Source organism: Paramisgurnus dabryanus, chromosome 3 (genome assembly GCF_030506205.2).
Source record: "Paramisgurnus dabryanus chromosome 3, PD_genome_1.1, whole genome shotgun sequence".
Taxonomy (NCBI): domain Eukaryota; kingdom Metazoa; phylum Chordata; class Actinopteri; order Cypriniformes; family Cobitidae; genus Paramisgurnus; species Paramisgurnus dabryanus.
This window is the reverse complement of record NC_133339.1, coordinates 1365942-1438030: the sequence shown is the minus strand read 5'-3', so window position 1 is coordinate 1438030 and position 72089 is coordinate 1365942. Positions and strand designations below refer to the sequence as shown.

The window sequence follows — 72089 nt, the reverse complement described above, 5'->3', positions numbered from 1 at the left end:
ACTCAGTGGGGAGTTAGCTCTGTGAGTAAGATCAGTGACATTGAGTATAGAAGACCCGGGTTCAATCCTCACCTAAGACACCCTGTTACAGCAAGACTGAACCATCAACATGAATCCAGCAGAGGAGACTCCACCATCTTCAAATGTGGACCGCATTCTCTCTGCTCTGCAGAGACCAACAGTCTCCACTTTCAGCCAACAGCAGAGATTTCATTGTTGAAATGAAGATGGTCTTCCACCACCCTGCCAGCATAGGGGATGTGGATTATCGTTTACTTCAACTCTGTCAGGGCACTCGGAGTGTGGCTGAGTTCACCATAGAGTTCCGTACTCTTGCGTCTGAAAGTGGATGGGACCAACATGCTTTGAGGGCAGCATTCCACCAAGCTTTGTCTCCAGAACTTAAGGGTGAGCTGGCATTTAGGGACCCTGCATCGGACTTGGAATCCCTGATCGATATGGCAATCAGAGTAGATCATCGTCTCAGAGATCGTCAGCAAGAACGATGCCGAGAACCTGGGCCACGTCACCCTCCAGAATTCTCCAATACTGTTGAACCACTTTGTAGGCCCTGTGATTTGGAAGAACCCATGCAGCTGGGTAGAACTAAATTAACCCAGACTGAAAGAGATTGACGGATGAGGGAGCGACGCTGTCTGTACTGTGGCAAGTCTGGCCATTTCCGATCCAGCTGTCCTGAATTGTCGGGAAAAGCCAGCTCTCGTCCAGGAAAGGGGGAGCTGGAACGAGAATAGAAGTCATCCCCCATCCTGCTACCTCTGGAGTTACTATCCAAGCCACCATCCTCAGAAACAACCAACATCACCAGCTGGGAGCATTCATTGATTCTGGGGCTGCTGGGAATTTTTTGGATCTAGACGTATCCAGGCGTTTGGGTATTCCATCCTTGGTTCTCCAGAAGCCTCTAACCATCACTGCTCTTGATGGCAGACCCCTTGGCTCAGGTCAGGTTAGTCACTGTACTCCTTTTCTTCAGTTTTAAATTGGGGGCCATAAGGAGTTAATGCAATTTTTTTGATCCAATCACCAGAGCTTCCCCTAGTTCTTGGATTTCCATGGCTATCCTGTCACAACCCACATATAGATTGGGCCAGGGGTATTTTTAAGAGTTGGAGAATTATTGTTGTGTCTCTAATCTCTCCTTTTGTCATTCTCCCGAGTTACTGAAGGCATTTTCAGGACCTTTGTCAACACTCTCCAGGTGGCCTGCCCCCCTCAACCATAACATACCTTTTACTCAAGGGCTACCTGTATCTCAGGTCAAGTCTGATAATGCTAAGTCTCTAAGTTTTCCCCTCAAGTCATCTCTAGTCCTTCAGACAGCGGAAACACCCAAGGTTCTTATCGTAAAGACTATAAGTGCACCCTCTGGGTCCCTCCCTGAAGTGTCCAGAGTTCTTCCTGAGTATGCTGATCTCAAAGAGGTCTTCAGCAAGTCCCGAGCTACCTCCATTCCTCCTCAACGACCATTTGATTGTGTTATAGACTTGGTCCCAGGGGCATGCCCTCCACGGGGTAGGCTGTACTCCCTCTCTGCTCCTGAGAGGGTTGCTATGGAGAAGTATCTTAACGAGGCTTTGGATAATGGTTTCATCCGTCCTTCAACCTCACCAGCTGGGGCAGGGTTTTTTTGTTGAAAAAAAAGATGGCGACCTCAGGCCTTGCATTGACTACAGGGGTCTTAACCGCATCACAATCAAGAATTGCTACCCTCTGCCTCTGATGACCACTGCTTTCGAACTCCTACAAGGTGCCACAATTTTCACTAAATTGGATCTGCGAAACGCTTACCATCTGGTCAGAGTTAGAGAGGGTGACGAATGGAAAACCACATTCAACACTCCCACTGGCCACAATGAGTACAAGGTAATGCCCTTTGGCCTGGTCAATGCCCCAGCTGTTTTCCATGCTCTAATCAATGATGTACTACGGGAGATGCTGGACAAGTTTGTTTTTGTCTATCTTGACAAAATCCTTATTTTCTCTAAAAACTACCAGGAACACGTTCAACATGTTCGACAGGTCTTGTCCCAGCTACTTAAACACAGCCTCTTCGTCAAGTTGGAGAAAAGTGAGTTTCATGTTTCCTCAGTCCCATTTCTCGGCTTCATTGTGTCCAAGGGGAATCTTCAGATGGATCCTGGCAAGGTCCATGCAGTACGGGAATGGCCTCAGCCCAGCTCTGTAAAGCAGGTACAACGCTTTCTTGCCTTTGCCAATTTTTATAGAAAGTTCATTAGAAATTTCAGCTCTGTTGCAGCACATCTGTCTGCTCTCACCAAGAAGTCTGCTCAGCCATTCAGATGGACAGAAAAGGCCAACCAGGTTTTCAACAAGTTGAAACGACTCTTTACATCTGCTCCCATCTTAACTCTCCCAGACCCAGAGTTGCCCTTTGTGGTTGAGGTGGATGCTTCTGACATAGGGGTAGGAGCAGTCTTGTCCCAGAGAGCCAGGTCTGACAACAAACTTCACCCATGTGCTTTTCTGTCTCGCCGACTGTCTGCAGCAGAGAGGAATTACAACATTGGAAATTGGGAGCTGTTGGCAGTTAAGGTTGCACTGGAGGAGTGGAGGCATTGGTTGGAGGGGGCCAAGCATCCTTTCCTCATCTGGACAGACCACAGAAACCTTACTTACATTCGGGAAGCTATGAGATTAAATTCCCGCTAAGCTCGCTGGGCTCTGTTTTTTAATCGGTTTGACTTTGTTCTTTCTTACCGCCCAGGTTCCAAGAATTTGAAACCAGATGCACTTTTTAAGGCAATTTGATATCCCAGAGCAGGAGTCCAGACCAGAACCCATACTACAGACCTCCAGAATAGTAGCAGCTATCCAGTGGGGCATTGAAGCTGCCATCAAAAAGGCCCATCGGCAGCAGCCAGATCCAGGTAATGGTCCACCAGGACGTCTCTTTGTACCTAACCGATTACGCTCTGATGTATTGCAGTGGACACATGCTTCCCTCCCCTCTGGTCATCCTGGGGCCACAAGAACTTGCAGACTCATCCAAAGGAGATTTTGGTGGCCCAAGTTGCAAAGAGATGTTCGGGATTTTGTTGCCGCTTGTACCATATGTGCCCAGAACAAGGAACCCAGAACCCACCCCCTAGGACTACTGCACCCTTTACCTATCCCCAAACATCCCTGGTTGCACATATCTATGGACTTTGTAACAGGTTTGCCCAAATCACAAGGTAATACAATCATTCTGGTGGTGGTGGACAGATTTTCAAAAGCATGTCACCTCTTGCCTTTACCCAAACTTCCCACAGCAAGCCAGACTGCAGAGCACCTTATGCATCATGTGTTCAGGATACATGGCTTCCCACAAGATATGGTCTCTGATAGAGGCTCTCAATTTACATCCCGGTTCTGGAAGGCATTTGGCCGTCTCATTGGGTCTGACATCAGCCTCTCTTCTGGTTTTCACCCCCAGAAGGCCTCTCAACAACAACAGAGGCAGGCAAACCGACACTGGAGGTTGGGGCCTATGTTTCGTCCTGGCCAAAGGGTGTGGCTGGCAACCAAAGATCTCCCCCTGCGGGTGGAATCTCGCAAGCTGGGTCCACGCTATATTGGTCCTTTTAAGATCCTCAGGAAGATAAACCCAGTATCTTACCGGTTGCTTCTGCCCAGATCAATGAGAATCCACCCAACATTTCATGTCTCTCGATTAAAGCCTTTTGTTTGTTCTCCTCTGTCCCCAGCTTGCAAACCTGCCCCAGCTGCTCAAATCATCAATGGAAAACCAGCCTATACTGGCTGGTAGATTCTCGCATAGTACGGGGAAGAGTACAGTACCTGGTTGACAGGGAGGGCTATGGCCCAGAAGAGCGCTCATGGGTACCTGCTCGAGACATTCTGGACCCAACACTCATTTCAACTTTTCACCGTACCCACCGAGGCCTTCAAGGGAACGTCAGGAGCCGTTCTTAGAAGGGGGGCTTCTGTAAGATTCTCATCTTTGGACTGTTAGCTTCCTCCTGGAGAGCAGATGGCGCTTTTCTCTGATACTTAGTAATTAAGCCTGATGTGTTACACCTGTTTTTGTTCTATAAGTGAGGTTTTGCCATGCCTTCTTTGTTCAGTCTTGAGTTTTTGTTACCAGTTGCCAGTCTATATGCTACTCTTGAAAGTTTATGTTTTTGACCCTTGTGTCTGTTTTCTCTTCCCTGTTTTTTGGAAGCACGGCTTCCTTTATTTTTGTTGTATTTTTTCATTCAGTAAAATTTATCAGTTAAATCAAGATCCAGGTCTCTGTGCTGTTTTCCTATCTCTGCTCTTGGGTTCACTCAGTGGGGAGTTAGCTCTGTGAGTAAGATCAGTGACTTTGAGTACGTTTACATGCACATAATAAGCGGATAACTATCAAAAACTTTCTGCTTATTACAGAAAACTGTTTTCATGCAAATCAATAAGCCGGCTATGCAGACAACTGCGTTTACATGGGACTTGAAGACTTATCAGTTTTCTCGCAGGCAGTGACGTCACCACCTATAGTACACAATAGTCGTTCAAAAAGTCAACGGCATATCTGTCTTAAGCTGTACTGTTGTATCTCTTCTTGTGTGTGCAGAACCTGTAAATGTAACATGAGCTTCTATTTTAACAGTTTCTCTGCCAACTGCTTTTGTCGAGCAGAGACTTTTAAGTGTTTACATGCCATGCGAAATCTGCGTAATGAGCAAAAAATTACCTGTGCCGATCGGTTTTTGCTAACGACGTTTATGAGCTTTCCCCGATTAAAGAAAACAGCGTTTACATGATCCCACGTGTTATCAGTTTATTGAGCATAATTGGCGTAAGACTGTGCATGTAAACGCACTCTTTGAGTATAGAAGACCCGGTTTCAATCCTCACCTAAGACACCCCGTTACAGATATAGATTGTTTTAAAAACACCCCTAATGAATATTAACCATGGTTTAACTATAGTAACCATAATGTTTTGTTTAATTTGTACACTCTTAGAATGAATGTGTTAAACATTAGTGTTGATTCTGGGACAACACACGAAGGGCCCTATCTTGCAGCCAGCGCAATTGACTTTGTCAGTGACGCATGTATCATTCGTATTTTGCATCGGCGCACAGCGGGTTTTTCCCTCCACAGATGCACGTCGGCAAACTAGGGAATGAACTTGCGCTCCCTGGGCGGTTCAGCGCAAAAAAGGAGGCGTGTTCCGGCGCAAACCATCCCTGGTGCTATTTTGCAGTTTCAAAAAACAATTGCGCCACTGACCAGAAAAAAAAAGTCAGTGGCGCGTTGCGCATTGTTCATTATGCTATTTTAAGGGCGCATGCTTGACCATAATGTATAGCGTGCACAACGCGCATACACTTTGCTTATCTAATCTACACAGATGCAACAGTTATTTTTGCAAATCATAAATTGTTACAATAAAAAATATTAACACATGAGATAAGGGAAATCATTGTGGTGAACATTGTGGTGATAGTTTTTATTTATTGTGTGGCTGCGTTAAAAAATTCTCATGCAAATAACGATTAAAATATTTTCATAAGTTTGTTGTGTGGCTGTATTACGTTTATTTTATTTAAATAATAATTAAAATGTTTTCATAAGAAACCTTAATGTATATGAACTTGATTTGTAAGAGTACTTTGGGGTTGGACCTTGCTTGCGTTTCTTGGGTCCGATTTCAAAGCCTCCGAAACACTTTCATACGGGGGGGGGGACGCAGCGATGTCCTCTGCTGGCGTCAGGTCCAGAGGCAGATCCACCTTACACGGTGTGCCCGATTTATGCTGGCAAGCTTGGGATTCCCCCGTCTCCTGACATCATTGTAGCGCTTGGCGCAACGATGAGACTTTGGCTATTTCCACTCACGCCTGTTTAACCGACGCTGATTTGGGCGGGTTTCTCCTATCCCCATAAAAAACAACTTCTCTGTCTTTGACTGCTCTAACAAGAACGTGGGTCTCCTCGGCTGTGAACCGCTCCTGGCGTGCGCCTGGTAAATCCGTCATAATAATAGCAACCCGCCATGGAACTTGCGCCCTTGAGTTTAAAGGGAATGTTGGATAGCGTTCTGATTGGTTTATTTGACGTTACGCCCAAACCACACCTATGAATAATGAACCTACTTCAGACCAACCCCTTATTGATTTGCGCCCGACGCAAGAGTTATTTCTCACGCCGGGAAAATAGCAACAGCGCCCAAGACCCGCCCACAAACTCACTTGCGCTTTGCGCTTCGTACTTGCGTTTCAGATCGTTAAAATAGGGCCCTAAATGCGTTGTCCCAGATTCCACCCATCTCTGTGTTATCATTGAAACAACACATTTTGTTTTACTTTTAACACAACTTGTGTAATATTTTAACACAAAATCAACACATAATGTGTTAAAATTACACATAATGTGTTAAAAGCTTAACGCACAAAGTTGTGTAAAAAATTAACACATCCTTTCTAAGAGTGTAGCCACACATTTACTAAGGGTTTACCACAATAACCTCAGTATTTTACTATCACACCAGTCAATAGTTTCTGTTTAACTGTTCTGAGAACAGGACACTGACATCAAGCCAACAGTCTGAACGTAACATCACAAATACAGGATTATATATACACACTAAGTGACTGTAATATCTACTTATGGCTAAAACAACCATAGCTGTACAAAAGAAAAAGATAAAGATTCAAACTCTGAGAGGAGCATAAAAAGGTTTAGTAAAAATACAGGCGCAGTAAATTATTGTATAATTGTTGTGTAGTAATCCATAGAGAGAAGATAATACTCACAGAGAACTAGAGGAAGAGAAATCAACTCCATACTGATCTACTGATGACTGACACTTAAACAATAAACACTCTGGGTTAAAACCTTAAGACTTCCTCTGTAACACAATGCACCTCCCCTGTGCACCAATTTGTAGATTAGCTTGTCCCAAATATTAGTGTTTAAATAAGCATCCATAAAGTCAATGAATGGTCTACTATTGGAATGGATTCATGTGGATTCATGAAGACTAATGGCTGATATTACACCAGGAGTTTAGTGATGCTAAACATAAGACATTACATAAGACAATGAAGAGCTGAATGGGGAAAGAGTGGTATTTTGATATGTGCTTGTTATTGACAATATTCTCTACAACGTTGGTGTTATTATGTGCCAGTACTTGCAATCTTTAATCTTCTGTACATTTAAATCTATACAGTGCATTTTCACAATAAACACTGTTAGGTCACAGTATAAGTTTTTGAATGTTCAACATTTTACAAATGAAAAGTAATTACACAAATGTACATGCTTGATGTTTGATTATGAGTTTTTATCAAACGGAGTAAAACAATACTCATTTGTCACTAACTGCACATAATAATGGTGGTAGTGACAATATTAATGGGAAAAAAAATCTATTACGAAACTGATGAAAAACTGATGTCTTTGACACATTGCTAATACCACAGAACTGAAATAGATCAGAAACTAAAACCACAATGAGCTCAACTTCTTCCATCCGGTCACTCATGCAGATGGTGCAGAGTATTAGACTACTAAAGATAGCATAAGATCGTTTCTGTTTAAGAGTATGCCACCTGACAGTCACCCAGTTAGTCAGCCACACGTTGACTCGAATGTCGGAACCGAGCCATGTACGTTACCCGTACCACTAGGCGCATCCAAAATAGTGTCTGCAACATTAACACTAGCAGTCTTACTATCCTCAACTAGCATTCAGATGTGCGCTACTGGTTCTGCCACCTTCTTTATCAGCCTTACTGCTGCATTACACTTAGGACATGTAAAACACTCTTTGCCAATTGAAGAAGCTAAACTATACATGTTGCATGAAATGCATGTTACAATAGCAAGCGGAGTCTTACCGTTTTCATGCCGTGTGGTGAGTTTCCATTTACCAGAACATGTTCTGTGAAGCTACATCACGTGTGGGACAAGGTCCTTGGGCCAGTCCTGGCTTGCTCCGTTCGCTGGTGGTGATGTAGGATCAGGGTGATGTTAGGCGAGTACAGGTCTGAAAAACATACATGGGATAAATCAGCCATTAGATCGGCAAGGAAGGCAGAGTCACAGTAAACAGACGCTGTTAAATAAATGTTAGCCGTGTGGGGGTACAGTAGCAAAAAGAGTGAGAGTGTTGTTTACTTTATGTTGTTGTTTATAATGTTGGAGAAGAAGGTCTGTCTAGCTGTGCCTAGTTCTACGTTGAAAGCACGAAGACTGTCCTTATAGATGCTATAATGTACTTCAAGTTTTGTTTTCCGCCACATAAGTTCAGCTTTTCTGCATGTTCTTTTCATGCGCTGTACTGCTGTTGTGTTTCTCCAGGGTGCTTTACGTCTGCCAGTGATCATCCTGACCTTTACTGGAGCTATACCATCAATAGCATCTTTAACTTTTATGTTAAAGTTTTCAAGGAGAACATCAACAGAGTCTGCCGATATGTTTGGCAACATTGATATAGCATTCATAAATACCTCACTGGTGTTCTCATTTATGAACCTTTTTTTTTTTACATAGACAGATCAACAGTGGCAGGACAGATCAATAAATCAAAGTAAACACAGAAATGGTCAGATATTGCTTCATCCTTGATTACAGTGGATGACATGTTTAGACCCTTGCTAATGAGCAGATCAAGAGTGTGTCCCCTATTGTGTGTAGGACCTTGCGTGACAGTCTAATGTCTTGAACACCTTTGGGTCTCGCATCCTGTTTATGCCATCGGTTTGTGTCCTCAATTACTTTAGGTTTCTCTGAGCTCACTATGACCTGTTTAAAAGCATTAGGTTCACAAGACTCACCAGCTTTATGTTGAGAGGGACCACGATGAAGCTCTGCTGTATTTTCTGGCAGGGTCGGCAGCACCACAAGTAACTTGTTTTCGAGAACTGCAATCTTTTGTAAAAGTCTGTGGCAGTTTGAGCAGCAGGTGGATTGAGATCCAAAAGAAGGCATTTTTTCTTCTGTTTGAGTGTGGGCAGCTGTGCTGTCCTGTTTTAGGATTGTCAGCTGCTGGCAATAGCAGACTGGTAGACCGCTATGACAAATTCCCCAAGTTTTTGAATATTAGAAATATCAATATAGTTCCAGGAATTTGTAGTTTTAGTGTGAGTGCCCCATGATTTAGTTTGAGCACCGTGCTGAACTGCTGGTGGTTGAATCAAAAGATAAAAGTGAAAAAGCAAAAGCGCAAAGCACAGAGCCAAGTAAAAGCGTCCGAACAGTAGCGAAGCAGGAAGTTTGTTTTTAGGTTTACCCAAGTGTCTAGCAATTTCTCTTTACCCCTGTGTACACATAAGATGCTTTATCCAGTACAAAGGCGATGAATCCAGAAAACTGTCAATGTTGACTTTTATATTAAACATTAGTAAAACAACTATAATACGATCAGACAGAGTCAGAAAGTGTATTGTTTGGTTATGTTACTAATGACTGAAAATTAAACTGTTTTTAAATGACAACAGTAGCTAATGGCAATTTTATTTATTTAGCAACATTGAATTCAACCCAATTGCAATCTTAAAATAAATTAACCAATTATAAATTTGAAGTTATAAAACGGCCAGTTCTGGTTCTTCATTCTGATTGGTTGAAACGCGTTCTAAGCCGTGATAAAATACACCGGTAACCTCACGGTTCAGACCACATTTCTGCGACTTCCTAACCCAAACCCCAGCTCTAACCCCAACTCCAGGCGAGAATAGTTTTAAAAGTGGACGAAAAACATGTAGAAACCAATGCAAAAAATAACATCCTAACGCAAACCCCGGATCTAACCCTAACCCCAAGCGACAATGATTTAAAAATAGGAAACAACGATGAGAAAACAAAATATAAAATGACACGATAAAGAAAGTCGTGCCACAGACACGAACAGCCATTGATAGAAATTCGTGCTGGGAAGGACAAAAAAGGCATTCGTCTCCAGAGACACGAAAAACAGCGGAAATTCGTGTCATCAAACACGAATAAATTAATCAAAATTTTTCGTTACTATAACACGATTTCCCGTGAGACTGTGTTGCAGGAGAACAGGATAAGCGCTCAGTATGCAGACAGGCTAATAATACTTTGCAGGGAATGTACAGATTGAACCGGTTATATACTGAACAGACAGGAAGTGTAGGAAGTGAAGTGAGACACTTACACTGATTTTCCATATACGATTTCATACATTCATAACAAACAAAAACAACAAGTGACCTCAGTCTAAGAGTACAAATCTAACAAAATTACTTTAAAGAGTTTAGGAAACATGGTTGAAAAAACATCTGCTTGACCACAGCTAGCCAAAAACATTACAAACTGTCTGAGTTATTGTAAAGCCTTGTGATGGTAAAGCCTTAGTTTCAGCAATTCAGTCTTACATTCCTTCAGTATTCAAATGGACTGGTCTGGTAGAGTAAACCTTTGTTATCTTATGTGGCGAGATAAAGAAAATATGCGTCAGTGTGACCACAGTGTGGTGTTTATTTGAAGTTTGACTTTACGCTTAGCTGCGCAGACAACTCGATGACATCACAGTACCACGAGAGCGATCTGAAAGCATACTGTGGAGTTGTTCATACCTCAATGTCATAGACTGATCGCTTTGCAGATCGCTGTATAAAATAAAATACACTATATATTTAACAATATTTTCAGTCAGTCCCTCCTTTGTTGGTTTGTGAAAGAGCTATTGTGACATCATTACCCAAATACACGCCAATTTGGCATTGAGAGATTACGTTTTTTTTTTCTTCTTCTTAACATTAAGGGCCCTATTTTAACAATCTAAGCGCATTGTCTAAAGCGCACGGCGCACGGTCTAAATGGGCGTGTCCGATGCCACTTTGGTAATTTAACAATGGGAAAAATGGTTTGTGCGCCGAGCGCACGGTCGAAAAGAGTTGTACATATTTTCCTAATGAGTAATGGGTCTGTTTTGGGCGTAACGTGCAAAAAAACCAATGAGAGTCTTATCTCTCATCCCCTTTAAAAACCAGTTGTGCTGGCTCTATGTCTAATCCTGTTTAATTAAAAAAATTGTTGTTTTCATTTTTATTGAAATGTCATTTTCAAGCCTTTTTCTTTCAGTCATAGAAGTACAAATAGCAGGCTTTGAATTGCTGTCAATGTATTGATATCCTACATAATCAATGTAATTTCATGAAATAATTTGAAAATATGCAAGAAAAGGTTTGTACTCTAAAAATACAAACAAGAGATGAAGAATTTACAAACGTGCAGAGAGCCGAAGCGTTTCAGCACTAGAACAGTGCCATGGGATTTTTTTTTTACAAAGCATTACTTGACAGTGTCATCATGTACAATAAATCCGTAAGATAGCATTTAAAAACATTTAAAAATAGATGTACAGTATTTGTTTAAAGCAAAGCATTTATTTACTTACCAGGGTACAGGTGAAGCAGCTCTTTGCTCCTTCTAACATCTCATAATTAGTCCTCATTTATGTCCAAGAAACTCAATAATAATCTTTTACATTCAATCCTTTAATCTTTCATATTTAAAAGCTTTTTTGTGCTGCAGTGCATCCATGTGTGTGTTAAGCAAACCTGCGTTGTCGTCCTGTTTATAGGCTCATATTACTAATGCGCTCTTTAAATAACAAAAAAACATATTGCGACATTGACTTTAGACCAGGTTTTTGTTGGTCAATGGTGTAGTCTATTTTAGTTGCCTCAAAATGGCAACGCGCCAACAAAGCGCCTGAACACACCTCGTTTTCAGACCAGAACACCCATGGGCGCAAATGCATTTGCTATTTAAACAACGTGGCGCTAAATGTGAAAATTATAATTGCACAGGGTGGAAACTAGCAAAAGACACTTGCGTTGCGCATTGTGCTGCATTGCGCCGGGTGTACGATAGAGCCCTAAGTGTAGTATGTAGTGTAGTGATTATAAAAGATTTTCAAAATAAAATGCATAAGCATTTAAATAGTCAGATCTGCCTTTTAAGCTGCTATACAAAATTTTCTAGTTTAATATAACAGCTGGGTCAGTTAACTATATTTATAGGCTACTTTTAAATATTTATTTATATTGTCTATTTCGCTTCAGTCAGCAGTATAGCCTAAGCAAGTTCACTCATATAAACAATTTTTTTTTTTTTTGACTAAGGCCCCATACACACGTATACAAAGTTTTGCAAGTGACATCCACATTTAAATGTAAGAGTGAATCCCCTAAATGTAAAAACTCACTCAGGAAAATGTGATGATTGACACAGAGGTAACCATAGCAACATGCTGCTGTCTCAAGTGGTTACCATTCACTGCTTTGACCAAAATATTACAGCATTATGTTCTGCAATTTTAATAAACTTCTGTCTTGGCATTGTGTGTTACGCATTTGTGAGGCTGCTTCACAGAGCACTCAGTGTTGACATGCCCATGTCTTTTTTGTGCTTTTGTTGTGTAGCTTCACCATATGGCTTTGGTTGGTTCATGAAGCGATCAAGTTCAAATGTGACTATTTTTGTCTTTGAGGTAAAGCATTTGAATTTATGCCGGTTTATCATGGGATTTTTTGTTTGCTGTTTTATGTGTAAGATCTGGCAACACACGTAAGTAAACGCTTGTACCTCTGTGATTTTCTGCACAAACAGAAGAAATTTTCCCATCCTAGGGGAAATTTTGCAGAAGAGAGACATGTGCACGTTATGTACATTAATTGTGCATAAGACAGAGTTTTTGTAAATGCAGTTGTCAACACCTGCGTTTTGCAGGATTTAATTTGGTAGTAGAATGCGGTTGTCATTCCTGTAAATTACTGAAGTGTGTGTGTAGAGAAAAGGATTAAGTACTAAAAATATATGCAACAACCAAATTTAGCTGCAGTGTGTACGCAAGGCCTAAATGTTTCCCTTGTCTTTGATCTCATAAACAGTTAAAGGAAAATAGTGAGATTAAACAAGATTTTATTTACATTAGTTTTGAACAGACGCACAGTATGGGACAAAATCATTTTGGGACAAATGACAACTCTGAAGTACCCTATTATGCCATTAAGCTGAATAATGCATTAGGAGACAAATATTATCCATGTATATTAAGTTAGGACTGAAAGTCAGGTCATTTTAGATGCTATATGCTGCACACCAGACTTAGATGAAATGTTAATAAAAAATATGCTAAAAAAACTATCATGCAATTAGACAATTAAAGAATAGCAAGCTTTCTCTGATGCACATCAAGGTTTATATTGATTATATTGAGCATTAGTTAAATTTTTGCCGTATTTTCTCCTCTGGTTATTAGTTAATCTGACCATAAGTCACACCAACAGATCCAGAAGCAACATCTGAAAAAAAAATTATTATAAGTTTTAAACTGTACGACTACAAAGAATTTGAATCTTTTAATATTTCTTTTTAATCTTTAATCTTGACACTAAAATATGCTTTTTTTACTTTTGTTTATTATTATTTATGTAGTTGATCTCACCTTGATCTCTTCCCTTCCAGTTTAACTTCCTGTTTATAGAAATTAAACAGAAATATTAGATATACACCCACCGGTCACTTCATTAGGTAAACCTGTTCAATTGCTAATCAACCAATTAGAAGACAGCAACTCAATTCATTTAAGCATCCAGACATGGTAAAGACGAACTGTTGAAGTTCAAACTGAGCATCAGAATGGGGAAGAAAGAGGATTTAAGTGACTACAAGCCCGTGAAACACTGCATGTTTTTGCACTCTGATAAGACCTTATGACACTGTGCGACATGGATCGTTTAAACTTGTGTAGGAAAAGCATGTAGACTACGATAATAACATCTATTGAATCGGAGGCTTTGATGGCTGCAATTCACGTTAGCACAACATCAACATATCTAAACACTTCTAAAGAACAACTTTCTCCAACTCAACTCAGCTTTGATTTGTACATTTATCCAGAGATAAAGTGTGAACTTGCAAGACCGCAGTGTGGCCAAATTCTCTGCTTTTTTCGAGTTCAGATTTGGGCTACTGCTTAAACAGTTTCCACAAGATTTTTGTTTATTAGTTATTGGCTTTTAGGCTGTGAGTAGTCATTGGGATGCTTGTGGGCTAGTTTTGAATTTGGGTTAGTCCATTGGAAATCTGGCAACCCTGTCTGTGCACTTATGCAGACGTTCGGTTTGGATTATATAGAATGTACGTACAATGTTAACAAATCAGATTGCAATGTTTATGGTGAATGTAAACTGTTCTGTCATAACCTCTTATCGTATTAAATTCAGTCAGATTGACAAAATTTTGTGCATGTAAGTTATCAAAGAATAAAGAAATGATTAAGAGTTTTCTCCTTTAATTCTTTAGTTTTACTCTTTTAGTTATTTCTACATTTGCTCTTAAGTTTCTTTTTTCTTGAACTTGACCTGTAAATACATCACTGGACCAGCCTGAGTCACTGCTAAAAAAAAATAATTTGACCCTTAAAAAACAGTTTTGCTTTTATGAGATGAAAACATCACTTTGTTACCTGAGCTTGTGTCTTTATTAGCTGTTGTAATAATACAGTCATACAGATGAGAATCTCCTGTAGGGAATAAAATAATGAATAAAGTTTCAACAAAGCATTTGTTCAAACTTTATATCTTATAAAGTAAGCTTTTATAAAATATGTTTGTTACATGTTTATATTGAATTAAACAATGCAAAGCTATTGAGGGTGTTTGTCAGGGTATTGCTATGAGTGTTTTTTACTATGCAGTTATTAGGTGTTTGTTAGGATCTCAGTCATTATAAAAGCATATTTCTGGCAAATACTGTATGAACTGACCAAACTGCAATGGAGTGTAAACATCTTCAGTCTGTTTCTGATCTGATGTCTGACTGATGTTTTGCTGTGGACTGACAGCCGAGGGAGACCGAGAGAGTTTTTTGTTTTTGTAGCACCACAGCAGGACCAAGAAAAAGATCAAAAACATGATGCTCAGTCCAAGACACAGACCAACAGTAAGACCAAGAGATGAAGATCCTGCGACTGAAAAAGCAGAGATATATTCTTATATAACCACTCATAACCATATGCAAGTCAAGTCAACTTTATTGTCATTTAAGCCATATATATTGCAGTGCAGTACATTTGCTTCAATCAGACACTGAACTGCATAAAACAAAACCCAACTAACCACATAAAGTGCATGTGTGCAATGTAATGCAAACAGTGTCAGACAAGAGACATTGCAAAAATTGTGTAAAAGTATCTCAACGGTGCTTATAGAGGAGAGAGATGACCTCTGACTGAGATCCAGCTCTTTGGAGACTCTCCTCTCTCTGGGTGTTTACAGTAGTAGAAACCCTCATGTGACTTTGAGACTGTAGGGATGATCATCATGTCTCCTGTAGTCTGATTCTGCACCACTGATCCATCTTTATAAAATTCAGCTCTCATGTTAGAGGGTTTTTTATTTCGATATAAACAGCGTAGAGTCAGAGGATCTCCTTCACTCACAGGATGAACAGGACTCTCCAGAATCACATCAGCATCTACTGTACAGAACAGAAGAAATAACTCATGATTTTAAATTATAAAAATATATCAGACTGAATTACAAATGAAATAAAATCAGAGTTACATTGAAGCAAAGACCTACATCATTATGAGGAAAAGAATATAGTTGGGTGTGACTTGGGCATGTATGCATCCTCGCACTGCTATAGCAACCATGCGGAAAACCCTACATACATACATACATACATACATACATACACACACATACACTCACCTAAAGGATTATTAGGAACACCATACTAATACTGTGTTTGACCCCCTTTCGCCTTCAGAACTGCCTTAATTCTATGTGGCATTGATTCAACAAGGTGCTGTGAAAGCATTCTTTAGAAAAGTTGATAGAAAAACATCTTGCAGTTGATGGATATTTGTGGTATGCACATCCAGGGCACGAAGCTCCCATTCCACCACATCCCAAAGATGCTCCGACTCTGCTCTGAAGATATGGTGATGATTGTCATGTTCAAGAAACCAATTTGAAATGATTAAAGCTTTGTGACATGGTGCATTATCCTGCTGGAAGTAGCCATCAGAGGATGGGTACATGGTGGTCATAAAGGAATCGTCAGAAACAATGCATTTAAACGATGCCCAACTGGCACTAAGGGGCCTAAAGTGTGCCCAGAAAACATCCCCCACACCATTACACAACCACCACCAGCCTGCACAGTGGTAACAAGACATGATGGATCCATGTTCTCATTCTGTTTACGCCAAATTCTGACTCTACCATCTAAATGTCTCAACAGATATCGAGACTCATCAGACCAGGCAACATTTTTCCAGGCTTCAACTGTCCAATATTGGTGAGCTTGTGCAAATTGTAGCCTCTTTTTCCTATTTGTAGTGTAGATGAGTGGTACTTGGTGGGGTCTTCTGCTGTTGTAGCCGATTCGCCTCAAGGTTGTGCGTCATGCTTGGCTAAATACCTCTGTTGTAACTAGTGGTTATTTTAGTCAAAGTTGCTCTTCTATCAGCTTGAATCAGTCGGCCCATTGTCCTCTGACCTCTAGCATCAACAAGGCATTTTCACCCACATGGCTGCCGCATACTGGATGTTTTTTCCCTTTTCACACCATTCTTTGTAAACCCTTGAAATGGTTGTGCATGAAAATCCCAGTAATTGAGCAGATTGTGAAATACTCAGACCGGCCCATCTGGCACCAACAACCATGCCACGCTCAAAATTGCTTAAATCAGTTACTGTGTTAAAATTAATGTATACAATGTTAACTACAGATCGGCTGCCAAATCCCCTTCACAAAGCGGTGATCCATAATCACCGTCTCCCCATAACATTTGAACCCATAACATTTGTTATTTTTGACGAGGTATTTGTTCCAGAGTTCATTTTAACCACTAACCAGACCAGTAAACAAAGAGAGACCAGAAGTTAAGTTCCTTCCAGACGCATAACCGTGACAATGCACGTGCGTTTGATAAAAGCATCTATAGACGTCTATAAGTGTCTACAGCAGTGGTTCTCATACTTTTTCCGCATGCGGCCCCCCTTGTGTACGGTGCATTCCTACATGGCCCCGCCAAAGAAAATTTATGACAAAAAACTGTTTTAAAATGTAACATTTTAATTAAACAAAACCTATTAAGTTATACAAAGTAGTGCTGTTGGTTAATAGCCTTATTTTTTTGATAAATGATAAATGAATGTATTTTATAAAATGTCATAAAACTGGGGGCCCCCTGGCACCATCTCGCGGCCCCCAGTTTGAGAACCACTGGTCTACAGAACAAATACTTCATTGAAAATAGATGTTTTGGTTTCCTAAAGACGAGGGGAGACGGCAATCATAAACTACTAAAAATAAACTACTCTAAAAGGACTCTGTTGTTATTAAATCTTTGCAGAGATGATATGCTACATCTGGAAACTTTAAAACTTTTCCTCAGTCTTCGATAGTTAATGATGAGACAGAGTGAGAACACAATAATGCAAGATCGCTGAAGAACGCATGTTGAGAAACACAACCAAACGCAAGTCAGAAGTGACGCGAAGGAAACAACGCAAGGTCACGCGTGCAAGCCCGGAGTTCTCACATGAGACTAGAATTATTATTTAATATGGTAGCCCGCAAGAAGCTTTGAAGAGACTCCTCACCGAACTTCCAGCTGTCCTGTATGTTGCTCTCTCATTGGCTTAAGGTCATCGCAGATGTTATTTTTTAGTAAAAACACATTTCACATGGCATAATTTTAATCAGAACGCGTCTTTGATAATTCACACTGTGTGACTGTCACTCGCATACACAAGCATTGATTTGCCTGTGATTTCGGGCATTTGTCTGCGATTTCTCAAAACCTGTCAACGAGTCAAAATCAGGGCTAAATCATGCAGTCTGAACTCGGCATAACAAGACGTAGTTTTATGCATAACCAAGCTATAGATTTATGAAAATAATCACCACAGTCTTTAATCATGTTTTTTATTTGTATACAATTGCACAATTATGGCGATATCCAGATAAATGTCATCTAATCAATAAAGATAAAACTCTCCCTGAGGAGTTTACCTCAAATTCATATTTCCGCTATCCGCTGGGTGGCGATCTTACCCAACTGACGCATTCACTCAACACTAAAAACAGCGTGTTTTCACTACACGGTGGAGCATTAAATGTTTCATAATTAAAAAACCAGACTCACTGTTCACGATTTCTGAAAAATGCTTTGGAAATGAGAGTCGGGCTGAATACCAAAACATACTTGTAGCCAATCAGCAGTAAGGTGCGTGTCTACGAAATTACATTGTTCCATGAGTTGCGTATGTGTGGGGCGGGTCTATCATAAGAAGGTCCAGATTCTATTGGGGTGGGGGGGGGGGGGTTGTTTAGGTGATTTCAAATGTCAACATTGGCTTTCAGAGATCATGGACCCTGCCTTTAATTATGGTTATATTATTGTGTACCTTTATGTTGATGGTTAAAATACATTCAAAATATACAGTGGATGAGAAATGTGGGTTGTTTTAAGTATAAGACAAAACATAAAGTTTTGTCCAAAAATGTAAATGTTGAAGAAGCTTCTCTCTGAGTCTTTCTTTACAGTCATTACTGACCTTTAACAGAGAGAGTCACAAGATTACTGTACTGTGAGGATGAGGGTCGTTCATCTCTCTCTCCTCTACACCAGAACTCATCCTGATCTGATGGTGATCTGATGGTGTAGATGTTTCCCTCAAACACTGAAGTCCCAGTTCTGCCTTTACACCACTGATATCTCCAGTTTAATGATCTGTACTGATCCTCTATCTCACACTTCAGAGTGACTGTCTCTCCAGTGAACACAGATCTGTCTGGTGTTACTCTCACTGTAGCTCTGGGTAAAGCTGAGGAAAGAAGAAAATGAAGTTATAACTCATCACCATCTGTTTACATGTATTCACAAATGTAAATGAATTGACATAATGTTTCTGATAATTAACACACATGAGATGTTTCTGTCTTTAATATCCTATTTTACAGACACTGATGTTGAACTCACCCTTAACAGTGAGATAAACAGATGAGCTTGATATTGAAGTTTGTCCATCTCTCTCTCCTGTACACCAGTAATTATCCTGATCAGATTCAGTAACTTCATTGATAGTGAGAGAGTCTCTGTTTACAGTGTAATGCTCAGAGTTAAACACTTCAGTACGACTGCTAGACCACAGATATCTCCAGTTTAATGATCTGTACTGATCCTCTATCTCACACTTCAGAGTGACTGTCTCTCCAGTGAACACAGATCTGTCTGGTGTTACTCTCACTGTAACTCTGGGTAAAGCTGAGGAAAGAAGAAAATGAAATTATAACTCATCACCATCTGTTTACATGTATTCACAAATGTAAATGAATTGACATGGTAGCACTTTATTTTACAGTACGTGTACTTACAGTGTACATATATGGTAAATAAGTTGTACTTACCGACAAATGTGTGGTACTTACTTTTAGGTATCTACATGGTAAGTAATTGGTATCATTACTGTACTTACCAGTAGTACATACTTGGTAGTTAAAATGTTACTCTAGATAAGTACTGGGTAATAACATATACATACTTATAGTGTAGGTATACTGTAACTAACGAAAAACACTACTGTACTTACAAATTGTATATACATGATAAGTAATAGTAAATTAATGACTGGCACATATGGTGTATGTATACCGTAACTAACTAGAAACACTACTGTACTTACAAATTGTATATACATAATAAGTGTGTTGTACCCACGCCCGCCGACCGGGGGGGACAAACGGGTCTGTTGTCCCGGGCCCAGGGTGGGGTGGGGCCCAGAGGGGGGCCCAGAACTGGAACCTATGGAATAATTGATAAAAAATAAAGAAAATATTTGATTCATTTGATTTGAAGTTCAGTACGCTCAAAATGTCCTGTCAGACTCAGCACAAGTCCGGTGCTCAGAAAAGAAAAGAAAAGAAGAAAATATAGACCTTATAGAGGAAAATAGAATTCCTAATTATCTCCATTAGGAATCTGTGACCGCAGATATAGTCACTGCATCGCGTGTGTTTAGAAGTCTGTGCTGTTTGCTGTGAGGTTTTTATGAGAGAAAGCACAAACTATTTAATATTTAATATGTAAAACTTGAATTTGAAATAAAACTTACCGCGGAGAAGATAATGAATTCGCTATCGTCTCTATTGCTAAGTGACGCGACTATTATTTATTATTTCAAATCCGTTTACAAGATAAATATACATTGTGTTGTTAAACAGATGAAATTATCTTGATATAGGCTACATTAATTATGAGAAGCCTTTTCTTTTTAATGTTACACTGTAGACAGTAATATATGTAATTTATATAAAACTCTATGGTCGTGACAGCACATTATCCATTATCTGTTGGTTCATGTTGGTCCAGTTTAATTCAGGGTAATCCTTTAATAAAATGTAATTATAAAATATTTTATTGTTTTGTAATATTCACAGCGCACATTCTCTCAGATCGTTTTAAAACATTTTTAATTATTCTGCAAAATTCCGCATAGATTTTGCAAAAGAAATCCGCAGAAATAGAAAAAATAACTCCTTACACAGATTCCGTAAACAGCTGTACTACTCTTGCAGCAATTAAAGCAGTTCAGATTTGTTTTAAATGGCAAAATATTTATTTTTTTATTTACATTTTAGAGTATTTTTGTTTGTTCAAGCGGTTCGCAGCCGACAGCAAGTTGACGACATGTTTGATTAATTGAACTCTCAAATCAACACTTCACTTGCCTATAATAACAACTATATAAAATATATATTTTCAGCATATCACAGTGTTAGTTTAAACATTTATTATCAACACACACTATTTTTAAAAAGCGGAGGCAGATTGCTCTGCTGCTCGCAGCTGCAATGGGTGCAGAAATAAAAAAATGAAAAGGGCTATAGCTACAAAACGAAACGAAATAAACATGAAACGAATAAACATGCAACCTGCCTTATCTTACAACTTCGCTATGCATATATATATGTATTATAGATTATGTCTTGGATGCTGTTTGCATAGATTATGCGCAGTATCCAAGGTTTTAATCTAGTCCTCCATTAATATTTTTTCCCGGTGAGCTGAAGGTCCTGCTGTTAAATAAGCAACAGCTGCATTGTAAATGTGTGTCTGGCTGTGCTTATAGCGGACTTGTGCTGTAGGTTAAAAGTCTTATTACGTTTGTTTTGCAATCATCGTCTGTCAAAAGGTTATTTTAATTAAATTGAAAAATATAAAACGATGGAGAAGCCTAAATAAGCCCGAGGTCCGCCCGCGTATCAGCTGTGACGTTAAAATTGGCCGAAACCCGACCTGAGGGGTGTAAAAAGGTCGGGTCGGGCTTGGGCTGAAATGCAGGGCTCTACCCTCAGTCGCATTCATTGAGAAAAATCTAATGCATGCTCATCAATGAAAGCTCTTTACAAATTAATATCCCTCTGGGCTTTTGGTTCAAAGGCGTGCATGTTTGGAGAAATATTGATTGAGTTTATATGTTTACTTCAAATTTCTAAAGAGAGGAGTAATATTTATTCAATTTTTAGTCCAAACACAGCATAATATTAGCTGAAGTTGTTTTACTGATATTTCCAATAGTCTGTTCATAATTCATACGTGATTATGATATTTTGTTTCAGTATACAGCATCAGTATACTGAAAAAAATGATTCATTGAATTTAATCCGTTTTTTTTTTTAAGGTAAGTGGTTGCAAACAATTTATTTAAGCTACATTTAAACAAAAGTTTTATATTTTATTTTACTTTACTAATCTTTTTGTTTAAATGTAGCTTAAATAAATTGACTGCAACCACTTACCTTAAAAAATGTATTAAATTCAATGAATATTTTTTTTCAGTGTACTACATTTAAAGGTGCAGTGTGTAAATTTTAGAAGCATCTAGTGGTGAGGTTGCAAATTGCAACCAACGGCTCAATCCACTGCTCACCCCTCGCTTTTGAAACGCATAGATAAGCTACAGTAAAACATGTCATCGTCAGAGACAACTTAGTAAAAAAAGTTTGTCCGTTAAACGTTTCTGTAGAAACATGGCAGCACAAAATGGCGACCTCCACCTAAGGGGACCCTCTGTGTATGTAGATAAACAGGTCTCATTCTAATGTAATAAAAACATAACGGTTCATTATAAAAAGGTCTTTATACACCCCTGATAATATAGTTTAGTATATTATTTTGCATTTCTGTCAAGAGATCCTTCTAAAAATTACGAAAAGCACCTTTAACTAAATGTTTTATACAATGTATAATATGCAATATTCGTGGGTCCTGAATCTGATAATGCCAAATCTCTTGTTACCAGTAAAAAGTAAGGGGTGGGGGGCCCTCTAAGATTATCTTGTCCCGGGCCCAGGCAAGACTGTCAGCTGGCCTGGTTGTACCTGTAGGCCAGTGTAAGTTAATGAAAGCATATATGGTGTATGTATGTATACTGTAACTAACTAGAAACACTACTGTACTTACAAATTGTATATACATGATAAGTTTGTTGTACCTGCAGGTAAATGTAAGTTATACTTATACCATACCTATATGATAAGAACAAACATTACTGATCTGCCATTTTGGTACTCAGTATCTTGGTCCTTTAAACCAAGCATTAAATAACCGTATGCATTAACTACTGGGTACATTCACTAGTACATCCATGGTAACTACATGGAAACAGGACTGTAAAATAAAGTGTTGCTTTTTACACAGTTATTATATAGGACCTACCACCTAAGATATAGCATCATATACATGTCACTGTGAAGCAAACCCAACCATTGACTATCATACGTATTAACTACTGGGTACATTCACTAGTACATCCATGGTAACTACATGGAAACAGGACTGTAAAATAAAGTGTTGCTTTTTACACAGTTATTATATAGGACCTACCACCTAAGATATAGCATCATATACATGTCACTGTGAGGCAAACCCAACCATTGACTATCATACGTATTAACTACTGGGTACATTCACTAGTACATCCATGGTAACTACATGGAAACAGGACTGTAAAATAAAGTGTTGCTTTTTACACAGTTATATAGGACCTACCACCTAAGATATAGCATCATATACATGTCACTGTGAAGCAAACCCAACCATTGACTATCATACGTATTAACTACTGGGTACTTTCACTAGTACATCCATGGTAACTACATGGAAACAGGACTGTAAAATAAAGTGTTGCTTTTTACACAGTTATTATATAGGACCTACCACCTAAGATATAGCATCATATACATGTCACTGTGAGGCAAACACAACTATTGACTATAATACGCATTAACTACTGGGTACATTCACCAGTACATCCATGGTAACTACATGGAAACAGGACTGTAAAATAAAGTGTTGCTTTTTACACAGTTATTATATAGGACCTACCACCTAAGATATAGCATCATATACATGTCACTGTGAGGCAAACACAACTATTGACTATAATACGCATTAACTACTGGGTACATTCACCAGTACATCCATGGTAACTACATGGAAACAGGACTGTAAAATAAAGTGTTGCTTTTTACACAGTTATTATATAGGACCTACCACCTAAGATATAGCATCATATACATGTCACTGTGAAGCAAACCCAACCATTGACTATCATACGTATTAACTACTGGGTACTTTCACTAGTACATCCATGGTAACTACATGGAAACAGGACTGTAAAATAAAGTGTTGCTTTTTACACAGTTATTATATAGGACCTACCACCTAAGATATAGCATCATATACATGTCACTGTGAAGCAAACCCAACCATTGACTATCATACGTATTAACTACTGGGTACATTCACCAGTACATCCATGGTAACTACATGGAAACAGGACTGTAAAATAAAGTGTTGCTTTTTACACAGTTATTATATAGGACCTACCACCTAAGATATAGCATCATATACATGTCACTGTGAAGCAAACCCAACCATTGACTATCATACGTATTAACTACTGGGTACTTTCACTAGTACATCCATGGTAACCACATGGAAACAGGACTGTAAAATAAAGTGTTGCTTTTTACACAGTTATTATATAGGACCTACCACCTAAGATATAGCATCATATACATGTCACTGTGAAGCAAACCCAACCATTGACTATCATACGTATTAACTACTGGGTACATTCACTAGTACATCCATGGTAACTACATGGAAACAGGACTGTAAAATAAAGTGTTGCTTTTTACACAGTTATTATATAGGACCTACCACCTAAGATATAGCATCATATACATGTCACTGTGAAGCAAACCCAACCATTGACTATCATACGTATTAACTACTGGGTACATTCACTAGTACGTCCATGGTAACTACATGGAAACAGGACTGTAAAATAAAGTGTTGCTTTTTACTCAGTTATTACACAGTAAGACCCTAAAATAAGAGTCATAATACACTGTTTTTGAAGTGAAGCAAAACATTTACTTATTTATTTCTTAACGATCTTGTCTTTTTTTGTTGAATTTTGTTGAACACTGAATTTTGAAACAGCAATGACATACAGGTTTTTTTGTACTTTTTTCAACATATTGAACATTCTGATTTTTTTTTAACAATTAACAGCATTAACCTGAGAACAACGATATTAACAAAAATACTATTTAACCATCATAAAAAATGCAGAAATGTTATTTTGGGAACAGCTTATTATACTACTGGGTCAATTAATTGTCTTCCTTTCTAAATTTGTACCTAATTGGGAGGAGTTCACGTTTACGTTTCATTTCATTGATTTTATTAAAGACTTCTGGGTTTGTATCCACATATTCCTTGCACTCCTTCGCATATTTCTGTAGAGTTCCACCCTGAAATTCAGGAATGTGGAGTTCAGGAGTAGCAATAATCTGCAACTCTGCAATAATGGCTGTAAGTGCGATGGTATTGCGATCAACATTGTGTTGCTTGCAGCTGTGGGAGACGCTTCTGGTCTTCATGAAGCTTTTCAGAATGGCCTTGTAACGTTGCAAAACATCATCAGGTGTTTGAACTGAAAAAAAAGTATGTAACATTATGTCATTGCAGGACTATTACTTTTCTAATGCATTAAGATGTAGTTCCACCTTTGACCACTAAGGGGTGAAAAGGTATAATTAATATATGTAAGCAATAAGTAACGGCTGAAGGGTATATTAGGCATGATGCGAAGCGGAGCAGCTGTTACTTATTCACGATACAACACTTGCCTCGAGTACCTTATTGCTTTTATAAAACGGTTACCACACGATATAAAAGTTTAAAAAAAAATTATTAGTGCAACTTTCATGAAGTTAAATCAATAAAATCACTCCATCCGCTAGAAAAAAATAGTCCCTGACCGTGAACAAAAAACATTCCAATGTGTAATATGCATGAAAGCTCAAATAAAAACAACAAACCGTTCTGAAACTGATACGTGTGGTTGCTAAGGGTGTTGCTAAGGGTGCAGTGATAAATAGAACCGTTGGGTGAAGCGGTCCTAGCCCTGTTTTATCGTGAATATCAGAATCAAGGATTGGAACTAACTGTTTTATAAACATTAATGCATGTGTGAAAGACTTAAAGCGATAGTTCACCCATAAATGAAAATTATGTCATTAATGCCTTCGGAAACACAGTTAAAGATCAAGAGCTTTCTGACCGTCCATTGAATATGTATGTACATTATACTGTCCATGTCCAGAAAGGTAATAAAAACATCATCAAAGTAGTCCATGTGACATCAGTGGGTCAGTTAGAATGTGTTGAAGCATCGAAAATATATTTTGATACAAAATTGGTACAAAAATTACGACTTTATCCAGCATTGTCTTCTCTTTCGGGTCTGTTGTTAATACGCGTTCACCACACTGCAGTGATGCTGGTGACGTACGACGCTGCTGACGTGTTATCTGGTGCACCTAAGCTTCGTTTTACAGTCTGAGGGATTAGGACATCTGCGACATGCACATTTACGCACCATTAAAAAAATATAGCAATACCAAAACACAAACAATTTTGAACAGCTTGAATACAGCGTGCGTCTCCCTCAAACTCTAAACGAAGCTCGGGCGCACCAGATAACACATCAGCAGCGTCATACGTCCGCAGCATCACTGCTGTGTCATGCATGCGGATTCAAAGCAGACCGGAAGAGAAGACAATGGTCTTACGGGTTTGAAACAACATGAGGGTGAGTAATTAATGACATATTTTTAATTTTTGGTTGAACTAACCCTTTAAGATGTGTAATTTCAATTTCACATCTTTTTTTATAACCCCTTTTAATATTTTATTTCAATTTCTTTACTTTTTATATTTTTATTTTTTGTGACTTTAGGTAAAAACAAAATAAGAATTTTATTGTACCAATGTACAAATCACAGTAACAATCTAGAATCTTTAATGAATGGATAATAGCTAGCTCAGTACAATAAACTGGGAAATAAGAAAGTATTTAAACTGTACGATAGGTTTGGTCTTTGCACTTACCTCTTCGAATGGTGGCATGTTTTTCCTCCCTGACTTTGTGCTTTCTCTTTTGTTTTCTTTTTGGATGCTTGTCAGATGAATCCGATGTGTCTGAGAATGTTGAACTCTCTCCAGATTCTGACTCAGAAGAAGCATCATTTTGCATCTTCTCTTTCTGTCCTAAGAACATTTGTACAAAAAGACATCTAACATTTGCTACAGTAAAATATTATTTCTTGAGTTTCCTAAAATTGTAGATGTTATGAAATGATATGCTTTATTGTTTTATTACATCAAATCTCTATTTTTGATTTTATTGAGTTTGTATGCCTAACAATTAGATTCCATGTGTTTCTTATCAGACTTAAAAAAAAAATGAGTCAGATATGTCAAGGAAATAAGATTTCCTACCTATGTGAATAAACACTTACTTGGTTGTCTGTTTTCAAGAGCACATTTTAATTGTTCCCGAAGGAAGTCTCGCTCCTCTTTCAAAAGTTTATTTTCCTCTTTCAGGTTTTCAATTGTTGCAACTGCAGTTGGCGCAACTTGTAGGGGCACAGAGACAGGGGGAGGCACAGAGAGAGAAGTACCTGCTGTAAATTTACAGTAATAAAAAACATTTATCAGTTAATTCTGGAGATTTCAATTAAGTTTAAAAGATGTGTATTACTATTATATATCTGCATATAATCTGCATTAGTGGTTTTAGCTTTAAATTTATATTAATATATATCCCTAATTTTAGTTTGGGCTATAGCAAATTATAAAAAGAGGCTTGTTTTTATATATATAAATGGTATGGATAAAACCTTCCTCACCTTCATCAACAACTTGTTTTCTCCCTCGCTTTGTGCGCTTTGTGTTCTGCATATTCTGCATATTAAAAACATTAACATTTTAAGTATCAATTCACAACTGCAACTGTAACCATTGCACATAACACATAATTACAGCAGGTCAAAACATAGTTTCCACATGGATGGTTATATGACACTTAAGGGCATCTTTATATAAAATTATACTTTGAGCATCATTAAATGTATTAATTTGTTGTATGTTTATGGTAGCTCCTTAACTGATAATAAGGTGTCTCATTAAACATGACGTCTTATGCAAAGTGCATCAAGCTGTTATTCAGCCAGTGCATTCATTTGTTTGTGTAAACTAAAGTTAGATTCCGAGATATGCATCCCTTTAGGTCTCTCTTAAAAAAAAAAAACTTCGATGGACTGATATGATATTGTATATAATTTGCGGGTTGAGGGAGCCACTATTTCGCGAGATCTGTAAAGTTACTTGTTAGTTAAAGGCTTAACAATTTAACAGCGTCCATCTCCGCGTATATACTGTAAGTTATTGTTGTTGTGTTCATATATAACTTACCTTAACACGGATGAAGACCAGGGCGATGACTGATAGTTACGACGAACACGGATGATGACCTGTACAGTTACGACTGATTGTTCCGAACTTCCGATGACCCCGAAGTGCGGGAACAGGAAGTTCATATCTCGCGCTCAAAACATCCAATCACATACCTGCAAACTAGTCGCTTTTCGGCGAAAATCGCCGTTTTGAATTGAAAAAGGTCATCCACGTGAATCATGTAGATCCGAAGAGTTTTTGTTTTTTTTGGGGGGGGGGGGTCTAAACTTCCCATAAACGGGAGTTTCAAAAACCTACTGCGGTCTGTTTCACAAAAACAATAAAAGCTCTTTGGTCATCACGTGAGGTCATCACAGTGTGGTTAAGGTTAGGATAGCCGATTGGTCAATGGATGGGAGCTGAACAAATGGGGTTACGTGAAGGGCGGGTCTTTGCGTTGCCAGCAGCTTCTATTAAAAGGCCTTGGCTGCATCAGCTTTCCCGCGGATTAAACTTTTCACGCTACTGACACTGACGTTTGTTTTGAGGTTAGTTTTGAGGCACTTTGAGGCACTTTTGCTTGTCCGATTGCTGCAGGTTTTTGAAAATATAAGCCATTCTTGCTGCTCATAAAGGGTTTAAACATTGACATGCGCTCTTTTATATGTCAATGGCATTAATTAGGCATCGTTTAAAGGTGGAAATCTTACTGTTCAGATGCATACTAGTTCAAGATAATTTGCGATTTATAGATTTCACATCTGAAAGAAAGGGGTAACGTTAAGCGCGTTTTCTGTGCGTGCGTTTGTTCTGTGAATCACACGCAGAGGTGTAAAGTACTTAAGTAAATGTACTTTGTTACTGTACTTAAGGTTTTTTTTGGCTACTTTGTACTTTGTACTGAGTATCAAAAATATAAGCAACTTTTACTCTCTACTCAATTACATTTTTGATTGGGTATTTGTACTCTTTACTCCACTACATTTGAAATGACACTTAACGTTACTCGCTACATTGTTTATTCGTCAAATAAAAACGAGACGAAAGTGTCAGAGGGTGAAGATGGATAGAATCTGTGGTCGCGAGGTACGCACAAACACACAACTGAGGGACTTCATCTGGCGCCACGCAGGGCAATCCTATGATATCAAAATACTGCGAGAGCGAATCAAATACATATGGAGAAGTCTGGTCTCGCGGTACTTTGATGTCAAACGCTGAATGGCTTGCGTTGAGCCACCGTAGCGGGACATCTGCGTGCTGCGTATGCCATAAACTGTAGAGAAAAGTTCGCGTCTGGTCTGAGAGAAGAGATAAAGCGCAAACATATGGATGCATATCACATTTGCTTCTGTCAAGGGACCCTTTGTTAAACATGTGATGCTGCAATCAAAACAAAAGTGATGAGCGATTGCAGGAGGGCCATCCCGCACCTCAAAGGCAAGCACAAATGTTTACTCTGATGCTACTTTATCAGCTAACCTGAGCTGGTTGATATAACTTACTTTATAAGCCAAAATAAACCAGCGATGTCCTGTACTGATTGCCTGAGTAACTTAAGTACATTATAAGATTGATAATAAGTGTACAATTTCACTGTCCTCACATTTAATCAAGTATGCTGTAATGTATTTACTGTAAAGAGGGATGCATGACTGAAGAAATGTAGTGCACTTAATGTGAGATAGTGGTGTTACGTCTACTACATGTGTTTTCAATTAATCTTTCAAATGAACAACTTCACGTTTTTAATATGCAAATTTCTGTTACTGTATATTAACTGTAACAACCTACTGGACTCTATACTGGAATTTTTGATATATTTAGATTATAACTTTTTTAGGATTGGCCTAAATGTAAGAATATTTGGTAACACTTTACAATAAGGTTGATTAGTTAACATTAGTTAATGTATTAACTAACTTGAACAAACCACGAGCAATACATTTGTTACAGTATTTATTCATCTTTGTTAATGTTACTTAATACAAATTTAAGCTTTAATTGTTTGTTCATGTTAGTTCAGAGTGCATTAACTAATGTTAACAAGATTTTAATAAAGTATTAGTAATTGTTGAAATTAACATTAACAAAGATTAATAAATGCTGTATTAATGCAGTTCATTATTAGTTCATGTTAACTAATGTAGCTAACTAATGTTAACTAATGAACCTTATTGTAAACTGTTACCATATTTATATAACAATAGTAAGGGGGGGGGGGGGGGTGCGGGCGCGTATACAATGTGTCACCTTTTTCAGCCCTTCTGAGTTTGCAGGTATGCAATCAGTGATCATATTACTATTTTAGCTGCTTTGCTGTGTTTTAGAGGTCGATGACCTCACTTAGCCTAACTAATAGTTTTCAGAGATTAATTCAAAATGAGTCTTGTCAGATCTTTATTACGGAGGATATACGGAAGACGTAAATCACTCATTAAATGGCTTCAGAAACACAGGCTCCTGCTCAGAAAAAAGAAATGTAGGTTATGCAGAAAGAGGATGAGTCTTCAAAAAACTAACACAACAAAAGATGGATATCGATGGTAAGCACTGTCTTTTGTAGGACAGGCAAAATTAGATTTTAATTTTAACTAGATGAGGTAAAAGTTTGTGAACAAAATTTATGTTGGCTTGAGAAAGCCTAGTCTTAAAGTTCAAAATATAAAGTACTAATTTTATTTTTTACATCAACGTACAGGATATGTAGACGAAATCGCCACAAGGACGTGTCACTCTCCATACGTCACGGCTCTGTTTTCAGCAAAAGTCATGTTTCTCTTTCTTCCTATATGGAGTTCATTCACAGGTAACTTTAGAAAGTCCAAGTTCTATAATCTAAGACTTAAATTAATGAATTCAGGGGTTTTAAAGTCTTTATGTGTTAACATATTACATCATTACATATTACATTACATGTTTAATTATTTATATATTAGTAAAAGCCCTGAGGCTGTGCCATTTTAAAATCTGTCACATGTGTTAATGTGTTATGTATATTGTTAACCATTTGTTAAAAATAGTTAATGTGTACCAATAAAATAAATTCTAGGTATTGTGTGCTGTTTGTGTATGTGCATTAATCTTGTTTTCAAATTTATTAACTAGTTTTCTAGCTTAAAGTATGGCAAATATTCTTCTTGTTGTGTATACTGTATGCATGTAATCTAATTGTTAACACTCTGCTTCAGATTTGCTCAAGGATTACGTCTCCGTCAGGTGGATATGCTTGAAGAGGGTCTGTGTGGCAGTAGTGCAACATTTACAAAAATGACTAAAAAACTCAAGGCAGTATGTGTTAAATCAATCAAAAAAATGGAAAGAGAGCGGAGGATCAGAATCGGTGGAGCAAGAGCATTTGTGGTCCTGGATGAAAGCAAGTTTTGCCACAAACGGAAGGTATTTGTGTGTATTGTAAAAAAAGTTTGAATACTTTTAAAAAATCAATGCAATTGGTAACAGTAAGATACATAGTTTTATCCTTCTCTTATATTTAGTATGCACGTGGGCGTTTTGGCAACACATGGCGAAGAAAAGCATGGGTTTTCGGTATGATTGAAGTCAAAAGAAAGCAAAGGAGAACTGTGCTGAAAGTGGTAAAACGAAGAACAGCAAGAAAATTAATTCCCATTATTAGGAAGCACGTGCGTCAAGGTAGCACTCTGCTCAGTGATGACTGGCCAGCTTATAGAAGACTTTCTCAGCATGGCTTTATTCATTATCAGGTCAATCACAGTCGTTTTTTTGTACATCCACAAACAGGAGCTCATACACAACATATAGAACGTGCATGGAGAACCTACAAAAATGAGGTATACCGTTACAGGGGGAACATGACTCTACAAACACTGAAAGATAGCCTTCATTGAATGGCAATATTGGAGGGGAAAACTACATCCCAGAGGTATTCTTGGATGTTTGCTTGAGGACATTGCTGCTATATACAGGGTGTAGCACAATGACTTTATTAACTCTACAGGAATATGTGGATACAAACCCAGATGTCATAAATAAAGTCACTGAACTAAAACGTAAGACAATTATTTGACCCAGTAGTATAAGCTGTTGCCAAAATAAAATTTCTGCAGTTTTCAAGATGGTAAAATAGTATTTTCGAAAATCGTTTGTTCTCAGGTTAAGGCTGTTAAAAAAATGGGAATGTTCAATATGTTAAAAAAAATAACAGTATGTCATTGCTGTTTCTAAATGCATTGTTTAACAAAATTCAGCAAAAAAAGACAAAATCTTTAAGAAATAAATAAGTAAATGTTTTGCAAAAGTATTGTACAATGACTCTTATTTTATGGTCTTACTAGTTAATATAACTAACAGTTGCCAATGTATATGTATACTATGCTATCCTGTGTAATAACTCAAGTAAAAAGCAACACTTTATTTTACAGTCCTGTTTCCATGTAGTTACCATGGACGTACTAGTGAATGTACCCAGTAGTTAATACGTATGATAGTCAATGGTTGGGTTTGCTTCACAGTGACATGTATATGATGCTATATCTTAGGTGGTAGGTCCTATATAATAATTGTGTAAAAAGCAACACTTTATTTTACAGTCCTGTATCCATGCAGGTACCATGGATGTACTAGTGAATGTACCCAGTAGTTAATGCGTAGGATAGTCAATGGTGTTGTTTGCCTCAAAGTGAGATGTATATGATGCTATATCTTAGGTGGTAGGTCCTATATAATAACTGTGTAAAAAGCAACACTTTATTTTACAGTCCTGTTTCCATGTAGTTACCATGGATGTACTAGTGAATGTACCCAGTAGTTAATGCATACGGTTATTTAATGCTTGGTTTAAAGGACCAAGATACTGAGTACCAAAATGGCAGATCAGTAATGTTTGTTCTTATCATATAGGTATGGTATAAGTATAACTTACATTTACCTGCAGGTACAACAAACTTATCATGTATATACAATTTGTAAGTACAGTAGTGTTTCTAGTTAGTTACAGTATACATACATACACCATATATGCTTTCATTAACTTACACTGGCCTACAGGTACAACACACTTATTATGTATATACAATTTGTAAGTACAGTAGTGTTTCTAGTTAGTTACGGTATACATACACCATATGTGCCGGTCATTAATTTACTATTACTTATCATGTATATACAATTTGTAAGTACAGTAGTGTTTGATATTAGTTATCATATATGTACACTATAAATACCTGTCATTTACCCTAACTTGCCTGTAAATACCAAATACTTATATTGTACATTCATTTGTAAGTACAGTAGTGTTTTTCGTTAGTTACAGTATACCTACACTATAAGTATGTATATGTTATTACCCAGTACTTATCTAGAGTTACATTTTAACTACCAAGTATGTACTACTGGTAAGTACAGTAATGATACCAATTACTTACCATGTAGATACCTAAAAGTAAGTACCACACATTTGTCGGTAAGTACAACTTATTTACCATATATGTACACTGTAAGTACACGTACTGTAAAATAAAGTGCTACCATTGAGGTAATGTTTCTGATAATTAACACACATGAGATGTTTCTGTCTTCATTTTCCTATTTTACAGACAATGATGTTGAACTCACCCTTAACAGTGAGATAAACATATGAGCTCGATATTGAAGTTTGTCCATCTCTCTCTCCTGTACACCAGTAATTATCCTGATCAGATTCAGTAACTTCATTGATAGTGAGAGAGTCTCTGTTTACAGTGTAACGCTCAGAGTTAAACACTTCAGTACGACTGCTAGACCACAGATATCTCCAGTTTAATGATCTGTACTGATCCTCTATCTCACACTTCAGAGTGACTGTCTCTCCAGTGAACACAGATCTGTCTGGTGTTACTATCACTGTAGCTCTGGGTAAATCTGGGGAAAGAAGAAAACAAAGCTTTAACAATCTCATCAAAGATCTGTTTACATGAAAGCAGTGGCGGATGCAGAACGTGACATATGGGTGGGCATGGATTAAGTCCAGGTGGGCCTGAATCTATGGGTGTCACTTTTGAATAAAAAACTATAACAAGTCTATAAAATTCGTCAAAACTTCAGAACACTAATTTAAACAGCATACACACACACCCGAACTGCACGTCACATTTTTGACATTATTGATACTTTAAATTGTAATGCAACGTGACATTTATTAAGCCTTTTTGGTCATAGCCTACAAAAAAGAACCTGCACAAAGTGACAGACAGGAAATATAAATGAACCCAAAAAAAACTTATACTTTTTTAAATAGCCTATTAAAGTGTTTAAATAAATACGGCTACTAAATGCTTAAAATGAAGCTTCTAACATCATATTCTCTTCATGCAAATCACTAAAAATATTTCGTTCTCACATATTTAAGTTAACTTACTAAATAAAAAAAGAAAAGGGAATTGCTAGAATAATGTTAGACTATGAGGTTAAACGAAATGACAAATAAAGAAACATTTAATATACTTTTTGATGAGCACAAGAGCAAGCCTACTCGTGAAGAGCGGAGCCGAGGAGTGCGCATATCAGACGTGAACGAAAGGAATAATGGATTTAATGCTTTCACTTCATTTCCTGACAGTTTCACTTGTTAGTGAGGATAGTAATGGCTAACAAGATGACGCCGAATTACATACAACATAATTACCTAACTAAATCTGAGAGAATGCAAACACATTACAATATTTTTTCCTCCGCACGATGGCCAAGGCGCAGATACATTTTTGTAGCCCGACAGGAATTCGCCATAGCCCGTAATCGACGACGGGCAAGCGATTTTGCAAGGTTTGTTTTGTAGAAAGACTTTCTTTAAAGTGAATTTCGTTTTGTATAAATTGTATCTTAATATTAATCAATGTTTGATCAAACAATTGCCTCGATTTAATTAATAAGAAGCAAACCAAGAACGTCTGTGGTGTGGATTGAAGTGAACCCACTATATTTCCGCAGCCTACACGTCTTTCTGCTTTTAATGCATTTCTTAAATTAACCCTCTGGGGTCTAAGGGGTTTTTAGGGCCCTGGGGAAGTTTTGACATGCACTGACATTTGTGCTTTTTTCAGTTGCTTCAAAACATATTAATGGCAAAAGTCTCATAACACTGTGTTCATCACAAACTGGGCTACAATATCATATAATCAACATGTATGTACATGTTTGTATTTTTGAGAGAAAAATGTTTATGCGTGGTTTTTGAAAAAGCAAAATTTTTAAGTCACTGATATAACTCCACAAAACTCATTCTTAACATGTTTCCCAAGACTTTCCAAACTGGATCTAGTAGTCTAGAGTTTTTTCTTCAAAATGATGTGAAAATCATATGGCCTACTCAATCACATAAAGCAAGATATTGATTTACAATTTCTAAGACACTTTTGCTTGAGAGAGGCTGTATGCGTGGAGGCGGGAAAGCTCCTGAATAATCAGTGATTGACAGCTGAGAGACAAAAGAATTGAATAATGAGCCTTGTGGGGATGTTCAACAGGAATGTAACTACCTCTGTAGTAAAACCATGATAAGGTTTACTTTTCAATATAATGTAAATACACACACACATTATATATATATATATATATATATATATATATATATATATATATATATATATATATATATATTTCTATTGAAATATTTTCTATTCATTTCACAAGTATAAGTTACCTTTTAAAATCCATGGTAGCCTAATCCTGGTAAAGATACTGTTTGGCCATCGTAAAATGAACACACTTCAACACAGGGTTAGTGTTTGGTTGGCCAGCAAGAGGTTTACTTTTGTGCAGTAAAAAGCTCAAAAGAACAACTGCCTATCGTTGTCTGGACTCCTATTTGTGTTTTTGTAATCATTATAGTAGAAACACAACCACCCAGATAGCACACGTACGTCGCGGAGACGTCTGCTAAATATCGCTTCATCTTCTGTAGATCGGCTGCGAACATTGAAAAGTAAGACGTCTGCAATATCTCTGCAAGACGTCTTGGCGATGTCTTGAAACATTCGAAATTTTTACGAGCTGCATGCATCTTCTGGAGATCTTGAATCCGAGCAAACGCAGACGAATCAGCTGACCTCAATGCTCAACTCATTTCATTGTTTACACTTATTTCTTGTTTAATTGTATTAAACACAAACAAAAGATAAAAAAACCCAGCTGCATATAATTTGCCAGTTTTTTAAGAGTTTGGATTTTTGTAGCATTCATAAAATATTATTTTTATATACCCTACCTCGTATCACGTGTAATATAGAAACATGAAATCATACCCGTATGTATACTGTATGCGTTTAGTCCAGTTTCACTTGCATATTTGGCAGTAAGGACGAGGGGACTCCTGCATTTAAATTGCGTTTATGCTTTAAGTGCAGAATAAAACACTTAAAGGTTCTCAAAGAAAGTACCTTGTACACGGAAATAATCTTACTGGCAACATTTTAACAAATATACTGTAACCAATAATGGACAGCAGTCTCTGCACCGTTCTCTAACAGATGTCTGTATAGATGAAGAAACCTTATACAAAGTCGAAACACATTATACATGTATTAATTTGACCAGGTATTATCCAGCATCACAGCATGAATTGTTCTGACAAGTTTGTTTACCAAATTAAATTTATGAAACCTATGTGCTGAATGTTCATTACATCCAGAGCCTACCAATATACTGCAAAGCTATGACATTTACTACCTGCTCTTTTAATCACTGCACAAGACCCAGAGCTGATCATGACACTTTCCATTTTAGACTTTGCATGTTCTACATAAAGAAAGAATTCTTTAAAAATGAATGAATTTATAATAAACCTAAAAATTAAAGCATTAAAAACACTGTGATGTAGTAAGTGCTGAAAGTATCATGTGAAACTGTGAATATAATCACAATTTAAATAATGGAGACTGTTACACAAGACTTAGATGCGACTTTAATTACAATACATTCAGTACACCAGGGGATTTTAAACTGTGGGTCAGGAGGACCCACTTGTCGGTCACACAGTAGGTTAAGGTGTGTTGCACACCTTAATGATGCAACAACAGTTTGGCCAAATTAATAATTAACAATGACAATGGTTTTGAAAGAATATACCATAAAATATTTGGTATTGCAAATAAACTTGTATTTACTTTACATCAGTGGTTCTTAATGTTATTCCTGGAGGCCCACTGCCCTGCACATTTTGTATGTCTCCCTTATTTAACACACCTGACTCAAATCATCAGCTCATTAGAAGAGATCTCAATGAACTGAACTGAGTCTGTCAGATAAAAGAGACATACAAAATGTGCAGAGCAGTGGGCCTCCAGGAATAACGTTAAGAACCACTGCTTTACATTATGAAATATTATGAAAATAAAATGACTCCACTGAAAGAGAACAAATGTGTTTTACCCCATTAAAAAATGTATATGTAAAAATATTTTAGTGGGTCTAGAATAGATTACACTTGTCTAATAGGTTTTGAAATGAAAAGTTTGGAAACCCCAGCTTTACACAATACTAGTCTCAATTAAAGTTAACATTAAGTTGTAATATAACTGAAATAAATAGCATTTGCAATTGACAGACATTAAATTAAACTGATGGCAGATGAGGTGTGGGGATGATGCTGGGCCAGAGTTGAATCTGTGCATCTTAGTAGATCAGGGTGGTTCATCCTTAAGTGCTGCATTAAAAAGAGAAAGGATCTAAAAAGAAAAAAAAAAATTCTCTCAAATCAACATTGGACTATCAACCCCAAATTAATAATAATGCAATTACATGCAAACAAACCTGTCAACCTTCAATATGTAAGGAATAATTGACGACGGGCCATTGAATTATAAGAAAATAATGCACACCCAAGGTGCAATGCGGCACGACGCGAAGCAGAGTGCCGTTACACCGCGGGTGTGCTTTATTTTCAAATAATTCAAAGGACCGGAGTCAATTATTCCTCTTATACCACGGTTACCACAAACATTGCTCTGGTGCCTATTTTTAAGACATTAGACAAGTTAGGTGTGCGGTTATCAAAAAATGACTTCCAAAAGCACAGTTCTCTAACACAGTCTACTGTAAGTGTTTTTTAACATTAAATATAGAATTCTTTTTTTTTTTCTTTTTTTTGAGAGATACAAAGGACAAAGTCTCTGCTTCCGTGTGACCAATCAATGGTTGTGTTAAAAACATGGGAGGATAATCAGGTCATGACAATTATGTGAAATATTGCACAGTGTTACAGACAACTCAGATTTCTGATGTTATGTCATTAAATATCCTACCACCGACCTCAATGCATTCCAGTCAATCACATATCACATTTGCGTGTTTACCACATAATGAGACGCCAGGAGAAGTTTGTGCTCTTGTGCCAATTATGGCAGAAAACGGTTACTGGATAATTTAACATTCATGTTCATAAATATTATGTGCTGTAAAAATAGTTTAAAGTTTGTTTGCGGTTCATGTAAGGCTGTGAAAGGCAAGCCACCACCTTGTCTGCAATGTCAAATGATGCATCTCGTTGAGGTTGGTGCTGATCGATCAGTCACAAGTTGAGAGGTCGGATACTCAACTTTGTTTGCTGTTCCAGTTGTCTCGAACACAGCATTAGTTCACAGACTCCAGTTCAGTTCTATCTGTAACAACAGAACACAATGAGAACATCATCACATCAGACAAAGTATTTCATTTATATAAATTGCACCCAAAGAAAAACCAAAATATTAAAAACATGAAAGATCAAAATCTTCATTTAAACCCAAAGGGGACTAGCATAGTAATACCATTCTCTGCTACTTTGCTTGAGCGGAAGTACAAAGTCTGACGTAGTCAGGCTAAAAGGGGACATGGTCTTTAAATAAAACACCCAAAATGACTCTCTTTGTAAGAGTTTTCAATATCTCCACCACAGTAAGAATTAATTCTTTTCTCAATACTTAAACATTAAAGGTCACGTTTTTTCTGATCCCCTATTTCAAACTTTAGTTAGTGTGTAATGTTGCTGTATATAATAGCATAAATAATACCTGTAAATGATAAAGCTCAAAGTTCACTGCCCTTTCATTCCCCTTTCAATACAGCGAACGGCCGGTTTGGACTACAGCCCTCTACTTCCCGGTTGAATGACGTCAAAGCAAGTGTGTTTGACTTAACTCCACCCTGGCTAAGCTAAGCTGCTGTCAAATCACAACACACTAATAACAAACTACACAATCAGAACTCATTACGTATTTCTGAAGGAGGGACTTCATAGGACAAAGAAGACATCAGCCGTTTTTAGGACAGTGAAAGCACTATATAGATAAGTAGATTGTGTGAAAAATACCGCATGTGAAACATGAACACATGTTATATTGTGCACTGTAAACACAATCAAAGCTTCAAAAACACAGGAAAAACGGGACCTTTAAAGTTGTTCAGTATTATGGTTGTAATCAATAAAATGACAGGCAATTTCATTCAAAGATCATATCCAATTTGGGTTTAAATGCAGATTTTAATCTTTCATGCCATGAAGGCAATAACGCCGAAACATCTGTCCTTGTATTGTTTGATTAGAAAAACAGGTCTAAGCACCTAAAGCTGGGAGAGCATGGTGAGGGCGTTGATTGAACTAGATTTTTGTGTATATCCAATTTGAATGACTGACTGTACACACTGTGTATGACAACTCTTCGTGTTTGATTTGTGTGACCTGATGTGCATTATCTTTTATCCAAAATAGCTGCATTGGTTTATAGCAATGACGTTGCGTTGATGTGTTTGAAATAAATGTGCTTGAGTTCATGCAGCAACAACCAGTTTTCATAAATGAAAAATTAAATATTGTCTTTTTATCCAATTCATCCGAGAAATCATTTGGTAATTAAAATAATGTACCCTAAAAAACCTTTCATTTGTAAAACTGCATTCATTACTTTACTAAATGTGGGAAGAGACTCACAGGTGGAGGTAGAAGTTTGGTCTGCACTTTCCATAGCTGGTGCACAGGGATTGTGGTAGGCTAGTGACACAATTTAAGAAGACTGGTTCAAAATCTGCTTTACAACCAGAGGTTGAATTAAACTTTCTTATTGGCTGTCATTTTGACAGATAAGGCTGTAACAAATCTGTCATAATCAATTAGGACTAAAATATCAACAAAATACTTAGAAAATGAACAAAAACAACTATCTGAATCTGTTCGAACTCTAACCTTGAGGTCTGGATAGACAAAGTGAGTGTTTATCTGTGTAAAAGTTAAACCATCATTGAAGACTGATGCAGTTGTCATTAAGGCTGATTTAGTCAGACCTACCCCAATGCCTCTACACAGTAGGCTATCCGCCACTTTTCATTTACACGTTTGTGTCGTTGTTCGCATCGATGTGGATTTACACATGCAGAACGCTAGTAGCCAATGTCCATAGGCATTTACCAATGTAAAATACAATATCAAGGCAAAAGCTGAAAAAATAAAAAGCAGCAGAAAAAACCCTTGTTGGGGGCCAATCACACCAAATGCTTTTTAAAGACGTGGAAACACAAGGTGCACCTTGATTTGGTCACTTTATAAAAAGCAGTGCAGATTTTTATATTGCTAGGCAACCACAGAGGCAGCTGTCCTGTCAATCAAATATTGAAGCGTGAGCGCTCTTTTGCTGTTAACTGTCAAATAAGCAGAAACTTTAAAAAGAGGACGCTTGCACTGACTTTGATCGAAGGTGAGAGGTGCATAAACACACAGGAGACAGTAAGTGACTGAAGTACGATTGTTTCAAATAACTGTAAACATCGGTCCCTACAACGGAAGGCCCGCCTCTCCCCATATTCAATTGGACAATGGAAAGACACAAATGACGTTGGGTGCTTTTCCGCTCTTAGCGCTCCTTCAAAAATGCATGTTGCAGTAGAGGGCAAAAATGCAAGGCGTTCAGTGCGCATAAACAGCGCACATAACGCTCAATGCTGCAGTTAAAACAGATTTACCTCATAGTTAAGACAACTGGATCTGAAGCGTAATGATGGTCTTCAGAAGGCCTCTCATGGTGGCCTTGATTCAGAGGTTTGAGAAGACTACCAAGCACCAGAGCCAGCTAACAGGTGGACCAAACATCAAGCCAGAATTCTGCATGAGTCAGGTAAGCAGAATAAAAGACACTATAAATAAACAATAATAAAAGATGGTCATTAATGACTTAATGCTTTCATATTCATGTTAATGCTTTGAAAATTATCTTATTTCTTTCAGAATCTTTTGATAATATTGCCCAATGCAACAAATGGAAAAAGCATGCTTTATGACAACCTCAGCAGCAGAACCCATGACTTTCTCCTGGGTAGACGAGACAAAAAAGTTTGGTATCAACACCCATCTAACAATTAAGGTAAAAGATAAAGTTTTATAATCCCTGCATTCAGGTTAGAGTATGGGGTAAGTTGACCGTTCTATGGGTGTTCCTCAAATGCAAGGTTGCATGTGGAGGCTGCGTCCATCTTAGTCCTGGCCTTCTGAGATTTCGATGTTAGAAAAAAGCCAGAATGAGATGGTTTAGTTTGATGTCCAAGGCAACGTCATAATGGTTTCCGCCCCAGTGATCATGGCATGAAAACTTTAAAGAGAGAAGTTGAAAATTAGCAATTCATCACCAAAAAAATCCAATAATGTAGTACAGTGAATAAAAGTCATGTATCAACTGTCTTTACAACATGGACAGTTAAACATTTTGTAATTAAATTAAAACAACAAAATAGAAAACAAGCAGATTGAGATGTCCTTCGACGATGCTTGATGACGTGGCAGCCGAGACATGCAGCCTTCTAGGACGGAGCCTTATTTAAAAAAAAAAATTATAATAAGGACGGAGCCTTATTTATTTTTATTTTATATATGTATAATGTCCCCCTTTGTATTTCTTATTATTTAAAAAAAATATTAAAAATAATTTTAAAAGGACGCAGCTGTGCGTTTGAGAAACGACCGGAAACGACTTATATGTCGCGAGGCCATCACGTGACCACAATATTTACCAGAAGACCGTTATTTGCTCGAGTACCCTCAACTTTTTTGTCGCAAATAACATTATTAATAACCTGTAAATAATACATTTTGTACACATTACGTTCCTCTTCACTTTGTAATAGTATGTTTTTTGGTTTAATAGTCGGCTTTAAGTTAGTTTTCCTGTCAGTTTGATCGTCAAAATCTTGGTAAGTATAGCTTGTCATTCCTGGGTTTTAATTGTTAGAAATACGAATTAAAGAACAGATATAACTAATATAACTGAAACAATTAATAAATACAATTATCAAACCACTCCAATAGAACAACGTTAACGGTTTTGAGTGGTTTCTAGGAAAAGGTCTGAATGACAGTAACGTTATCCGTATAAGGGCCATTTTAACGTAACGTTAAAGGGCGGGAAAGGTTTGAGACATTTAATAACTCTATTAAAATGGCTGGTTTATCCCCACCAGTGCGTAACATGTGAAGTTAACGTTACAACGTGGCTTCGGGACTTTGCAGCGGCCTGAATAGCAGTGCATTGATAAACGTTAATAAGCTTTTAATCGCGTATAGAACATTAATATACGACGATCATTCTGTAGATCGACTAACTTACATGCCTGCATAACAACATATATTCTGTTAAAATGGTTAACTTACATTGACACTGAAACTCTGCCGTCAGCACTGTTGCTTCACCCGTTGGAACATCCTACTAGGGAGTTAAAAATCGAGTTGGAAAAGAACAAAAAATCGTTCTGCGATCGTTCGACACGACACCCAGAAGCTGCAAAAACCGATTGAGGTTACACTCTACTGAATTATCGCAACGTTGAGTGCAGGCAGCCCACACATCTTTCAGATGTGTTCTACTTCATGCTGATCTACACGCAAACCGATCGTGACATCAAGTACCGCGAGATCAAACCTTTTCCGGGGCTTTCCCAAACTCTCGCGGTACTTTGATGTCATACCACGTGCTGTCTGCGCATCTCGGTGTTAAGTCGAACACACCTGAATGTATTTGTTGGCTGCACTCCCTTGCGCTCAGTAATGTAGGTGTAACGAATTAAATGTATTAAATTGATATTATATAAATAAATATTGTAATAAAAATCTTTATAAAATGATTAGCTGTCATTAATAAATTAATCTTTGATTTGAAACATCACTATACGTGAATTAACCCTCAAGTTATGAAATGCCTAAACATCAAAATGGTGAAAATACAACAATGTATATTTGACCAATTCAGCATTTATTAACTTTTGTCTTTTTAAATTGACTTCAGAAAGTTATCTGCAGCCACACATCCACTGTATACCAAGTTATGATGAACAATTATGAGAATGCAAAAGGATTGATAGATCAGTAAACAAGCAACAAAAAGGTAATCTCTTAATAAATTTCTGCTTTTGTTACTTATTGATGTATTTGAATTACATAGTTCAAAATCAAACGTTAATAATTATAGGGTTTCAACTTGTTGCAGCTTTACAAAAAATGTAGAATTTGTAGGAGCGCATGGACATCTGAGTAACAAAGTCATATTATGCAGATGGGTGCTCATGGTGGCCTCCAAATAAATACATGGACAGGCTGCTAAAGAGGGTCAGGATGATGGAGATGCAAGAGCCAAAGACAGCACAGACCAAACACCAGGCCAGAATTCTGCATGAGTCAGGTAAGCAGAATCAGTTAAACTGTATAAAATAATTAATTAATAGACAGTACAATTAAAAACACATTATTTTTCATAGCTGTAAAAAAAAACAAAAGAATGAAACAGTACCTGCATTTAAGTTTCCAGCCTTTTTCACAAAGTTCCGACAACTGGAAGAATGTCCCAAATTGCTGCAAAAATAAATTCAGTAAGTCCTTACTGTAAAGTAAGTAAAACGGCTTCATTTAAAGGGATAGTTCGGCCAAAAATGATATTAAACCCATGATTTACTCACCCCCAAGCTGTCCGAGTTGCATATGTCCATCGTTTTTCAGACAAACACATTTTCGGATATTTTAGAAAATATTTTATATCTTTCAGTTGATTAAATGTAATGTTACGGGGTCCAGCAATAGTCCACGACCTTCAAGTCCAAAAAAGTGTGTCCATCCTTCACAAATTAAATCCAAACGGCTCCAGGATGATAAACAAAGGTCTTCTGTGGGTAATCCGTGCGGTGTTGTTGTAGAAATATCCATACGTTATAAACTACCTTCCGGTAGCGCCGCCATCTTAGACTCAGGAGAGAGTATTAGCGTAGTGTACGCACTTTTCTTAGTGACGTATGACAAATTCGGAGGGCGGGGGGACAGAGCAGCAGCAGAGAAACTCTGTACGCTGCGTAAGCTCTCATCCTGAATGCGCATCACTCTAAGATGGCGGCGCTACCGGAAGGTAGTTTATAACGTTAATAACATTTTAAATATGGATATTTCTACAACAACACCGCACGGATTACCCACAGAAGACCTTTGTTTATCATCCTGGAGCCGTTTGGATTTAATTTGTGAAGGTTGGACGCACTTTTTTGGACTTGAAGGTCGTGGACTATTGCTGGACCCCGTAACATTACATTTAATCAACAGAAAGATCTAAAATATTTTCTAAAATATCCGAAAATGTGTTTGTCTGAAAAACGATGGACATATGCAACTCGGACAGCTTGGGGGTGAGTAAATCATGGGTTTAATATCGTTTTTGGCCGAACTATCCCTTTAACTTCAAAATACCCCTAAATCCTTAAAGGAACACGCCCACATTTTGGGAATTTAGCTTATTCACCGTATCCCCCAGAGTTAGATAAGTCCATACATACCTTTCTCATCCCTGTGCATGCTGTAACTCTGTCTGATGCAGCCCCCGCTAGCTTAGCTTAGCACAAAGACTGGAAGTGAATGGCTCCAGCTAGCATACTGCTTCCAATAAGTGACAAAGTAACGTGGACATTTTCCAATTTATGTGTTGTGATTTGTATAAATTCTCTACCAGTCTTTTGTTCTAAGCTTAGCTAGCAGGGGCTGTGTCAGACAGAGTTACAGCACACACGGAGATGAGAATGGTATGTATGGACTTATCTAACTCTGTTTGTTTATTTGTAAATGTAAAAAATGCAGCTAACCATTCCCAGCTCCAGTGGGCACTGGGCAGGTTAAAGAGTATTTCTTAATATGAGACAGAAAACAGAAACACATTTTTAATGGCATTTAAAGACAACATACCACTTCATACAACTAAATTTTCTGTTTAATCCATAGATTGAGTAATTTTCACTCTAGAGACCCTTGGGTGACCACCAAGGACGAATGCAAAGTAAGTGACCTACAAAACAAAAACATTAATCTTTTACGACTGTTTCGAGATAAGTACTCTGCATATCTACAGCAATATGCAGATTCTTGAGTAAGAATTTCTCTCAGACAATATAGATCATATTTGTAGTTTAACAATTTCTATCATGTTAAAGTTCTCACATAAAAATTGCTAGTCTAAGAATGCTACAAGAAACCTGTTGTGCAACTTACCTGCTTCCCATTTACAGCTCCAGTGAGTGTCTCTAAGGTAGATCCTAATGCAGATGGATGGAATGTTGATCCGCCTAACATGCAAGGTAAAATAGCATTTGATAGCATAGTGGATAAACAAAGCTTTTTTCATTTTCAGAGCATTTTCAAAAACAACATAACACTTGCTATTACATTGTTATATATTACATGACCATGTCTAACTCTGATCCATACAAAACAGATTTTCTGTACCGAGAACTTTGGATGACCACGTTTTCAAAAATCTGACCTCAATTTTAGTAACCATTTAGATATTTTAGATGTAGTCCGAGAGCTTGCTGACCCTCCATTAAAAATGTATGTACGGTATACTGTTCATGTCCAGAAAGGTAATAAAAACATCATCAAAATAGTTCTTGTGACATCAGTGGGTCAGTTAGAATTTGTTGAAGCGGCAAAAATACATTTAGGTCCAAAAATTACGACTTTATTCGGCATTGTCTTCTCTTCCGGGTCTGTTGTGAACCGTGTGCATGACACTGCCTCCGTACGATGCTGTTGGCTTGTTATCTGGTGCACCCAAGCTTTTTTTTTCCGTTTACAGTCTGAGAGAGACGCTGTAAACAAAACAATCTTCGCAAACATGTCTGAGGATAACACGTCAGCAGCGTCGTACGTCAGCAGCGCCACTGTGCACGCGCATTCGCAACAGGCCCGGAAGAGAAGACAATGCTGAATAAATCGTTATTTTTGGACCAAAATGTATTTATGATGCTTCAACTAATTCTAACTGACCCACTGATGTCACATGGACTACTTTGATGATGTTTTAATTAACTTTCTGGAAATGAGACAGTATACAGCACATACATTTTTTGGAGGGTCAGAAAGTTCTCGGACTAAATCTAAAACATCTTAAACTGTGTTCCGAAGATGAATGGAGGTCTTACAAGTTTGGAACAACATGAGGGTGTGTCATTAATGACATTATTTTCATTTTTGGGTGAACTATCCCTTTAAATGGAAAACACCACCGCTTTCCAAAATGTTACTATGTTTTTACCTTAGACGAATTAATACATCCCTATCTTTTTTCAATACGTGCACTTAATCTTTGTACAGTGCATTGTGAATGTGTTAGCATTTAGCCTAGCCCCATTCATTCCTTAGGATCCAAACAGGGATGAATTTAGAAGCCACCCAACCCTTTCAAGTTTTTCTTATTTAAAGACTGTTACATGAGTAGTTACACGAGTAAGTATGGTGGCACAAAATAAAACGTGGCGATTTTTTTAAGCGGATAAAAATGAGAACTATATTGTATGGCAAAAGAGCACTAAGTTTGCAGCACTTCGACCTCGGCGTGCAGTAACATCATCACTCCTGATTACTCCACCTCTCGCTCAAACTCAAAAGAGGGGGAGTAGTCAGGAGTGATGATGTTACTGCGCGCCGATGAATGAATGGGGCTAGGCTAAATGCTAACACATTCACGACGTGCTGTACAAATATTAAGTGCATGCATTGATGAAAGATAAGGATGTATTAATTGATCTAAGTTGAGGTAAGAACATAGTAAAATATTGAAAAACTGTGGTGTTTTTCTTTAAAAGCAGCACCCCTATTTATTTTGGGTGCTAAAAATATTTGCCACAGACAGTTAAGGCCTTATGCTGCATTTATTAGAAGGCGTTCCCAATTCTGGTTGTCCTAGTAAATACTATAAACAAATGAGTAACAATCCTCTCAGTAAATGACAAAAGACGGATGACATGAACTTCACTGCTTCACTCTCATTGGTAGTTGCTACCAAAAGTCCTTCATCAAGTTGAACTTTCCTCAAAGTTGTGGCATAGCTGGACATGCTCACTTCCTGTTGTCAATGGTCACAGTTGCTCATGTTGCTTAATGGGGCAAAGCTTTCATTGGAATGAACGAGATTGTGTTGCTAGTCGCTGGCGGTGTAAAAGCAGCATTAGTGTGTGTGTCTTTAAAAATATATCAAATGCAAATTACCTGATCTAACATTCCCAGCTACAGAGGGCATCCTTTATTCAGTCCCTAATGCAGATGGTTTGAGTGTTGATCTACCTAACATGAGGGGTAAAAGAGTGTTTGTTAGCATAATGAGAAAGAAAACAGAAACACATTATTAGTGGCATTTAAAAACATAACACTTGTTTATACTACATTTTATGTTCAATCCATAGAGCACTCGTTTTGAGTCCTGAGACCCTGGGGTGACCACCGTGAACAAATACAGAGTAAGTTACCTAAAAAAACAATAAAAATATTTATTTATAAAAAGTTCTCATGAAAAAGCATCATCATTAACTCGCATGAAGTGTTACCTTACCAACATGTTCAAGACAACATAACACTTGTTTATACTGCATTTTCTGTTTAATCCATAGAGCACTCAATTTGAGTCCTGAGACCCTGGGGTGACCACCGTGAACAAATACAGAGTAAGATACCTAAATAAAAACAATAATAATATTTATTTATAAAAAGTTCTTATAAAAAAGCATCATCATTAACTTGCATGAAGTGTTACCTTACCAACATGTTCAAGGAAGGTGCAGGTCTGATGATCCATCCAATATAAAAAAAACAGTAAATTTATACTTGGTTACTGTTTATCTGTTGTAAAACAGACAAATGCAGTTATAAGAATTTTACCTAAACTACACACCTATTTGATTCTTAAGTTTAAATAAATCAAAATAATGCATTTAATAGTAAAAGCATTTTAAAAGCTACACTCCTAATTCATTTATCTTTGCCTTTTTGCAGCTGCAATAGCAGTCTTGACGGTACTAGGATGAATGCAAATAAAGACTAACCACCTGACATCAGCTGTCCAGTCTCTTGTGGGAAGCAGGTGCTTGTTACCCCAAATACGGATGAAGAGTGACGAAGAGGATGATGACTGTTTGCTCAAACATCTGCTGAAGATCTTGACAGGCTGGAGACAAAATTAACAGACTGAGGGTTTATACAAAGAATCTTACTCAGCCAATATTAAAGATAAGATATTTTTACAAAATGTTCTTTTCATTGTTTAGGATGATTTTATGTAGAAAACAGTACATCACAAAAAAGACTTTAGATGTGTTTTCACAGGCAGAGCCTTACACACACACTAACCACAATTATAAACGCAACCCTAACACAGATTTAGACAGATTTGTGAATAACATTTGAGAGAAATAGGCCTTTTGGGGACATAGAAAATATTCATGAAATGAAAAATGGGGGCAAAAACAAATATTAACAAGTGTAATACAAATATCAACCATAATACTGATCGTTTTAAAAAAGTAAGCCACTATATCTTTCTAGAATCTTACACAAGACTCAGTTACATGAACGATCAAAATAAATTAACGTCAGACAGGTGGGCGAAATATCAATATTAAAGCATGAATAACTGTTATCAACCCAATTTCGAGGTATTATTTAAATGATCCGACAGCAAACAGTTTATTGTTTAAATGCATTATTACTACATACCTTAAGCATGTGTTCCACGCCTTTCTTCTTCTTGGCATTGCGAGGTCAAGCGGATGTTGTTATGTAGAATCATGACCTTGACGCAAAGACGCACATTCGTAATTTATTTAACAATGACAACACTTTCGGGTAATTTTATCTTCTAGATCCTAATTAACGCTATGAAGAAAGAACAGCCTTTCACGATTATTTCCTGGTAATTTTTTGTAATGTTTTATTTCAGAATGGAGATTAATAAAGCAGACGCGGAAAGGTTTTTATTATTTTAAATATGTTATGTTTATATGTTGTTGTTTTCGCATACTGTCGTGTAAAATGCATCTTTAAAGATAAATGAATGAAAGTTTTCATTGTTTAATTTGAATAAATGTGTTTTATAAAATCAACAACTGCCTGTTTTAAGATCAATTGAAAATTGTGTTTTAATTACTTTATATCGACGACACAGCATGCATGTGTAGATGTGTGTAGAAATAATTTGCTGTAGTTTAGGGCAATTCAATTTGTTAATGAGGGATCTTTTAATCTTACAAACATCTGGGAAAGAGCGGCTTACCGTCTTTTTAAGCTCTTCTAAAGATCTGGGAAAGAGCGGCTCGGCATCTTTTAAAGCTCTTCTAAAGATCTGTGAAAGAGCGGCTTGCTGTTCTAACATCTTGTAAAGATCTGGGAAACGGCGGCTCGCCATCGTTCTAAATAACATACATCTTGTAAAGATCTGCTGGGTGTCTTGCAAACAGCTGGGTCGGACGTCTCGGCGACGCCTTCCAGATGAGCAAACGCCCTATATAATACGTCTTCCAGACGAAAAAGAAGACATCGCGCAGACATCTCCGCGACGTACGTGTGCTATCTGGGCAGGGACACGCGTGATAAACTTATCAATGTTTGTTTACAGCCGCCGCCATTACCTCACGTGTTGATCATGAAAGCAGTGAATGTGTGCACATGCGAGTGATCCTGTGTTTAATAAACTTGCTGTGCGGAGATATGACGCAAATAAATAAGGATTGTACTGTTTGCAATCGCGTATTTTATAAGAATACCAAAAAGCGCGTCGAGTTTCCTGACTCGCGTGTTTGTGTATGTGCGTTCCCGTCGCCTCAGCTGTTTGACGGAAGACAAAGAAAACACTCGCGTCTGGAGAAACTGACACACATCCGCAAGTAAATAAGGATTTATATGTCGGACATCGATCCCGTCACACTGACCAAGCACACACACTCGCGTCTGTCTGGAGATTTAGGCGCGAGTAAACAAGTATGTGATGTGTGCAATCGCATCTTTAATGATACCACAAAGCGCTTCAAATATGAGGCATTGTGTGTTTGTGTGTGCGTTTGGACGTCGATCGAGTCACACTCGCGTCTGGAGATAACTTTAGTTACAGTCACGAGTAAACAAGTAGATGTCATGTTTCCAGCACTCGGATTAAAACTCAACACAGCAGTGAATGGCTGGCTGCAGAGACGGAATGGAATGTCCATTGACTGTGGGGTTGACTTACTAATGAATATGGATGATCTCTGCTCTTTTCTTCAATGGAGCGGGGCGGGGCTCATTATAGATAATGAAGCAACAGAAGAAAGACGGTACATCTCGCTCTTCTAATACAGTTAACAACGAATTACAATATTTGTTTTCGATTTCACTTACATCTTCCAAAAGCAGACATTCCAAACATTATGTAGACATTTATCTTTTGTTTATATGACAAATATTCGTTAAGTTACAGTTCATTTTTCTGACGTGTTTCTGAAAGGACTTCACTGAGGGAGAGAGAACAAAACGCGCATCATGTTTATTTTCTTAATTTTGCGAAAAGCACAACATGCTGTTTTTATTGGGAGTGGACAGAAAAAAACTAGACAATTTTACGTTAAATGATGTATAAATCATATCTGTATTTCAAAAATCAGCAGAGTTATCTAAGTCTCTTTGGGGAATGATCGAAAAATAAAGAGTTTGCGGCGCCCGCGCCACAGCCGAGCCCAGAGTGTTAATGTCTCAATTTATAGGTTGTTATGATAGGCTATTTGTTGCTTAAAAGCAATAGGCTATATTGTATAAAGTGTAGCAATAAGCTACCCAGTCTCCGTGGCGTGACTTATAGTGCTGCTATAGCCTATCGCTACATCAAACAACATCACTGTGATCAGATGTTTTCTTTCTATTTTTTACCCCGCTGTCATATTTGTTGTGTGTTTATGTTATTGAGAGGAAAGCGCGCAGCACATATTTAAAACGTGTTGTTATTCAAAATACGTTTTCCACTTGCTTGCAAAAAAAGTTCTCAAAGTGATCATTGCTGAAAGCTGCTCGGGAATATTTTTCTCATTATAACGCAACATTCAACTGCTTTAATAGTTTTTAAATAGTTATCAGGCTTATTTATAATTTTACTGTTTTTAACATAACATGCAATAGATAAAATACAACACATAAAGTAGTATACATGTCTAACTATACACAGTAGTATTTTTTTACATTTCTGATTGGGCGGGCCAGCTGTCAATCTGGGCGGGCCCAGGCCCGCCCAGGCCCGCCCATAGCTCCGCGCCTGCATGAAAGACACAAATCAAATTCAGTCACCTTCAGTTTCTCCAGAGTGGATGTTTAAAATCAGCACTGAAAACAACAAAGAGAAAAATAACTTGTTGGCATGACTTAATACTTTAACATTTGATAAGTAAATATGAATAACACTACTGTATATCACAAAGTGTAATCAAATGGCAAAAAGATCCTTTAAATTCAAAGTTGTGGTGTTTTCTTTATTCCTTTCCCAAATCTTATAACACAATGTAGTTTTCACGCAACTTCACACAATAAATGAAAACAGAAGTAAGCCTTTTCCCAGTTTTTGTAATATTTCTTTTCCCATATTTGCCCAATTTTACATTCCATTGTATAAAGCTACTAGTTTATCTGCAAACCTACCAGCACTTTTAACACGGCAGTAAAATGTAAATGTAAACTCATGAGCACTACATAATGAAACACACTGTGAGTTATCTCATCATACAATAGGCAGGGCCGGATTATCCAATGGGCATTATGGGCACGTGCCCAGGGCCCACACACAGCTCGGGCCCAAGCGACGGGAGAAAATAAAATGTAAAATCTATTGTTAATTATTTAGATTAACTATTTAAGCGCAAATAACCCCGCGCTGAATCGAGCGGGCTGTGGGTGGCAGTAGTCTTCATAGTTTAAGTTCAGAATGAGTGAGAAAAGCAGCAGTGTACAGTTTATTTATCAGATAGTCCATTACTTTTCCTGAATTTGTGAATGTCCTGTAAATGACGCGAATCACTGCTGTTCTGACAGCCTGGTAAAGTAATCATTTGTATAAGAAATCATGTGTACTACTGATGTGTCGAACGGAGCCGTCCGCGCATGTCCGTGGCTGAGTATGCTTTGGAAGCTGCGCGGAAACGTGCACGCGAGACAAAGACGCAGAAAGTTTGTCGTATTTGCCCTTCCTCCTCTGCATCTGTGCGCAACAGTTTAACGCACATCGCCAACAGACAGACAGGTAGGCAGGAGCTCTTCACCCAGGTGACCCAGTGTTCGAATTGAAGGGGGTCTGGGGGGGTCCCGGACCTCCTATAAGCCTTAAGGGACCCCCATAAAGCACAAAAATATAAATTAGGGGGGTCCCCTGGTTTTTATTAAAATTAAAATACTACATAAATTTAAAATTCTCATTTTGCGTGTCACAAAGCGATACTGTCCATTATTTGTCCCAATTTCGCAATAAAATAATTCAAATGACTTCTGTCCGAAATAAAGAAACTCGCAAGTGCGCCTCATGCTGTTTTCTGGAGGAATTGACAGACGAGTTAATGTCTCTATCTGCGTGTGGAGTATTTTTTACCTCAGTTGCGGTAAGAATCTTTAGTAATCTTTAGGTTTAAGGGTTTTTTTTAAAATCTTCTCAAACAATTATTTCATAACAGTGGCAAAGCTATCCACTCAGACTGACGGCTGGTCAACCCAGTCACACAAAATATTTTATTAGGAAAGCAGAAGAAATCACGCTTAAATGATAATAAATGATAGTCTCTTTAATACTTACGCATCTTTCAGAAATAAATAATTATTTGTAGAAAGTATCTTTTGCATGTGTTTTTTTAAACCTTGGAAAAATGTAACATGCAGGGCCGAAGTGGGACTCATTTTCAGCCCTGGAGTTTCATGTCTTAGACCGGCCCACTTTAGTTCACCACTGACTATATTAAAATAATATAATTAAATCCTCAGTGCACTATTCTTTGCAGCCTTGCAATTAATATATTTTCCAAAAATATCGTTTCCAATTCAATGCAAATAGTCTAAAAACAGTTATGATTTTGCCATAATCATGCAGCCCTACCATAAGGTATTTTAATATTATTCAATTAAACTTATTCAAAAACTGCTGAAAAGGATCAAATGTTTTCCCCTATATTTTTTCCCCTAGCGTTTTGCATGAAATAGATGAAGAATAACTATTAATAGATTAATCATTGTTACATATATAACTTACCGGTAGATTTTTACCTTTTTTTTACATTTACATTTACCTTTTATCAAGGTATCAAGTTGCGCTCAAGTTTATTTTAAATCTAAACGTGCGGCAAGTGCACTCAAATAGACGCGTCTAAAACAAAACTCGTGTTCACAGGCGACCGCTTTGAAAAGCAGAAGGCGGTGGCGCGTCATGCGTTGTCCATGCGTTTTAAATGAATATGGACCCTAATTATGATTATGAACGCAAGAATTACTTCGTGGTCAGAAGTTGGGGCACAATCAACTTGGTCATAAAGCGGTGGGGACGTATACCACCCGCAAATTACGCGAATGGGGCTGCTGTGAGTGCTGGGGACAGCAACCTTCAACCTGGTGGCATAATAACTATCTTTAAAATTATGTATCTTTAAAAAGATTAATTATATGTAATTTATACAGTGAAGAAGACAGTGTTATTATTCATTTGATTCTATTTATGTACCTAAATACTACTGTTAGATCTTGCTTTATTTGTAACTTTGTTCTTTTCTATTTTTATATGCTCATAATTTCCAGTTTTGCTGATCCGAAAATTATTCAATCTATGACTCAAAAAACGCAATGTAATCATCCATTTAACCACTACTATATAGTAAAATTATGTCATTTAAGAATGAGTCCACCCTATTTCACCCCTATTCTGTTTAAAAGTTCTGCCCTTGCCAGTGTTTCACACTAATTTGAGGGGTAAACTTTTTTTTAGAGTTTGAGTTAAGGGTAATTTGCGGTTTCTTTGATTAAAACCAGGATCAGATGATTGTTGATCAAGGACGATCACATCTTACGTTGTGAAATCACAGTGACCCTATAATGAGGGGGGTGGAGCTTGGCCGGGGGGTGGGGCTTAGCTAGGGGACCCCCCATAATCTTTGACATATTTCGAACACTGCCCAGGTCGTATTCCAGCTGTGTTTTTCTTGACTTGTGGGGAGGTCAGTGGAGATCAAATGACTTAACTACCAGTACCTCAGTTTTACAGCTAATTATCCAAAGGACAATTTTTGTCTAGCTAACATGACTCATAATACGCTTTCTAAAGTGTAGATAAGTCAATAGTAACAGATTTTAGTTTAAAGTTCAATACTTTTTGTAACAGTTCCAGTTGCTTTATTTTTTTATTTTGTCAATCTATCTGTAGTGTTTTTTCCCAGTATTTTTGCAGCATTTTTCCTGTGAAATTAACAATATAGCAGCAACCCTCCTTTTTTAGTTTAGTGTAAAGATGTGTTATATTAACACCAAAAGAATTAAAAAGATTTACTACCACGTGCAAAATAAACAAACACATTATTTCTCCTAGGGCGCCTCTCCTAGGCGCAGTCATTTATTCTAAATATATTTGAAACTAGTAGAACAGAAAACACGCACATTGATGGCAGTATCATTTGCTTTCTTCTGTTCTTGTGATAAACACTTTGTGTGAACTGATTATTTTGTATTTTGTAGAAATCTGTAGAGTATGAAACAGTTGGGTGTGTGAAGGAATTAAAATAAACTGGTAAGGAAGTTGTGTCAATGTATTTAATCTTTTGTTAAAAAATAATTAGGCCTAAGAGAAGTGCACTTTTTTTCACTCGAGCATCTGCCCCCTGTGCAGGTCTCTGTTCAGGTCTCTGTGCAGGTCCCTGCTTGCAACAAAAATATCTACATGTATTGATATTGTCCTAGAGGTAGTGATCACCTTCGCCCCGCACTCTTTCCACTCGCTTCCAAAGCGATCCCTGGATCAACGGCGCTCTGGGCGCTTCACAGGAAGTGTAAGTTTTGCCCGGAAATCTACTTTCCCCTCCTTGTGTTGCTGCAGGTCTATTTATACTGCCCCTCTTCATGACCCCTTCCAATCACGCATTGCCAAAATGAATCCTCCTCACCTGTTGCTTATCAGCCCCGATTGTGTTGCCACAGAAACCAGGAAGTAAACAGGGGTGTGTAAAATGAGGTCTGGGCGGAAACCATCTTCAGGCGGAACCAATCTCCGCCGCTTTTGGTTCCTGTGACACTTGCGTTTCACATGCACCCACATAACACAACAATACACATAATACAACATAAAAGAAAAACATAAAAAATACACGCAATAATCCCTGAGACCCGCTCAGTTGGCACCTACACCGTGACCTTTATTTAACAGTTTAACTGCCTGGGGCAGAAAGGAGTTTTTCCCCCTGTTTTTAAAAATTGCTGGCATCCTAAATCTACGCCCTGACGGTAATGGTTCGAAATTAATAAACAGAGGATGCCTACTGTTCTCTGTGATTTTTATCGCTTTACTAAGGCATCTGTTTTGCTAAATTTGTTCCAGGCCTTTCAAGGGGATACCAATTATTTTACTAGCTGTACTTAAAATTTTCCTAATCGAACTCTTTTGTTTAATTGTGGCATTTCCAAACCAACAGGTAATACAAAATGTAAAAACACTTTCAATAAAATAATTATAAAAAACTCTGAGGATTGGGACACTTACATTAAATGACCTCATCTTCCTAAGGAAGTAAAGTCTTTGCTGCCCTTTTTTAGTCACAGTATCAGTCCTTTTATCCCACCTCAGATTATGATCAAGAATAACCCCTAGATATTTATACTCATTAACTCTCTGGATTGACTCCCCCTTGATATTGGTAACACTCACTGAAGACTCCTTCCTAAAATCGATGCCAACTACTTTGTTTTTAAAATGTTTAACTTAAGATTTGACATGTCACACCAAGAAACAAATTCATCTAAAACTGGTCCATGACTGTTCTCACCCTAAGACTAACTAGTGCATTATCATCTGCAAATATAAAGGTGACATAGAATGATTGAACGGAGTATTTATCCTTGTTCTGTGATGTGAAATGTAGACAAAACTTTCTTTGTTTGGGTCTGTAATGCCTTAGAAGCTTCCTAAAAACCTCTCTCAGATAGCTCTATTAGGGTGGGGGATTTTAAACAAGTGGTTTTGCACCCATTTGGCTCCCCCTACTGGCTTAACTTGCAATCTCATTACTGATTGGCTGACTTTGCTGCCACATAAAAAATGTAGCCAATTATTTTAAAGTGGAGGGGCAGTTAGATGCCTGTGATGTCATAAGCATCAGTTTTTCAGATTGGGCCATTTTCTGGCTGAGATTTCTAAAAGAGGAATTTCTATGAGACTGAGTTGTTTAGCACTTTTTGTATGTTTGTGAATGTGGGTAGACTACCATTATTCAACAAAGACAAGGTAAAAATGGTTTTTCATTCTCTGTCCCCTTTAATAAGAAATCTTCCTGAGTGGGCACTTATACAGTTATTTGTGTATAATATAAACAATAGGGGTGAGAGGACACAGCCTTGTGGGGATCCAACATTAGTAATTTGTTTTTCTGATAATGATCCACCCACACTCACTCGCTGTACTCTACTCCTTAAAGGTGCTCTAAGCGAATTGAAGCGTTTTAGACCATAAAACATTTTTTGTTACATACCGGAAACATCTCCTCACTATCTGCTTGCTGCCTGTCCGCTGATCAAACTGTAAAAAAACGCGATCTCTGTAGACAGCCCAGGCTTCACAAACGGCAATATCAACAAATGGCCAAACCTACAAACAGAAACCATAACAAAGTGTTCCAGCCAATAAACGACAAGAAGGATTTGGGGGTGGGGGTTGGGCGCGTTCATGAAAGCACGGAAGGGAGGGGGAGGGGGAGGAGTTAGCTACGCTCTGTCTGTTTGAAAACAGTTCAAACATCAACAGGAAGTGACGTCGCACATTATTCGCTTAGAGCGCCTTTAAAAAGTCCCGTAAACACATAATCAGTCCCCCGTCCAGGTTAAACTCATTGGTTAATCTTTCGACCAACACATTTGGCAATATAGTGTTAAAGGCCAATGAAAAATCAGCAAATAAAATGTTCACATGATTTTTAGAATTTTCAAGATGCGAATATACAATATGCAACAGTGTTAAAATTGCAAGGCTGTGTCCTCTCCCTCTCATCCACTCCCTTATTGGGCTGATAGGCGAACTGCAAAGGGTCAAATATATGTTGGGTTTTTGACACTACATACCCTTTAACTCTTTCACCGCCAGCGTTTTAAAAAAAAGTTGCCAGTCAGCGCCAGCGTTTTTCATGATTTTCACCAAAGTTTAATGCCTTCCAGAAAATGTTCTTCTTTAAATATATAAACATACAATATACCAAATGAAAGAACAGACCCTCTGCTTTCAAACAAAAAAAACCGTTTCATCCTACCTTCAGTGGTTCTTTTGTAATCAGCTTTTGAATATGGGTAGGTTTCTGCAAAAACACCACATTTTGAACAAAAAGCAGAGATAATTCCATTTTTGTGACGGACTTTTCATAGAAATCCCATTCAGAGCGATCTTTAAAACAGACACGGACATGCAGCCACTTGCCATAGGGCAATACTTCAGGGTTTAAAAAGTTTCGGAAGGGCGAAAAATCTCGTCATTGGCGGGGAAGCGTTTTCTCTTAATTGACGAGATATCTCGTCAATGGCGGTGAAAGAGTTAACCAATCATTCAAAGCTTTTAAACACCAAAGAGGTCAATGCGATTGGTCGAAAATCACTAAGCTCTGATGGCTTATTAATTTTAGGAAGGGGTATAATAGTAGAAGTTTTCCAAATAGTTGGTACTATACATTGATCTAAAGATCTTTGGAATAGTGAAGTAAAAACTGTGGATAATTGCTCAGCACAGTTTTTTAACACTCGTCCACAGATGCTGTCAGGCCCGGGACTCTTGTGTATATTACAACTCAGAAATATTTTCTTTACATCCACCTCATTGATGGTAAGGTTACTTGGTGACGTTGAGAAAGTTTCCTTAGCCCTGCTGGCATTCTCACTATCTCCTTCAAAACGTGAGAAAAACTTGTTTAATTTGTTCGCCAGCTCAAGATCCCCACTTTTGCCATCTTCAATTAACATATTTGTGTTTTATTTTCCTTGACTTTTATGTTGTACACTAATCATCGTCCTAACTCCTTGCCATGCCTGTTTTATATTTCCTTGTGCCATTTTTCCTTCATTTTTTTGTTTATATAGGGCCTTATCTACCTTAATTTGTCTTTTAATTTCCCTTTGAATGTATTTTTTAGCTAAAACATCATTATTATAGTATGCCGCCACCTTCTTATTTAACAGTTGTTTAAGTTTATTTGATACCCATGGTTTGTTATTTGGAAATAATTTATACGTTTTCGTAGGTAAAACTGACTCCACACAAAAATGTATGTAATCGGATACCACATCTGTGTGGGTGTCCAAGTCAGGGGATTCAAATATGTCCCACAAAGTACACTCAAAACAACCTTGAAGACTCATAATACTGTCACCAGGTGACGATTTGTGAGGGCGGAACCAAAAGTGTGGAAGACGGGTTCCGCCCGGACGACTGACTCCGAGCACCGGAATTTCCGGGGTTTCCCCGAATTACAAATCAAGCCCGATTACGTACAGGTGAGGGCGATTAACACAGCGATTGCTGATAGGTCGACAAGGAGAGAAGGCTGAGGATAAAAAGACCTTTGAATGCATAAAATGGTGTGCTTTGTGAGTGCTTTTGGGTGCGCTTCGTTGCTGCTGTGCAGATCTGCTGTGTTGGTTTATATCGATCCCTTAGGGAAGATAATAGGTTGGAGACGACTGGGCGAAGAGGATATTGTGGTATTTGACTGCTGAGAGGGCTGAACACGGAGTCATCGGATGCATTAATGCAGAGATATGCTGACCACGAAGTGTGAGTAATAATTGAAGTGTGATTATAAACTATTCAGAAGAAGAGTTACCTGGTGTGTTTTGTGAGTGTGTTGAAGGTTACCGGCCCCACTACGAAGGGAAACGTGGGCGTGCCGTGTAATTATCGTGGAACACGATCCGGGAGATCCGCTGGGGAAACCCTCTATCATTCGTAGCTCTGGCCCTGCGGGTAAAAGAAACGTAGGTGAGCCGAAGAGGTAACCAGGAAACGTACAGGGGTTTTGCTGATCATATTTACGTGCCAACCCTTTCTCTCTGTGGCAAGAAAAACGCCCAACCAGCCTCACGAGGAGCCTAGGCCCAGCCGGCCGAGTCCTAAATTCACGCGGAGTGTGTGTAGAGTGCTGTGGGTGAGTTGAACTTTCATCGTGTGTGTTTTCACTAAAAGCTTGCTGTGTGTGTGCTGTGCTTGTAGTAACAGAAGCCGCCCTGGCCCCGTGCAGATCGTGAGAAGTTAACGGCACGTTGAGGCCTGAGCCGCACAAGAGGAGGCAATTAAAACCTAAATCCCCTGTGTGTTGGTGAGAGCCCTCGCCAACCCGGGAAGCAGACAGTGGTGTAGTCCAGCTGTATATTGGAGTGAGTAACGGCCAAAGTACACTGTACGGACTGAGGGTCGTGGCTGTGATTTGGTCTGGTTAGGAAAACCTGTTGTGTGCGTGGAGCCTCGTCGAGAGTTCGCCCCAGCTGAAGACCCCTGTCATCGACAAGGAGGGGGAGCTAGGGAAGCGTTCGGCTCCGTGTCGCCCGACCCATCAGTCCTCACGACACCTACGAAGCTCTGGCGGACGGGTGAAGGTATACGGTGTGCAGCCGTTGTTGTGAAGGCCCGCTGCCTGTAGAAACGTGAATGAAAAGCCCAAGTTTTGTGAGTAACTTACCTGTGTATTGTGTGACCTACCTTTGCTTACAGCAACGCCCTAAAGAAGAACGAACAGTGTCAGTAGTGAGAACCTCTTACCTCTGTTCCAACGTATGCCCTGAAGCGAATGAAAAGCCCAAGTTTTGTGAGTAACTTACCTGTGTATTGTGTGACCTACCTTTGCTTACAGCAACGCCCTTAAGAAGAACGAACAGTGTCAGTAGTGAGAACCTCTTACCTCTGTTCCAACGTATGCCCTGAAGCGAATGAAAAGCCCAAGTTTTGTGAGTAACTTACCTGTGTATTGTGTGACCTACCTTTGCTTATAGCAACGCCCCGAAGAGGAACGAACAGTGTCAGTAGTGAGAACCTCTTACCTCTGCTCCAACGTATGCCCTGAAGTGAAAGAAAAGCCCAAGTCTTGTGAGTAACTTACCTGTGTATTGTGTGACCTACCTTTGCTTACAGTAACGCCCTGAAGAGGAATTTTTTCTACTTTTTGGGTATTGAGTTTTGTAAGAGCATTTTTGCTGCGTGTGGTTGTATGAAATTATACACTCTAGTATAAGAAATAGTGAAACAGAAATTAAATTTAGGCCTGTATTTTGTCAGTGAAGTGGCTTTAATTGGTGAAAATGGCTTCTTTAGAAGATTTTGTAAAAGAGCCTTCAGAGGAGTTACTTGAGCTTTTTACAAAGGATCAGCTTTTGCAGTTAGCCTCTCATTATGATATTACAATCACTAGTAAAGAGAAGCAACTGAAGGATAGTGTGAAGGAAATCATTAGGAATGTTCTCAGTGATAAGGAAGTTTTAAAGGTTCAGAAGGATTTTCCAAAATCTGTGATTACTCCTTTGTCTGAGGCTGCATTTGAACTACGGCTAAGAGAGATAGCCTTACAAGAGAAACAGCTGGAGGATAAGGAAAGAGAGAGAGACAAATTAAAGAGAAGCAGATGAATTATGAACACGAGAGGTTTCTTAGGGAGATGGATTGGAAGATGGCTTCAGGAACATCAACTCCTAGATCTGATGTTTCTTCATTTGATGTAGGATGTCATATTCGGTTAGTGCCTCCTTTTTCTGAGAAGGATGTTGACAGATACTTTTCTCATTTTGAGCGAGTGGCAATCACTTCAAAATGGCCAAAAGCAGTTTGGACCTTACTTCTGCAGAGTGTTTTGGTTGGTAGGGCTCAGGAAGCTTACTCTGCCTTAAGCCTTGAAAAAAGTGCTGATTATGATGAGGTTAAAGCAGCTATATTAAAGGCATACGAGTTGGTTCCTGAGGCTTACCGCCAACGTTTTCGTAGTTGTACCAAATTGGCTCAGCACACTTATGTTGAATTTGCAAAGCAGAAGGAAAATCTGTTTGATAGGTGGTGTACTTCTCAGGGTGTCACAAGTCAAGAAGAACTGCGACAACTCATTTTGCTTGAAGAGTTTAAGAATTGTTTGCCTGAGGTTGTGTCTGTTTATTTAAATGAGCAGAAGCCAAAAACTCTAGAGCAAGCTGCAATTTTAGCAGATGAGTTTGTTTTAACCCATAAGGTAAACTTTGGTGATAGACAAGCTGAGTTTCAGAGCAAAGGTCAGCACAAATCTAGATTTGTAAAATCTGTGTTTCCTGTTTTACCATCTGTGAAGAAAAGCACTAACGATAGCTTAAATTCAGAAAGAGCTTGTTTTTACTGTAAGAAGTTCGGCCATCTTATTGCAGATTGTCCTGTTTTAAGTAAAAAACAGAAGTCCTCCAAGACTGTAGCCTGTGTAAGTCCTGTGAATAATATTGATTCTGTGTCTCTAGTACCATCAATTGTTGAAACTCAACCCATGAAAGACCATTTGGCTGGTTCTTCAGTATTCTTAATGGATGGTGTTGTTTGTTTGTCTTCAGACCCTGAATTTAAACAACCTATAAAGATCTGGAGAGACACAGGAGCTTTTCAGTCTGTAATTTTGCAGGATATCTTGCCATTTGCAGAAAGATCAGCCCTTGGTTCTGAGGTGCTAGTTAAAGGCTTTGGTGCTGATTATTTATCAATGCCTTTACACAATATTCATCTTCAATCAGATTTAATTACTGGGGATGTTGTGGTGGCACTTTGTTCCCAAATCCCTATAGATGGAGTGTCTTTTATTTTGGGGAATGATTTAGCTGGGGGTAAAGTGCTACCTGCTCCTGAAGTTACGGTTACTCCTTATAAATTAGATGGACCAGATCAGCTTGAATTGGTATATCCAGAAACATTTCCCGTTTGTGTAACTACTCGTGCCATGTCTGCTAAAAGGCATAAGAGTAAACCTTCCACTAATCAATCTGAAGTTTCACTTTATGATACTTTTATAGCCAAAGATGAGATCAGTTTGACAGGATTTGGAGAGATGTTTCCATCTCGTGAGAAATTAATTCATGATCAGAAACAGGATCCTACTTTAGCATCTTTACTTGAAGATGTTGTGTTGGAAGAAGCACAGTTGGATGTAGCTTCTGGCTATTTTGTTAGTGATGGTGTTCTGATGAGAAAGTGGACAGATCCAAAAATGTCAAGTCAGGATGACTGGAGTAGTGTATTTCAAGTTGTAGTTCCAGCAGTTTATCGATCTGACATCTTGTATCTTGCTCATGATCACTGTCTTTCTGGTCACTTGGGTGTTAAGAAAACTTTGGATCGGGTGTTAAGGCATTTTTTCTGGCCTGGAGTGAAAACCGATGTGGCTCAGCATTGCAGGTCATGTCATGTTTGTCAGGTTATAGGTAAACCTAACCAGCTGATACCGACTGCTCCATTGTATCCAATTCCAGCCATCGGAGAACCATTTGAACATGTTTTGATCGACTGTGTTGGACCTCTTCCACGTACTAAGTCGGGTAATCAATTCCTGCTTACAATTATGTGTGCAGCAACTCGATTTCCTGAAGCTGTACCTTTGCGTAGGATTACAGCACCTGCCATTTCCAAAGCCCTTATTAAGTTTTTTACACTGTTTGGACTTCCTAAAGTAGTCCAGTCTGATCAGGGGTCTAATTTTGTGTCCCGCCTCTTTTCTCAGGTGTTAAAGCAATTGTCAATTCAGCATAATATCTCTTCTGCACACCATCCAGAGTCTCAAGGAGCACTTGAGAGGTTCCATCAAACTTTAAAGACCATGATGAAGACTTATTGCAAGGAATTTGAGAGGGACTGGTATGAGGGTATTCCATTACTACTCTTTGCTGTTAGAGAAGTGGCCATGTTTTTTTCTAAACGAAAAACCAGATTGTGCCATGTTAATCTATTGAAGCGTTATGTTGACCGTAGTCAAACAGGGTTTACAAATGTCAAGACTTTAGCAATGTTGCATGCTCCATCTGCAGAGTCAGAAGTTGCTGCTGTTTCCGAGACTGTTCAAAGTAGGTTGCCAAATTCAAAAATTCTGGCTGATGTGGACTCTTATTTGTCCTATCTTAATCCCTCTGAGCGTTCTGATATTATTCAGTTAGTTCAGCAACATTTGTCCCTGTTCTCTGATGTTCCCTCTTGTACAAATGTCTTAGAGCATGACATTGATGTGGGCCAAGCAATCCCTATTAAGCAACATCCATATAGGGTGAATCCTGTTAAGCGTCAGCTTTTGTGTAAGGAGGTAAAGTATATGTTACAGTATGGCATAGCTGAACCCTCTTCTAGTGCATGGAGTTCTCCATGTTAGTGGTTGAGAAACCTGATGGGACACATCGTTTTTGTACAGATTTTCGCAAGGTAAATGCCATCACTAAGCCTGACTCCTATCCTCTTCCACGTTTAGATGATTGCATTGACCGAGTTGGTTCTGCAACTTTTGTCACCAAGTTGGACCTTCTGAAAGGTTATTGGCAGGTTCCTCTTAGCCAGAGGGCTCGTGAAATTTCTGCTTTTGTGACTCCAGACAACTTCTGCCATTATAACGTTATGGCTTTTGGAATGAGAAATGCACCTGCCACCTTTCAACGGTTGGTAAATAAAGTGTTGGAGGGAGTTGTTGGATGTGAGGCTTACCTTGATGATTTGGTTATTTTTAGTTCTACCTGGTCTCAGCACCTGGTCCAGCTTGAGGAGGTCTTCAAACGGCTAATGGCTGCAAATTTAACCTTAAATCTTTCAAAATGTGAGTTTGGACAAGCCACAGTAACTTATCTGGGTAAAGTTGTTGGTCATGGACATGTGTCTCCAATAGGAGCAAAGGTTGAAGCCATTGTGAATTTTCCTGTACCATCATCTAGGAGAGAATTGAAAAGGTTCTTAGGCATGGCAGGGTATTATAGGGCTTTTTGCAAGAACTTTGCCACTGTTGCTGAACCTTTAACTAACTTGCTTAGTCCAAAGGTTTTGTTTGCCTGGACTGAGTCCTGTCAGGTCGCCTTTGACAACTTAAAGGCATTGTTGAGCAATTCTCCTGTTCTTGCTGCCCCTGATTTTAATAGACCTTTTAAGCTAGCTACAGATGCTAGTGATGTTGGGGTGGGTGCAGTTCTGCTTCAGGATGATTTAGAGGGCATTGAGCATCCAGTCTGTTATTTTTCTAGGAAATTTGATGTCCATCAAAAACACTACTCTACCATTGAGAAAGAGGCTTTGGCCCTGATTTTGTCACTGAATCATTTTGATGTGTATGTGTCATCCAGTGTTCCACTTATTGTGTACACTGATCATAATCCTCTGGTTTTTCTCCATAACATGAGAAATACAAATCAACGTTTGATGCGATGGAGTTTATTTTTACAGGGGTATGATCTCAAGATCTGTCACATTCGTGGAAAGGATAATGTGTTGGCAGATGCACTTTCAAGGTCGTAAGTTGTTTATTTTGTTTTGATATATTTTGATGATTTAATGTCCTGTAAACAATGTTGCTTTTGGTTGCCCAATAGCAACACTTTATGGGTGGGGGTGTTATGTCTTGGGCCTGTATTTTGGTTTTTGTTCTAATTTGTGATTTTGTTTCAGTTAAGTGGTGGCTCATTGACAATCAACTGGCTGATTGGCATCACCTGAGAGAAGCCAATTTAAACCCTGGTCAGCTTTCCACACTCTCTCTGGAAACCAGCACGGGAGCAGCAATGATGCTTAAAGTCGCAATGAAATTGAAATGAAAAACTATATATGTATTTTTAATAGTGTGGTATTATTAACAAATGACTTATCTGTGAGCTTCATTATTTTTTAAAAATTCGTGTGTGCTCATAATCTTTAATCAAAAATGCAAATCTCCTCCCCTCCTCAAAACGATCTCTCTTCACTTCCGGTCAAAAGTATGGCAGGTGGGCGGGGTCCGGGAGAAGATCGCAGTGATTAGCAATTAGCAACACGACCCAACTTCAAACGATCCAATCAGATCTCGATGGACAAATTCAAATCCAGCCCTGCCTTATTTCATCTCAAAAGCCGTTTCATTCGGATATACGTCACCACGGGGAAAATAAGGCAATCGCTACTTCCGTTTCATGGCGACTTTAACATTCTTTGGTTTTAACTTGTTTGTAATAAAATAAATGTTATTTTGTTTGGCTATTCTAGTTTTGTGTCCTTTGTGTTGCTTCCCTAGAGCCTGGGTTGTAACAATTAGTGAGAACCTCTTACCTCTGTTCCAACGTATGCCCTGAAGTGAAAGAAAAGCCCAAATCTTTTGAGTAACTTACCTGTGTAGTGTGTGACCTACCTTTGCTCAAAGCAACGCCCCGAAGAGGAACGAACAGTGTCAGTAGTGAGAACCTCTTACCTCTGTTCCAACGTATGCCCTGGAGTGAATGGAAAGCCCAAGTCTTGTGAGTAACTTACCTGTGTAGTGTGTGACCTACCTTTGCTTACAGCAACGCCCCGAAGAGGAACGAACAGTGTCAGTAGTGAGAACCTCTTACCTCTGCTCCAACGTATCCCCTGAAGTGAATTAAAAGCCCAAGTCTTGTGAGTAACCTACCTGTGTAGTGTGTGACCTACCTTTGCTTACAGCAACGCCCCGAAGAGGAAACGAACAGTGTCAGTAGTGCGAACCACTCACCTTTGCTCTGTTGTACGCCCTGAAGTGTATGAAAAGCCGAGCCTTGTGAGTGACTTACTTGTGTGGTGTGTAACCTGCCTTGGCTTACAGTAACCTCTTGGTGAAGGGCGAACGGCCTCAGTAGTGCGAATACTCACCTTTGGTCACTGCCTCGCCTCTGTGGAACGTGGAAGACCCCCAAGTGTTTAGCGAGATTCCAACAGAGAGACCCAAGGGCGAGAGGGAGAGAAAGAGACGAAGACATCAGGCAAGTAGCGACCCAGTACTGGACCAAGCCATTAATTGTGTTCTCCCGGTTTTGCCTCCAGGAAGAAGCGGAGGGCGCCACGGATTGAAGAAAACCTCTGGAAAAGATTCCTAGCCCCCGCTCCGTGGTCTAACTCGTCCTGGAGGCGAGAAGAAGATTGTTTTAAACTGCCCTTCCCCTTTACCCCTTTCTTTTAAATATTTAAAAAAAGATACATTTTAATTGTAGTATACTCGTCTGTCTGGTCAATGGGGTGGTCTTGGGAACCTAATCGAGGTGGAACTTAGAGAGGGGCGTGGCCCTTTAGCTATCTTGGGTCCGCCCCGAGCCGTGACAATACTCTCTTCGTTCCACATCTTTACAGTCTTAATCTGAGGCTTTTCTCTTTCAAGAAGTCTTTGATACTTAGGTCGAAGATTAACAACACTATGATCGGATCTTCCTAAGGGAGGTAGCGTCGAGGTAGAGAAGGCATCTTTAACGTTGCCATAGCACTTGTCTAATATCTTATTTTTCCTGGTGCAGCAGGTCACATACTGATAGTAGTTTCTCAAACAGTTTTTCAAAGAACAGTTATTAAAATCTCCTAAAATAAATTTGGGAGCATCGGGAGACAGACTATCAAGTCTTTGTGAAAGTTGGTATAACACTTCAGAGACTTTAACTGAGTTTTCCATTGGATGTATATAAACCACAGTAAAAAACAGCTGTGGGAACTCCAGAGGAAGATAAAAGGGTCTAAGTGATATACTCAGTAGTTCGATATCAGGAGTACAGAGAGATTCTCTTACCACCACTTGTCTGCACCAGTTATCCTTAATGAGAAAGCAAACTCCACCACCGCGTGACTTTGCCGTGATTTCCGATTCGCGGTCTGTTCGATACACCGTAAAACCAGTTGGTTCAAACTCGCTTGACGGGATGCTCCCATTGAGCCATGTTTCTGTGATTGCTAGCACACAAGCATTTCTGCATTCATGCAAGTAGCGTATATTTGCTGTTAATTCATTCATTTTACCCCTCAGGGACTGGGCATTCATTAATAAAGTTTTGGGCAAGGGTAGTTTGCTTCCCAATCGTTTAAGTCTCTGACGAATCCCACCTCTCTTTCCTCTTCTTCGTTTCCTTTTTGGTTCAATCTTGTCCAGTGAAGGTTGCAGATAACTTGGTACGTGTTGATAAGATGTTGTCTCCGCATATAAATAAGACTGTCTTGATGACGTATGCTGCCTACAAGTGTGAGTGTAGTCTGAAAGTGCGAAAGGTGGAGCTTGAATTTCAGGAATGTCCCTCGTCGGCGAATGTATTTCAAAGATGCAGGCACAACATGGATTCAGCCAGACGAGTGACTCGACCGTATGTATTCTAAATAGAAGATTCTACACTTACGAGAATACTTTAATTAGTAGGTGGAAGCAATAACACATGAATGAGCACATACTTTTGAAAGAATTGGTTTTGCTAAGAACTAACTCAAAAAACTACACAGTGGAGCTTTAAAGCTTTCATAGTTAAAAACAACAATCCTGTACAGACTCACTGTTCACGATTTCTGAAAAAAGCTTTGGAAATGAGAGTAGGGCTAAATATAACACTTGTAGCCAATCAGCAGTAAGGTGCGTGTCTACTAAATAACATTGTTGTCTGGGTTGCGTATGTGTGGGGCGGGTTTATCATAAGAAGGTTCAGATTCTATTGGGGTAGGAGGGTGTTTGTTTAGGTGATTTCAAATGTCAACATTGATTTTCAGAGATCATGGACCCTGCCTTTAATTATGGTTATATTATTGTGTACCTTTATGTTGATGGTTAAAATACATTCAAAATATACAGTGGATGAGAAATGTGGGTTGTTTTAAGTATTAGACAAAACATAAAGTTTTGTCCAAAAATGTAAATGTTGGAGAAGCTTCTCTCTGAGTCTTTCTTTACAGTCATTACTGACCTTCAACAGAGAGAGTCACATGATCACTGTACTGTGAGGATGATGGTCGTCCATCTCTCTCTCCTCTACACCAGAACTCATCCTGATCTGATGGTGATCTGATGGTGTAGATGTTTCCCTCAAACACTGAAGTCCCAGTTCTGCCTTTATACCACAGATATCTCCAGTCACTGTACTGATCCTCTATCTCACACTTCAGAGTGACTGTCTCTCCAGTGAACACATAAATGTCTGGTGTTACTCTTACTGTAGGTCTGGGTAAAGCTGAGGAAAGAAGAAAATGAAATTATAACTCATCACCCTCTGTATACATTAATTCACTAATTTGTATGAATTGGCATAATGTTTCTGATAATTAACACACATGAAATGTTTCTGTCTTCATTTTCCTATTTTACAGACAATGATGTTGAACTCACCCTTAACAGTGAGATAAACAGATGAGCTCGATATTGAAGTTTGTTCATCTCTCTCTCCTGTACACCAGTAATTATCCTGATCAGATTCAGTAACTCCATTGATAGTGAGAGAGTCTCTGTTTACAGTGTAACGCTCAGAGTTAAACACTGAAGTACGACTGTTAGCCCACAGATATCTCCAGTTTAATGATCTGTACTGATCCTCTATCTCACACTTCAGAGTGACTGTCTCTCCAGTGAACACAGATCTGTCTGGTGTTACTCTCACTGTAGCTCTGGGTAAAGCTGAGGAAAGAAGAAAATAAAGCTTTAACATTCTCATCACAGAGCGGTTTACATGAAAGACACAAATCAAATTCAGTTACCTTTAGTTTGTCCTGAGTGGATGTTTAAAATCAGCACTGAAAACAACAAAGAGAAAAAACTTGTTGGCATGATAAATAATTTAACATTTGATATGTAAATATGAATAACACTACTGTATATCACAATGTGTGATCAGATGACAAAAGATCCCTTACATTCAACGTTGTGGTGTTTTCTTTATTCCTTTCCCAAATCTTATAAAACAATGTAGTTTTCACACAACTTCACACAATAAATGAAGACAGAAGTAAGCCTTTTCCCATTTTAAATATTTATTTCCATATTTGCCCAATTTTACCTTCCATTGTATAAAGCTGCTACTTAATCTGCAAACCAACGAACACTTTTAACACGGCAGTAATGTAAATGTAAACTCATGATCACTACATAATGAAAGACACTTTGAGTTATCTCATCATACAGTGGGTGTAGCTCAATCTTTATTTACATGAGTGAATTTGTGATGACACAACATACAGAGGATGTGTGTTGCAGTAGTTTCATAAAGCTGTTTGTTATAGTTATTCAAAATTGTTTTGTGTTAAAGAAAAAAAATCAATAAATATGGATAAAAGCGTTTGCCAAATGCAAAAATATAAATGTCCCTTTGGAGTGAACTGTGAATTTTGTAAATTTGCAGATGTTTTTATGCTATAACAGAAGTGTTACACTTCCGGGGGCGCGGCTCTGCTGCTGACCCTGTACCACACCAGCACTCGTCTGTATTGTTTGTTTTATTTGTTCTTTTTATTCCTAAAGTTTTTAAGTTTGTCTCTGGAAACTGTTAATGTTTATTGAATCGTTTGATGCCTTTTGATTGCTCACTGATCGTTTGATATGGAGATTCTTAAGCTAGTACTGGTTCTGTGCCTAGCAGTCGGTTTGATAAACTGCGCGCAGCTGACGGGAAACAAGAGGCTCATCTATACGAGGGAGGATCTGATGTCCATGCGGTATGGCGGCATTGTTGAGGATAAACAACTTCGGGAGGCTATCCGTGATATAAGTCGAGATCCTCGTTCCCATGGATCAGTTAAGAACAAGTCTAAGAAAAGAGGATCTAGAGGAGGTGTGAAACAAAGGGTTAAACGCCGGGGAAACAAACCTCCACTGCCGGTAATCACTTTGACTAATGTCCGCTCAATTAACAACAAGCTGGATGAACTGGCTGCAAAAGTGGCATTTGACTGTGATTTTAGAATGAGTAATCTTATTTGTCTAACAGAAACTTGGCTAAAAAACCATCCGGATCCTATGTTAAATGGGTATACTACCATTAGAGCCGACAGAGATGAGGAAAAGTCACGCAAGTCGATCGGAGGTGGTTTATGCATCTTTGTTGACAATAAATGGGCAAAGGACTTTTGCATTCGGGAGAAGATTTGTACTCCAGACTATGAAATTTTAACTGTGTCATTTAGACCTTTTTATCTGCCGAGAGAATTCGGTCAAATAACTATTATCCTGACTTATGTTCCTGGTCCGAATATGGAAATTGCTGCTGAACGATTAGCAGAGAGCTATAATTGCGCTCTGTCTCGGTCTACCGAACAGCCGGTTTTTATTTTAGGAGATTTTAATATGTGTAGTTTGTCTGATTATCTGCCTACTTTGCAGCAATATGTTACTTGTCCAACTCGATCCACTCGCATCCTGGACTGCTGCTATGGAAATGTTAATGACGCATATAAAACCCTGTGTCGGCCGCCTTTGGGTCAATCTGACCATAACGTTATACATCTCCTGCCGAAATATAGAAGTAAACTTAAGCAGCAAGCAGTGGTCACCAAGGACATTCAGGTATGGACAAATAATTCTGTTGAGCAGCTCCAAGACTGTTTTGATGATACTGTTTGGGATTTGTTTTTTGATACTGGAAATGATATGAATGAAATTACAGACACAATCTCAGCTTATATACAGTTTTGTGAGGAAAATGTAATTGGGACTAAAACGATCAGAATTTTCCCTAATAATAAGACGTGGGTTTCTAAAGATTTAAAAAGGTGTTTGAATGATAAAAAGAGAGCTTTTTGTAGTGGTGATTTTATTACTTATAGAGAGTGTAAAAGAGTTGTAAAGGGTAAATTGAGGGAAGCTAAATCACAATATAGGAATAAGATTGAGGGAAATTTTACTACAGGTAATGTCCGGCAAGCGTGGGATGGTCTGAATATTATGATGGGTAGGAATGTTAAAAAGCGTAGTGATTTACCAATTACTATGCCTATTAATGATATTAACAACTTTTTTAACAGATTTGACATTGAGGCTAGTAGTTTGAACTGTAATAGTATTTGTCAGACCATCCCATATAGTGCCCCTATTAATTTGACGGAGTTGGATGTGGTTGCTTCCATCTCCAAGATAAAGCCTGGTAAAGCTAGGGGGCCTGATGGGATTAGTGGTAAAGTGTTAAAGAGTTGTTGTCACCAACTGAAATGTGTTTTGACAAGGCTATTCCAGTCTTTGTTGCAAGCTGGAATTGTACCTCCTTCATGGAAAGAAAGTTTGATAATCCCAGTACCCAAAGGGCCTTTAGTTCATACTGTGAATGATCTTCGCCCTATAGCGTTAACATCTGTGTTATGCAAGACTATGGAAAGAATTCTTGTTAAATATCTAATGTCATCTGTTGGTTCAAGTGTTGACCCACTGCAGTTTGCATATACACGAAATAGGGGCACTGATGATGCGGTGTTAACCATGATGAATTTTTTAACTTTTCATTTACAAAATTCAAATGCTTATGCAAGAATTCTTTTCTTAGATTTTACATCGGCATTTAATACAATGAGGATTGATATTCTGTTAGAACGGCTAATGTACATTGGTGTTAACGGGTATCTGATTTTGTGGATTAAGGACCTTTTGTTGTCCCGTACTCAGAGGGTACATTATAATGGACAGATGTCAGATGAATGTTCTGTTAATACGGGGGCCCCTCAAGGAAGTGTCATATCACCTGTCTTATTTTCATTGTATATTAATAATTTTATGATTAATAACTCCAATTTTAAACTTTTTAAGTATGCAGACGACATGGCCTTAGTGGGACTTTTTAAGAAAGATGATATAAATGAGTCAGC

At 38.3% G+C, this 72089-nt stretch overlaps 1 protein-coding gene and 2 long non-coding RNA genes across 8 annotated transcripts; 1 reads left to right on the top strand and 2 right to left on the bottom strand.

Annotated features, from left to right (window-relative positions):
• Window positions 1–24552: 24552 nt before the first annotated feature.
• Window positions 24553–27932, bottom strand: LOC135734085 (uncharacterized). 2 transcript variants are annotated; one of them, XM_065252981.2, is made up of 5 exons: window positions 27874–27932; window positions 27309–27363; window positions 26919–27083; window positions 26509–26667; window positions 24553–25048 (listed from the first exon to the last, which is right to left on the bottom strand). In XM_065252981.2, exons 2-5 carry the CDS (start codon window positions 27358–27360, stop codon window positions 24726–24728), a joined length of 699 nt encoding a protein of 232 aa, XP_065109053.1. In that variant the 5' UTR covers window positions 27361–27363; window positions 27874–27932; the 3' UTR covers window positions 24553–24725. The 2 variants fall into 2 exon arrangements, with proteins under 2 accessions (XP_065109053.1, XP_065109052.1); XM_065252980.2 differs by lacking the exon at window positions 27874–27932 and having other exon boundaries at window positions 27309–27422.
• A 9133-nt stretch (window positions 27933–37065) lies between these two features.
• Window positions 37066–49693, bottom strand: LOC135734088 (uncharacterized). 5 transcript variants are annotated; one of them, XR_010527140.2, is made up of 7 exons: window positions 42479–42537; window positions 41256–41423; window positions 41120–41146; window positions 40801–40971; window positions 39776–39835; window positions 38324–38468; window positions 37068–37535 (listed from the first exon to the last, which is right to left on the bottom strand). It is a non-coding gene; the product is annotated as an uncharacterized lncRNA (long non-coding RNA). The 5 variants fall into 5 exon arrangements; XR_010527139.2 differs by having other exon boundaries at window positions 40801–40939; XR_010527138.2 differs by having other exon boundaries at window positions 37066–37535; window positions 41120–41423.
• On the top strand, window positions 43269–48259 carry LOC135734091 (uncharacterized). The gene is made up of 6 exons (XR_010527147.2): window positions 43269–43502; window positions 45077–45131; window positions 45361–45429; window positions 47536–47589; window positions 47740–47793; window positions 48122–48259. It is a non-coding gene; the product is annotated as an uncharacterized lncRNA (long non-coding RNA).
• Window positions 49694–72089: the final 22396 nt, after the last annotated feature.

Bases quoted from the DNA above. Each gene is read 5' to 3' on its own strand.
- LOC135734085 (XM_065252980.2), bottom strand. From the start codon at position 27,369: ATGCAGAATATGCAGAACACAAAGCGCACAAAGCGAGGGAGAAAACAA. The intron at 27,084-27,308 runs GTGAGGAAGGTT...GTAAATTTACAG, and splicing joins AAAACAAGTTGTTGATGAAG to CAGGTACTTCTCTCTCTGTG. The intron at 26,668-26,918 runs GTAAGTGTTTAT...AAATGTTCTTAG, and splicing joins TCTTGAAAACAGACAACCAA to GACAGAAAGAGAAGATGCAA.